The sequence below is a fragment of the Cicer arietinum genome, chromosome 6, assembly GCF_000331145.2.
Source record: "Cicer arietinum cultivar CDC Frontier isolate Library 1 chromosome 6, Cicar.CDCFrontier_v2.0, whole genome shotgun sequence".
Taxonomy (NCBI): Eukaryota; Viridiplantae; Streptophyta; class Magnoliopsida; order Fabales; family Fabaceae; genus Cicer; species Cicer arietinum.
Genome location: NC_021165.2, coordinates 69,945,102 through 70,017,190, shown reverse-complemented (window position 1 = coordinate 70,017,190; position 72,089 = coordinate 69,945,102). Strand labels below are relative to the sequence as shown.

The 72,089-nt window shown below is 28.2% G+C and overlaps 5 protein-coding genes across 9 annotated transcripts; 1 reads left to right on the top strand and 4 right to left on the bottom strand.

The window, feature by feature from the left end:
• Window positions 1–5,797: 5,797 nt before the first annotated feature.
• LOC101497556 (kinesin-like protein KIN-7E) lies at window positions 5,798–12,855 on the bottom strand. Of its 4 annotated transcripts, none has more exons than XM_012717796.3 (15): window positions 12,699–12,855; window positions 11,264–11,557; window positions 10,836–10,925; window positions 10,636–10,736; window positions 10,407–10,520; window positions 10,237–10,318; window positions 10,045–10,112; window positions 9,902–9,967; window positions 9,693–9,817; window positions 8,949–9,282; window positions 8,442–8,543; window positions 8,193–8,322; window positions 7,492–8,075; window positions 7,004–7,323; window positions 5,798–6,381 (listed from the first exon to the last, which is right to left on the bottom strand). In XM_012717796.3, the coding sequence occupies exons 2-15, from the start codon at window positions 11,484–11,486 to the stop codon at window positions 6,066–6,068; spliced, it is 2,655 nt and encodes an 884-aa protein (XP_012573250.2). In that variant the 5' UTR covers window positions 11,487–11,557; window positions 12,699–12,855; the 3' UTR covers window positions 5,798–6,065. The 4 variants fall into 4 exon arrangements, with proteins under 4 accessions (XP_012573250.2, XP_027191543.1, XP_027191545.1 ...); XM_027335742.2 differs by lacking the exon at window positions 12,699–12,855 and adding an exon at window positions 12,196–12,649; XM_027335744.2 differs by lacking the exon at window positions 12,699–12,855 and having other exon boundaries at window positions 7,492–8,072; window positions 11,264–12,162.
• Window positions 12,856–25,902: 13,047 nt separating this feature from the next.
• LOC101496901 (fructose-bisphosphate aldolase 1, chloroplastic) lies at window positions 25,903–28,855 on the bottom strand. Its single transcript, XM_004507450.4, has 6 exons — window positions 28,515–28,855; window positions 27,993–28,262; window positions 27,400–27,509; window positions 27,194–27,284; window positions 26,644–26,913; window positions 25,903–26,363 (listed from the first exon to the last, which is right to left on the bottom strand). Exons 1-6 carry the CDS (start codon window positions 28,692–28,694, stop codon window positions 26,085–26,087), a joined length of 1,200 nt encoding a protein of 399 aa, XP_004507507.1. The 5' UTR covers window positions 28,695–28,855; the 3' UTR covers window positions 25,903–26,084.
• An 8,968-nt stretch (window positions 28,856–37,823) lies between these two features.
• On the bottom strand, window positions 37,824–40,628 carry LOC101497227 (fructose-bisphosphate aldolase 1, chloroplastic). Its single transcript, XM_004507451.4, has 6 exons — window positions 40,378–40,628; window positions 39,871–40,140; window positions 39,172–39,281; window positions 38,966–39,056; window positions 38,420–38,689; window positions 37,824–38,321 (listed from the first exon to the last, which is right to left on the bottom strand). The coding sequence occupies exons 1-6, from the start codon at window positions 40,555–40,557 to the stop codon at window positions 38,043–38,045; spliced, it is 1,200 nt and encodes a 399-aa protein (XP_004507508.1). The 5' UTR covers window positions 40,558–40,628; the 3' UTR covers window positions 37,824–38,042.
• Window positions 40,629–41,598: 970 nt separating this feature from the next.
• Window positions 41,599–46,218, top strand: LOC101496576 (TATA box-binding protein-associated factor RNA polymerase I subunit B). The gene is made up of 4 exons (XM_004507449.4): window positions 41,599–43,119; window positions 43,677–44,462; window positions 44,570–44,703; window positions 45,479–46,218. The coding sequence occupies exons 1-4, from the start codon at window positions 42,522–42,524 to the stop codon at window positions 46,115–46,117; spliced, it is 2,157 nt and encodes a 718-aa protein (XP_004507506.1). The 5' UTR covers window positions 41,599–42,521; the 3' UTR covers window positions 46,118–46,218.
• A 13,838-nt stretch (window positions 46,219–60,056) lies between these two features.
• LOC101496024 (GATA transcription factor 7-like) lies at window positions 60,057–61,629 on the bottom strand. Of its 2 annotated transcripts, none has more exons than XM_073369414.1 (3): window positions 61,479–61,629; window positions 61,011–61,391; window positions 60,057–60,896 (listed from the first exon to the last, which is right to left on the bottom strand). In XM_073369414.1, exons 2-3 carry the CDS (start codon window positions 61,350–61,352, stop codon window positions 60,369–60,371), a joined length of 870 nt encoding a protein of 289 aa, XP_073225515.1. In that variant the 5' UTR covers window positions 61,353–61,391; window positions 61,479–61,629; the 3' UTR covers window positions 60,057–60,368. The 2 variants fall into 2 exon arrangements, with proteins under 2 accessions (XP_073225515.1, XP_004507504.1); XM_004507447.4 differs by having other exon boundaries at window positions 61,011–61,383.
• Between the last annotated feature and the right edge of the window lie 10,460 nt (window positions 61,630–72,089).

The window sequence follows — 72,089 nt, the reverse complement described above, 5'->3', positions numbered from 1 at the left end:
CTTATTAATTGAAATGATTTATTTCCACTCTTAGTTGTTTGAATTTCATGACATTTGTGACCAATTAATTTTATTTAATTTTTTGTACACCTACACAATCAAATTACTCAACCTCTTGTGCCACCAAATAGATAGAAATTATTAAGGACACCACGCTAGTAATGGGTGTGAATCCTCTTCATTTACTGGGTAGTTTTATTTAGAAGTCCCCTAAATGTAATAGTAATATTTTTAAAATAATATTATTTTATTATATTTGTATTTGACAAAAAAAAAAATTATTAGATTTGTCTTTTTCTCTCAAGAATGTAAATCATTACATATTCAAATTTGTGCACCGACTAGAATCTGCATTTTGGATCCTTATTTCTTCGTATGTGGCCATTGAGCCAGATTTCGAATTTAAAAAGATATACTCACTCAACCTAATTAAAACAAAAAACAAAAAAAGTTTATTCAAGTGAGTATATAAATTATTATAGTAGCTAAGTGGCTCAAAATGAATGGTGTGGTTGCTGCTTTAACCAGAAACATTGGATACACCCAAGTGACCAAAACCAACCAACCAACCAACTAATTCCCAGTTTTCACCTCCCTCACAAATGCAACACTTTATCATCGAGTTGTCATCATCATATATTATTGTACATTATCTTTCAGAGTATTAATTGGGGCTTGTCAAATGCCTAGTGACAAAACAATTTATGTGTAATTGGTCTTGTTGATGACCAGAAAAAATTAGGCCATATAGTTTATTTTAAAAAGCAAGTATATTTTAATTGGTAAAGTAGGTCATGGATTAATTTCATTAATAAATTGAACATATCCTCATGTTACTCGTGCTGCTCCACACAACCTAAAGATGATGTAGGCCATGATCCTCTTAGAGTCTTTTGCCCACATGGTTCTTTTTTTACTACAATTATACTAAATTAAACAAAATATTAATAAAATTAAAAGAGAGATTAATAATATTTTTATTAATAATTGATTTGTTTGTCATGAAGTGAGAGTGATATATGTATTATTAATTAGAGAATATAATTGAAAAAATATATTTAATATTACATCAAAAATTAAAAAATTCATTAATTTTGAAATAATTTATTTTTACAACTAACTCACCCATTGCAGAACCGAGGAAATAAAATTTAATTTTCATATATTCTTAATGTAAATTGAAAAAAACTGTACATATAGTCAACACACTTAAATAACTTACTTGTGTGAATTTTAAAATATTAAGATCAAACATAAATATTTTTAATAATTTACTGGTTGTGATTCATTAACAATATACAACTTTTGACACTAAACAATAAATTATATTCTACATTATATATGACACTATCTCATCTTCTTTTTCTAGTGAATGATTAGATTTAATGCATAATTACAAGTTTATTATAGTGAACAATGATTAAGGCCAGGGTATCCATCGCCAGGTTCTTTCCCTTAATTAACATCATGTTAAATAGAAACTTTGATTGTGGTCTTGAAAAACGTGGTGTCTATTTGGATTTATTTTTGAAAGAATTAAAAGTGATTTTAGTATATTTGAAATCTTTTAATAGAATTTATTGTCTATTATATCAATTCTAATTTAAAATTAAAATTTGTAAATATGATTTTCACACTTAAATGTATTTTCAAATAAACATTTACGTAAATATATCTAAACATAAATAATTTTATTCTAAATTAATCACTTAAAAATTAAATCAATTCAACTTTTAACTTCATATGTTTAAAAAAAAATATATTTACAAATGTAAAATAATTTTACTATATATATGAAATTATGAATATATAAAAGTATAAAATTTTATACATTATCGATGTAACGTTATTTTAGACTTAATTGAAATTTTAGTCCATCTATTTTGACTGATTTACGAAATTAGTTCCCCTATTTTAAAAGTCCACAGTTACGGTCTCTCATTATGATTTTTTAACTAAAAAATAATGATGTAAGATGTTTTAAATAACGTGACATGTGAGAGGATAATATAAAATGATTAACACCGATGAAATTGGAATAAAACGCAGTAAAACTTTAGCTTTCCACTTAATAAATTTTTTATATTTTTAATTTAATTAATGACATATGAATAATTCATACATCTAGATGATTATATATCATAGAATTATATATCACATCATTGAAAATATGTCAATTTGATATTTTTTAGTTCAAAAATTTCAAAAAGAAATAAAAATTATCGACTTTTAAAATAAAAAAACCATTTATATAAATTAATAATAATAGAGATACTAAAAGTGCAATTAATCCACTATTTTATATTCACAGTCTATATACTAACAGAAAAGAAAAGGGGTGATTTTCTGCTTCTCCGACCATCAAGAAAATTACCAATGATGGATCACAAAAGTCATAAGTTAACACCAAAAGAAAACATACTATATATTTACCTAAAATTGAATAAAAAATTAATGGAGAATCTAAATTACTTGCAGACTTGATTATGAACATGACAAAATTATCTGAATGAAAAAAGAAAAAAAAAAAACTTACTTTTAGTCAGCTACACTAATTAATTTCATAAATCTCATCATAATCATCCCCCTCTGACAACTTTAAAATAAAATCTACAATTATATGAAAGCTTTTAGCCAAAAGGTAGAAACCACAAAGCATGACCAAAACTCCAACACATGTAATCCATAAATGCTTTTGTGGTTGAGTTGCAGTTTGATATCCATAGCTGAAACACCATAATAGGAAGCATATAGCAATGAAAGATGTAATTATGTGCAATAATGTTGAACGAATTGGTAACTGCAATGCCATTTTTCAATAACAGATTTGCGAATAGCAAAACAAAGTTATTTATTTGTTGTATTTAAACCTAATTGATCCGAAATATGGTGAAACAGATATAACGATATAGTAGGTTAATTTATTTTGATTTGAATTTTATCCAATTCATTCCTCTTAGTTCTCTAACAACCTTATCGTTAACTCAGTTTCTGTTTTAAATTTAAACTCAATTCTTTCCAAATCATTCTAAAGAAGTTCGGATTAAATTAAGTTTAGTTCGGGTGGTTTTTGGTTGTCTGCTGTGAAATTTTCTATTTCTATTTTAAATTTTTAAATTTAATTATTAGTTGAGTTTCAGTTTTTCTTTTATTTAAATTAAATCATTCTATTAATCATGTTTTGTTATGAATTAAAAACTCATAAAATAATTAAAAACGAAAAAAACATTAAATTAAGTTTTAATTATTTTAAATATTATTAAATTATGATTATTTAATTATAGTAAATGTAGTAATTATTGTTGAAAATGAATGATAGTAGTGGAAGATGACATTCATAACAGTAATCGGTCGTCGAACGCAGCTAACTGGTTAAAAAAGATAGTTGATTATTAAAGGTGATTGAAGTGTGATTGACAATGACTATAGTGATTGATAGTGGTGGTGCTGATGGTTGGTAGTTGGTGGTGACAAGTGATAGAGACAGTGGTCAGTGATGGTCAATGGTGGGTAAGTTGTGATAATGGAGGTGGTCAGACATAGTGGCCGGAGGTGGGTGATGGGAGATGGTGGGTGGAGGTTGCTAGTGGTGAGAGGTAGGTGCTCGATGCTCGAAGATGGGGTGGTGGTTGTTAGAAATGGGCGATTCTTAGTGTTGGTGGTGGCGAAAGGTGGTGATCGAGGTGGGTGGTCGATCATAATGGAGGTGTCGGAGATGATGATCGGTGATGGTGACATATTGATTTAAAAAAAATTATAAAACTTCTTTTTAATTAAAATTTTTTTTTTCAAATTATGTAAAAAATCAATTTGATCTCATTTTACCCGAATAAATTTTATATTGATTTTCTAAACCAAAAACTTAAAACTCAGGACCACCGAAATAGACCTTAGGTTTTTATTTTTAAGATTTAATTTATAGTAATAAGATAGTAAATATAGCTATTGTAAAAAAAATATATAAGACTTAAATCAATTTTGTGTTCCTATAAAATTTAAAAATTTGGTTTATAATTTTCTAAAAAAATCACATTTCTTAGTCCTACAAATTTATCCTATAAACGATTTTTTTTTTTTATAATCTCCATAATATCTGCATCGAAACGAAATATTTTTATTTTCGGACCTCACAGTTATATAAATTGTGATAGAGAGTTAATGGTTAATTAAATATATGAATTATTAGTTAAAAATATTTTTATTTATAATGATAGATGGTTTATAGTTAATTAAATCTGAGGTATTAGATAAAATTATTTTATTTAGTTTTTTTTATATATTAGTTGTTATTTTAATTATTTATGGTTTGAGTATATTTTTTTAGAACCTTTGTGATTATATGACATGGATGGCTAAGAATTATTTTTAGAATAGTATATATAAGTGTAATGACCTCATTGTGGAAAATCAATCAATAAAGAAAAAATGTATTTTTTTTTCTAAAAAGAATATTAAAAAAATAAATAAATAACATAACAATTAATATATAAAAAACTAAATAAAATATTTTAAATTAATAATTCATAGATTTAATTAATTATAAATCATTTATCAGGATGTGAATTTTAAATAGTATTTATCACTTCTTCTATTAAAAAAATAGTATATATTACAATAAACATAAAAAAAAATTATAAAGTTGTAACTATAAATAATGTAAAGATGTATCATATAGAATAAATATATTTATATTTACATGCAGGTGCATGGCAATGCTTAATTTTGTGGGTATTATTAGAACCCATACTCATATCTATAATATTGACTTTTACTCTACTTATTGCAGATAATTTTTTCAAGTATTTTGAAGTTTAGGTTCAATCTTCTTAAATCATCACATATTTCTACCTCTCTAAATGATGAACACTTCTACCATTCGCACCATGTTTCTAAAAACTTCACGTGTTTTTAGAAATGTATTTTTAGAATGTATAAATTGTCGGAAAAATAATTTCAAACTAACACAAATTTTTTTCATTAATGTATAATTGAATTCACGTTGGTGATGAAAGTTTTTTCTAAAGAATTTATAAGCTATTATATGATACAAAATTGTAAGACAATTTGGGAACGGATTGCGAGCTTACAAGAAGAAATAAAGACAATTTGGGAACGGGTTGCGAGCTTACAAGAAGAAATAAGTTTGCATGTATCAACTTATGGTTTTAGTCTCATTCGACCCCTAATTTTTCATCTTTATATCGAATTTTAATTTCCAGTAATATAAACTTCGGATATTGTATTTGAGAGACAAAATCAAGAGGACAAATGAACATTCACCTTAGTCTAAACTTCCTATTTGCGCCCTTGTATCGCAATTGGACATGAGAAATTTTTTTCTCAAATATCCAAATAAATCCTTGTTTTAGGCCTAATCCTTCAACAAAGTATAACCAATTAAATTTGTTTTTCACTAGACAATTTTCAAAATCAACTTTAGACTCCCTTGTTTCATATGAAGTTCGGTGCTTACACATATGATACATCCATACAAACATGAGAATGAGATATTTTTGAAATACAACATACAACTATAAGATATTTGTGATCAAACTAAAAATTGTATTTTTTTTTTTTTTTTTGCCTAAATGAAAAATGAAAAGGGTTGTGGAGCTTTTTGTGTATGGGAAAAAGGATTTTATTTCAAAATGTACACAAAACTACCTAATTTTTTAATTTGTATGTTTACTCTCTATTCTACTTGGTCAGAAAACAGTATGACTAAATACTATAGAGCATGTTTTAATTTGTTCAGAGTAAGATGAATGATTAGAAAAGACTACAGTTATTACACACATTGAAGCAAGCAACACAACAAACAAACCTTTACACCAAGAAAGAAAAAAGGGAAGAAAAGACACAATCAATTGTTAACTTGTACTACAAGAAACGACAATGGCGTTACCAGACAATAACAATACAACCGCCCAAAACATACATCTCTATATCCCAATGGAGATGAACTTGTTTGTTGAACAAGTTAGAACAAAGACGAATCAGAAACTGTGATATAATTTTCTAACACTGTACAAGTGTGAGGCACACACACAAAAAAAAGAATGTGACTATGGAAGAGAAGCTCTTGTACTTTTCCATGAATTTCTCCTATGTGTGAGTTGAGGGGTGAAGCTAAGGCCAAACATCTCCTTGAGAAATCTTCCTTGTTCTGAAAATCTTACTAACCTTGCAACAATTGCAGCACTCTGCATTACATGGTTCATATCAGTGTCGCTCCATAAACGGTTTGCTAGCTGCATCCTTCTGCGCTTTGAATCCAATCCAATGCCCCATTCCTTGAATACCCTTTTTCTTTCTTCCTCAGAAAACCTCTTCTGCATAAGCTTTACAAGCATTTCTCTCTCCCGCCGAAGAGCTTTCACACTGCGGTCGCCAAAGAAACACGTCAATATGAAATGTAACAGTGAAGAAGCAAGCCACCATAGTGCAAGTAATAGAAAAAACTGTAAAGTGTTTTTTTAACAGATTTTCTTCTATTGGTTGAAAATCGGCGAAATTTGTATGGAACCTATTTTCTAAAATGTTCACTATCCATTTATTTGTAGTTATTTCGTGAAGAATCAAATAACTAAAATTTATGAAAGTTTGAAGAATTGGTCTACTCAATAAAAACACTAATTTTGACAATCAGATTTATAAAATTCAATTTTTATAATGAATTATTAAACAAAATTAGAGTTACTCCTTAAGTAACTTGACCCATCATCTTTTTAAAATAGGGAGACTTATTTGTCAATAGGAAAGTGTCTTAAAGTGTTCGAGAGTGTAATGCTAGCTCCTTTGTTAATATACTAACCAAAACTCAGTGTCCAACCCTCAAGACTACACATGATGTATGTTTGCATTATGAGGAAAAATAGGCATATATGATCTATTTCTCAAAATAATTTTTCAAATTCAACATCAGAAGCACCCCTAAAGGAAATATTCATTTGCAAAATATATCACATTCTCAAATAAATTTAGGAGTGAAGAAAGAGTGAACCTTGAAGCTAATGTGATTGTTTGGCTGTCTTTCTCAGATTGGTCTCCATAAAAAAATGTTTCTTTTAAGAAACTTAGTCTTCTAAGCTCTACCTCCATGTAAATGGAGTCTGTTTGGTCACCCTTGAACAAAAGAAAGAAGTAGGTCCTGTGGGTTAATGGTACATAGCAAGATTGCCACAGTTCAATTATCTCTTTTTGTTGTCTCTTGAACTGCAGAGACCAGTTCAAAGGAGTTCCTGGTGCCTCCAGCATTGGATCCAACCCTACATCTTTCACATTCCTCTCAAAATTCAATAGTTTTTGTCCTGTCTCCTGATCCTACAATTCAGAAGAAAAAAGTGGTCAACAACATCATCAAGTACTAAGACTAAACAACAAATTTCCAAATTAAGTTTTAAATTTTCAAAGGAACATTGAATGGAGAATCAGCATCTCTTTACTTGAACCTCAAGAATCAAAAAGGAAACTGGAATTATTAATTCTCACCTGCTTTTCATATTCAAGTTTGACCATTTCTTTCATCCCAGCAACAAAAGTATGGATGCTAGTAACATCATCATCAGCAGATGTTCTCATGCTGTTGCCTCTAAGCTCATCCACCGACGGACTTCCAATAGAAGACTGAGAATCGTTCCTTGAAAACCTTGTGGAGTCATCGTAGTTCAATGGAGGGAACTTCCTCCACAAACCATCTGGTCTTCCAGGAAATCCTGTTTCAAACCCATTGGCTGGAGTCCTCTCCATTTCTCCTGTCTCAGGAGAACCAGTCATGTGATACTCCGAACAACTCCGGCTTCTAGTTAATTTGATATTCTTATAATTAGACATGTTTCCTAACATGACATGTAGAGATTGTTCATTCCGAAGACCGTATGTTGAGTTTCCTTGGTTCTGACTGTCTTCATTCAAATTTGTAGATATTTCCTGGCTTGATCCATTTCCCCCTCCAGATCCTGTCAAAGCCAACACCCCATTGTCACTAGGCGATGGATCGAGATATTCTGAGTTGTCTCTACTTGACTCCTCCAACTCGACACATCGAACTTCTTTGCAGTATTCATCAAGGTCTTCTGTACAAGCAAAAGGGTAATAAAGGTATAATGACAGGACCTGATTCAATTCTACTCTAGAATACCAACAATTTATCAAACCTTTAATTATACAGGTAGGAAGATGAAATGACTTACCATCTTGATTACTTCCACTGTCTCCACCATTATAGTGAGGATTGTTGAACTCTCTAATGCGTATATTGGGACCGCAGATGCTTGATGACTCTGATACTGAACAGTCATCTTCCCAAATATCTTCTCCTTCCTGCCAACCAAGGTGATTATTAATGCAAGGCGGAACAAAAACGAGTAAATACAAATTTAGAAGCCATGAACTCAAACATGTAATAAAATTTTCACTAGCAATTACAAAATGCGAATTACTTTTTTAGATTTCTGCTCCTTTCCCACCATGCGCAGCAAATCCTCGATCCTTGATTCAGCAAGATCACGTTGCTTAGTTAGCTCCCTGATTTGCTTATCCATCTGAATAATTGAAACCCATTTTATCAACATCTAAGGAGTAAGGATTATTTAAAATGAGCCGGAACGAAATATTGTTAAGCATCATACAACTATATCTTAGTGATCTAATTTCACCCAAAAATTATGGCTATTAAGATATATAAAATGGATACACTAGTATTTCCAAGGAAACTGTATCTTCTAATCACAGACAAAGCTTAAGTAACAACAATAAGATCAGATGTGAGTCTGTGATGCTACCTTTTCTAGCTATAGGATACATGAACTAAAAAGGGATTAAGTATTGTTCACTACACAATATATTGTTTTAAATAGTATCTTTGAAGTCTCATATCTAAACATATTGAATTATCGATGATCAATACTAACATAATAGCATTAAGAATTCAGACAGCAAATTATAACCTTTTCTAACTGGAGATCTTTCTTTCTCAACAATGCTGCATAATCACAATTGGAGGTAGCAGCAGGAACTTTTAACTCGCTCTCCAACCTGGCCACCTCTTTCTGCAAATGCTTGACCAAGGCCTTATCAGACATCACTACATTCACCTGTGCTTTAGTGGTCACTTCTTTTGCACAACAAGCAAAAAGAAGTGTATTTCTAGTTTGCTCAACATGACTTCGCGCAGGGCTCAAAGTGCAAACGATAGCTGTTCTAGCATTGCCACCTAAACAAGGCTGCAGTATGCGTGTCAACTTTGAATCTCTGTAATTGATGTGTCCATGTCTTCCCTTACTGCATTCAGTCACATATCACAATTATGTCAATGGAACTTCAAACTTTTTGTTGTTGAATTAGTGCAGAAAAAGAATCAACATAAATTAAACTTCCAAGTTTTGCATATTAATCTGTCTTTGTTGTTGTCACTATTTCTTAAATATGGATGAAATTAATATTACATCAACAAAATTTCAGCTCTCTAACAGAAATTTAACCTATGTGAATCTGTGATTATAATAGCCCTCAGTTCTATAATTTGAAAAGAAAAAGTTACAGCCAACCAGTTCATAAAGAAAAACTAGATATATTATAAAGAAACATGTAAACCACAGGAATTATAATTTTGTTGTAAGTTTTGTAACTACATTAGATCTAAAGTAAGTAAACAGAGATAGACATTTTAAGCCAAGGGTGAAGTGAACAACCTAAGCTTACGAATGACGGTACTAAGAGTAAGCAAACTCCGGTTTATATGACAACCTTCTTTCAATCTCACCCCAGCTGATGATACCTGAGATGCGCGCTCACTTCCTGCCAAATCAACAAAATTCTGCAGAGAAACAAAGACAAATTATATACAATTATATAATCTTTGATAAAGATTTTATCGACGAATTTAAAAATGGAAACTTACCACACTAGCAGATAGGGTGGCTGAGTTGCCTTTTCCCAGAAATTCCCTGGCAGAACTTTCCATTGTCTGAAAGGTTACAACTTCATTAATGGAAGTCTATTAGTAAAATAATATAAAGTACAATATTTCAAGCAGTCACATACCAATCTGATAATTTGGTGAGATCTAGAACTCTTTTCATTCAGGTATGTCTCTCCAACCTGTCTCTGAGCTGCAAGAATAAAGTAGGCAATATAATGCATCATGCATGCGCTCGCATTGTGGCATCGATACAAATTCAACGATGTTTTCATTACATAGAAAAATGTGCAAGAAAGCTACGCAAGTTCCTTTACCTTCACAAAACGATAGAAGTTCTTTCAAATGCCCCCAGTCCTGTAGAGTCTCCTCTGTAAGTTTCTCCAAAATGGGTCCTCTCTAATAAAAAGACGAAAATTTATGAAATAACTTTTAATTATACAGTCTTTTGTATTAAACTTATATATATAAGTATAAAGACATTCACCTCAGGATCATCACGCAGCCTAAGTGGAGTGCTATCTGTGCTAAGGAGGTCTCTAACAACTTCATTGTAAATTTCAATTGCTGAGAACTTCAATGCAAATGCTCTTTCTTCATGCTAAACAAATCAAAGTAAAACTTGTGTCAATAGCACTTTGTTATCTATCAAACAAGAGTCGCTAGAGTTTAACAGTCATATTATCAATTATCAATTATAATAATAGTTTAATTACCCTCTTTACATAGTCAAATATATCTGCAACAGCAAATTCGGTTATTCCAACCATAGTGTATGTCTTTCCACTGCTTGTTTGTCCATATGCAAAAATACTCGCTGAAAGAATGTAAAGACACCAATGTTAATCAAAAAGATGGAAGGTGGTTCACGAGAAACAAAAGCCAGCATAATAATAAATTAATAATTTGTACTCACAATTAATTCCACCAACAACTGAAAGGGCAATTTCTTTGGCTCCTTCCTCATATACCTGCCTTGTAGCACAGTCACCCCGAAATACTCTGTCTACCACCAATCACAACATAAATTCAGAAACACTCTGTCCATGATAAATTACCACCAATCCAATGTCTCAAAAAATAAAAAATAAAAACTTGGATTCTTGTAATGACTAATCTATTGTGTTCTTCCCTCTCAACAAGGTTTTCTCTATACGCAAGAATCAGAGATCGAACCACTGACCACTTGTTTAAGGTGTCCAAGTCCGTTAGCACTCAGATCAACCCATTGTTGGTAAAATGCAATGGAATCAGAAACTACTAAAAATGAAACTAAGGTGTACACAAATTTAAAGAAAAATGAAAAAGCAAAATGAAGATTTAAAATAGAAATTAATTCCTTACCAAATGTGTAGGCACTTGGAAATGTAGAACCTTCACGAAGAGTATTACGGTACAAGATGGTAGTATCATTAATACATTCCCAATCTGCTGATTCATTAGCAGAAATTTCCTTATCACTCAAAGGTCTCAACCTTAGTAACACAAGAATCTTCTCTTCAGCCCCACTCACTCCTCCTTGCATCTTCTCCCATTTAGACAACTCTTCTCCAGCAATAGCTCCCATTTCTCACTCCCAAACCCAACCCAAATGCTCTTTCCACAGGCTAATCACAATTCAAAACAACCCCATCTTTCCTAAAAGAGAAAAAGTGCCACGGCTAATTATTATTATTAAACTTATTCTTCATTTTCACTAAAATGCAAGCCATTTTATATATTTAAAAGAAAAATCAACTACAAGTTCCATAAAAAATAACTACTATATGAAAAAAGAAGATAGTCATAATGATGGAATGACCAAACGAAGAAGATAAAAAAGCCATTAATTGCGGTTGTTAAAAATAAAATAGGCAATATCAACAACGACTAGCTAACTTTAGATTATATACAACCAAGAGAAAGAGAGACAAAGACAAAACAGAATGCTAACTAATTACGTTTTTATCATCATCAACAAAAAAATTATAAGTGGTTGGTTGGCAATATATTATATATCACGACCTAATAGAAGACTTCTGTTTTAAGAGAGAGAAGAGAGATTATCAAAATCAAATCATATTTTTAGAGGCCATTCTTTGATACCAAGCTTCAACTAAAGTGTACTCTATAAAGTCTAGAAATAAGTGAATAATACTAATGAAAAAAAGAAAAAGAGAATAGTGCTGGGACCATAACTAATTTAAGAAATACAAAACTTTCCATTTCAATGCTTGAGAACAAAGTAACATATTTTTACATTTACATTAAATAATTATTATTATTATAAAATTTACCATAGCATTGGTCCCAAACAAACAGGACCTAACTTCTTCTTTTTCAATTTTCACTCTCCTACAAAAGCAACTCACACATAAACCAAGGAATTTTCAAAATCCTCTGTTTTTCAGTAATGATGTTCTTATGAAAAAACTCTACAGCGGTGATCGTAATTCAATAACTCAAACCATAACTGCTCCAGTTTATGGTTCAAAACTGGAGTGGATTTTTGAACTAAGCAAGTGAAATTCAATCTAATCTAATCTAATCCGAATCCGAATCAGAATCAAGCAAAATGTAGCATTAAACTTTGGAATTTATGAACCGAAAAATAGAAAGAAAAAATATACAACATCACCGACAAACCGATATCATAAAGAAGAATAATAAAAGAAAGAGACAGTGCTTTGTAATGGATAAAGCATCATAAATAAATAAATAAATAAATAAATAAATAAAACAGTGAGAATATGAAACAAGTTCAGTTCACAAGCCACGATCTGAAATAGAAGAAACCTACCAAATTTACAACGACACGAGACATTGTGAGTTAAGAAGAGAGTCGTAGGTTGCTTTGCTTGCTCTCTCTCTCTCTGTCTCTCAATGTGTCAAATTCTTGGATATTGAAGTTTTTGTCTCTTTTCTTTTTTTTTAATTTGACTTTTTTTTATTACCTCGTTCAGGTGGGAAAAATAAAAGAGTAAATGACGAATGTGTCCTTGCTTTTTGTTTATGTGTTTGGATTTGCGAAGAAAAGCTGTAGCGATCACGTGATGGTATGAACAGATGGGAGGCAGTGTGTGGTACCACATTACGTAGATTTAAGCGATTGAGATACAAACGCTGTTTAGGTGCGTGGGCGAGTGGGGATGCAACTACTTATACCCACTAACGTTAATGATTTTTAATTACTGGTTTTTTTGAAACCGTCCATACAGATCGAACTACTCTTACTCTCTAACATGAGCACCGAAGCACGTTTGGGGTTTTCTGTGTGTAACGGTCACTGGAGTTAAGAATGCTCTACAACTTCCAACTATTTTTTTATTTATTTATTTTATACTTCACCGCTGAATATTCAAAAGTCACATTACTTATTTTATTATAAACTACTAAACCTTATATCCGTGCTATGCACCTATTGTTCACAAATATTCCTATTGGAAAGTTTATTATGCCTTTGAATTGAGAAATATACTTAAAGACTGATAACAAATTTTATACAAAGATATTTTTGTTTTTTTTTTAATAAAAATAGTTGATTAAATTCATCATGCTTTTGAAAGGAAATGTTGCTATAAATTGATACTTATATATAAACATTATATTTTAATTGTCATCTAATACTTTTGACGTGTCTGATAATGTGAGAGTTAAAAATAATTTATTAAATTAATATTTTTTTTAAAATAAAATATGTTGAAAATTGACAATAACTCTTATATATAAAGATTATTATTTTTATTTTTTATAATAGAAATAGTTGACTAAGTTAATCATATATTTAAATAAAAAATATTGCTTGAGATTGATATCAACTTCCATATATAAATATTATAGATTTCTACTTTTTAATAATAAAAATAGTAGAATAAGGCTATGTTTAGTAATGTAAAAAATATGAGTTTATAGTTTATAATATTTTTTGATAAACTGATTCAAGTGGCTTATAAGTTTGTAGTTTATTATTTTTTCTTTCAATTTTATTTTTATTATTGTAGTTAAAATTATTTTTTATCATTTATAAATTAGTTATTATAATTTTAAATAAATAATTTTAAAATAATTCAAATAAATAATTTAAAATCTAAAATGATTTTAATAATTAATAATTTAAAGTAAGTAATTTAATCTGATTTTTATTTATTATAATTTTAATTTTAAATTATTTATTTATTATAATTTTAAATTATTTATAAATAGTTTGAATTTTAAATAATTAATATTTTAAAGTAAATAAATTATTTATTTCAATTTAGAATAGATAAATAAATAAAATAGATCGCATTGATAAATTTTAAATTATTATTTTTAAAATATTTTAAACTTTAATTAATAAAATTTATTTATAATTAACAATGTATTTTTATGTTATTTTTTATTTAAATTTATTAAATTATTAATTTTATTAATACTTCAATTAATTTAACAACTATCAGTTATAAATTATAAGTTATAAGCTAATTTTGTCAAACAAAATTTAAATTAATTGTGATTTTGAAAAAAAAAAGATTATTTAAAATTGATATCATTATTTGTCAAAATAAAAAGCACATATAAAGATTTTAATACATACTGTAATATACTATAGTGTAGTATAATAGCCAAAAAAATTCAATTTATATTCGCTAAATATTATTTATAAGGCCAATCAATCATGACTTTGGCTCATTAAAAATATTTAATTTAATCATTTTTTGTTCAAAATTATATAAATAATAATTTGTAAATTGATTGATAATATACAAAAAAAATACACTCACAGTGATAAAAAAGGAAATGGTATAAAATAGAAAATCAAAATTAATGCTAGTCAAAATAATCAATATATCTATTAACTATTATTATTAAGCAAGCAAAATCTAATTAAATAAGTTTTCAAGTCAAGAACCCAAAAACAAACAAAGCAAGTGGCATCATCACACACACATATATATACACGGATTTCCGTCCAATTTACCTTACTTATATATTTTTATTTTTATCAAATAAATAGTAATAATAAACTAGCTTATTCTATCAAATTCTTATATCGTAATTTATTGTCATAAAATCTCCACATTATTGATATGGTTAAATAAATTTAATAATTAAAATAAAATTCAATAATTTGTAATTATATTAATATTAAATTATATTGATCAATTCATTAATAATCACAATACTAATTAGAGATATATTATTTCCTACAAAATTTAATATATTCTCTCATTTGACTTCTTATTTTAATTATTTAGTGTCATTTACCTTTTAATATTCAATTTCCATTTTTTGTTTTTAAACTTAAAGTCTTGAATTTTTCTTAAATCTATTAATTTTATTTTCCTTATATATATAAAGTAAGTATTTTGTAAAACAAGGAAAATTCAAAGTATCCCCCAGACAATATTTCAAATATCTATCTAATTCATATTATATATAATTGGATTTTAAATGACAATGATATTAATAATAATAATAATAATTTCTTATATAAGTAATTCAAAATGAACTATAAATGAATTTTTATACTATTTTTAATCATTTTTATAACAAATAATTGATTAAAATAGATAATTGATGTGTTTGGTTTAGAGTCTTTAGACCATATACATCAATTTTTGTGAATTAAAATTTAATTCAATTGCCTGTTATAAAAAATATCGAATGAAATATTTTATATTTAAAAAATTAGAAATAATAGCTTCACAAAATATCGAATGAAATATTTTATATTTAAAAAATTAGAAATAATAGCTTCACAAAATATATCAATTAATCATAATTAATTTTGAATTATTTTATAAATATATTAGAATTATTTCTTTCATAATTTGAAAAAAATAATATTCTCATATTTTTTTTCTAAAATCAAATTCAAAATCTTCAATTAAGTTGACATAAAAGTACAAAAAAATTGATATTTAAAAACAAATTTGACAACTAACCAACACTTAATAAAAATGTAGTGATTTTTCTCTTATTTCGAGAATTTACACTATACACATAGATCTTTACACACACATTCTCGATTTGTATTTTTAATAGTATCTTTTTGTTATGTCAAACTTTGTATTCAAATATCATTTTTTATATACAGAAATATAACATCCATTACATCCTTTAAACTAGCAATTGTTAGATTATTACAGAAAATCTAAACCACAAACACAATTATATGTCATATAATAAACATAAATCATACCTGTTATGATATATAGTAGGATGTATAGCCTTGTAAGAACAATGAACAACAAGGATGATAGAGTTGTTACCCTCTTTTTAATGTATGTAAAACCAATTATGTATATTGTGACTTAATAGGATGGCAGAATATTAATACACCAACAGAGAGAATGACCTCTCAAAAGGCTAACTAGAAGAGAGTTTTTTTTTTTTTAAAAGAAACTTAGGTATGTAATGAGGGAAATGTTTACTCGTAAATTAATTATTAAGATAGGGTTGTGCTCAAATTAGAGGAGGTGTGAGTTTTTAATGAAATAACAATGGGATATTTTCTCTTAATTAATTTATTAGTGACAAATATATATCTTGAGTAGAATTTGTAAATAAATTATAATTAGCTTATAACAATTTTTCTTAATTATAATCGAACATTCAAAATACTCATTAATAATTAAATATATATTTATCTTTTAATTAATTGATTTATGAATGATACATTTTTTAGTTAATTAATCGGTGGCAAATATTTGTTATGTTTTGTGCAATAAATTATAATTACTATATTATAGTTTTTCTTTTTTTTTTAAAGATATTTAAATTAAGAGAGATTAATAGTCAAATACATATTTTTTAAATTACTAATGTTATTAATTAGTTGTTAATTTTATTATATAGTTAATTGTAAATAACTATCTTTTAGCTGTGTAATTAGTGACATAATTATCTTTTAGCTATATAGTTAGTGACAAAATATTAATTTCGTGTATGATCTGTATTTTTCAACCGTTTATTTACGAGTGAACAATTTGTATAAATGTAATGTAGAAAAACTTAAGGGTGTATTTGTTTCGAAGTTGCAAAAAATATTATCGAGAATAAGAGGTTGAAAATAAATGTATCTATGTTTATTATAAAGGAATAAAATATTATTCTTAAGAATAAATTGTACCCTAGAGTTGTTTTTCCAACGAAGGTAGGAATTCTAGTCTCAATCTATGATGGTGGGAAAGTTATTCCGATATAGGCTAAAATACCTTATACTATCTACTGTTATTAATTATTAATATAAGAAAATAACGAACTATAGAAAATACAAATGTATTTTTATTTAATTTTTTTGACGCATTATTGTTTGAGAATAAATAAGAAATATAACTACATTTTATTTTGACAAAAAAATATAACTATCTTGGTAAAAATAAATAACTAAAAATAATCAATAAACAAAACAACTATACAAAAATATAAATTTAATCTCATTTAATTTTCCGTCACATCATTATTTGAAAGAAAACAAGTAAAATTCATAAAATAAATAAATAAATAACAAAAAAGTTAGAACTGTTTTTCTTTTAATTTATTTTTTTTATGACAAAAACATATAACTACCTTAAAGAGAATGAAATAACTATTTTGTAAAAATTCTACTATCAATATAAAAAAAAAATAAAAAAACTATCAAAAATATAAATATATCTTTATTTATTTTTTTGTCACATCATTATTTAAGGATAAATAAGTAAATTTAAGAAAATAAATAACTACAAAAAATATAATTATATAAAAAACAGGAGAAATATATTTATTATTATATAAATATTTAAAAAATACAGGATAAATTCATGTCATTAATAAATATTAAAAAAAATTGAGATAAATATTTGACAGTGATAATTATAAAAAACCACGAGACAAATTAAAAAAGAATAAATCAAATATTTATTATTAATAAATATTAAAAAATATGAGACAAATTCTTGTCATCGATAAACATAATAAAATACAAGTTAAATAATATTTATCATTATAAATAAAATTATTCCTTGTGTGTGTGTTTAATATCTAAATAATGCACATATTAAATGTCAAGGATACACCACCTTATATTAGCACGAGTTTCTTGTTAGTTTTGTGTGTAAAATACTATGTAACAATCACTAACTCTACTAACACCGTAAAATAACTTCTGAACGTTCGCTTGAATAGTATTTATCTTTTTTTTTTAATATAGTATTTAATTATTAGTTAGTAATTTCAAAATAAAATTATTCTCGGGTATTTAAATAATTATTCAAAAGCTTTTATTAAACTTTCTCTAGAAGAATATTATGAAACCATGAAACAATCATATCTTAAAAATAGAAAAATTAAATTAAAATGTGATAAACGAGAGAAGAGAAAAAATACACAAATCGCAAATAAAAAATAAAAAATAGAAGAGGAAAATCGAGTGTGACGTGACTAAAATACGAGGTAATGCGGTGAAAGAAACAAGGTATAAAAAGATTATACAAAATTTTAAAACAAATGTCACAATTTTCAAATGTTTGAATATACATATTTTTTGATTATATAAGATTAAAAAAGAAAAATTAAACTAGTAAGTACTTAAAAAGGTCACCATGATAATATCAATTAAAGGAGTTGATGATAAGTTAAAAGGTGGCTCATAAACTAACGTTAAGTAATTTATGCTAGCTCTCATTTTTTTAAAGATATATCCACAAACAATTCTTTTAGAGAGAATGATGGAGAAAAAAAATTATTTTATTTTATTTTTTAATATTATCTCAAATGACTTCTAACACGTTTTTATAATAATGATAACGAATATTTTTTATAGTTATGAATTAAACTACATCTAATAAATCTGAATAACAAATAATCTTGTCAACGCAACTTGACACAAATCAAAAGTGTTTGAATTTCAATATTATGACTAACCCACACTTCCACTAAGATCAAATTAAAAGTCTCCATCATAATTTTGCACCAAACCTCCAAAACCCACTCTCAACCCTATTAGTTAAAGCGCTCCCATCAACTTTGAGAACCTTTTGAATATACATTTTGATAGCTATTATTCTTTGCAAAAATTTTTATGACACTCTACAATTAATATTTTAATTAAAATCATAACAAATAAAAAAAATCAAAATATTAAATTTAAATTTTTAGTAATGTTAAATTTTTAATTTGATCAAATTAATTCATTAAAGTCACATCAATGACATCATTCAACGATTAATCATTTAATTTGATACTACTAAAATATATTAATTTATAAATGTAATACAAAAATTTCATTTTTTTTAAAATAAATATAGTAGAAGCTGATAATATATAGAAAATAAATTTGTGTTTTAATCCAAATATACGTAAATTTAAATCAGTAATGCAATAAAGTTTGATATAATACAATATAAGCGAAATTACATTTGTGATCCCTTAACTTAATTTCAAGTAACGTTTTAGTTTTTTATCTTTTTTTTCTTCCCGATTTAGTCCTTTATTCATAACAATATCAAATAAAGTATGAAAATATGAGTTTATTTGAAGATTTGTATTACGAATTTGATGAAATTTGTATTATATTTAAGAATATAAATAATTTTATGAGTTTTGATTAATTTTTTTTTTGAATTTTTGTATAAAAAAGGATAACATTGTTGAAATTTTAAAACATAAAATATCAAATTGTCACTTAAAATTAAAATAAAGGACCAAATCGAAAAAAAAATAAAATAAAAAACTAAAACGTTACCTAAAATTAAGTTAAAGGACTAATTTAGCCTACAATATATCTACAATATATATAGAAGGATGTTGTGTGAGTTGAAAATAGAATATAGATTCATAGAAGTTAGCTTAACATCTTAAATCATCCGCAAATGTAGTTAAAAAATCCATCCGCAAATCAAGGTCACATGATGAAAGGGAAACTACAGCAACATTTGACTTGACAATTTAAATTAACCAATAAAAATAAATAATATCAATTATTGACATTGGTACATTCTTAAAGGTAATAAAGATCAACCCACCTTTGGGTTTGATAAACAATATCTAGCTGGCAATAGCATGATCCGGAGCACGCGCTATACGCACCGGAAAGTGCTGACAAAAGCAGAAAAACGAAACTGCATAGGATCGTACGGTTATAACTAACACAATATTTCTATCCGTTGTTGCTACTATTTGCACCGCCCCATTGCATTTTGAATTGGGATATTTAATATTATATTATTTTTCTATTATTTTTTTAAAGATATTTCAACATTTACTATCTATTATTATTATTAATGATAAATTTATAATATTTTGGATGTTATTTTTTGCATATACTTTTGTTGAATATTATTTAGTTTTATAATTCTTTAAATGATATTAAATAATTTAAAATCAATTGTATTGATACACGTTGAATTGAAATTTCTATAGTAAAAATCCCTTTTTTGCAAAATCTATATTATGCAGGCTTTATTAATTTTAATTTTACGTGAAATAATTCTTATATGATCATAAAAATGTAAACACTTTATTTAAACAAATACATATAAATGAAAAAAAATAACAAAAAATTTAAATAAATGAAGTAGAAACTCACAAATTAACTAAAATAACGTACAATGATTTACGAAAGACGTGAAAAAAGAAAGAAAAAAAAACTTTCATTAGAACTACCGACCATGGCCATTCAACAAAGAAATTAATTAACACCAAACTTGAATATTATTCATGGCACTTAGCTGTATTTTTATTTGGGTACAAACTTAGTTGTATTTTCTATTGATTGCAAGCTAGAAAGAAACATGCTAACGATGTATAAAATTTATGTGTGTTTTATTGAATAATATGAGCTAATTTTAGTACGATCACATATAATTTATCAAATAATCAAAGCCTATTAAAATATGGAATTTCCTCGCCGCAGTAGTCTCATTTTATGGTTGGTAAATTGACATAAATTGGAACCATTTTTCATTTAAAACCTCTACAATTGTCTATCATAAACACTTTCAATGTTTCAAATTTAGGGGTTACAATAGCAGTTGGTTCTAGACAAACCATTAAAAGAATTAAAAAAAAAAAATGAAAAATCATCTTCGTCTCTACAATTCAATAAAATAGTTTCTCTTTAAATATAAACACTGTTACGAATTACTTAGTACATTTATTATTATTATTATTTTAAATATATTTCTTATTAATATTATTATTTTATCTTAAAAAACAAAATATTAAATTAAATATATTCATGTATAATTTTTTTTAGTAACATCAATCAATATATAATATTTGGTAATATAATTTATGTAATAAAATTTTATAATTAGAGACAAAAGTGGTATAATTTTAGAAAATATGCATTCATTATTTTAAAAAGTGAGTTTTTACTATATAATTTTTTTAAATTATTTTTTTTGCTTAAGAAGTTTATTTCTTAACAATTGCTTTATGACCCTAATTTTTTTCATGTTGTATTAGTATAAATTAGTTTATGAAGTTTATCATAGAAGTTAATCTCAAAGCTTGTTCAGAAGTTCTATATAAAAAAAAAGCATGTTCAGAAGTCCACAACTAACTAAAGCCTTTGTTACAAGCACATGCAAAAGTGGCAAGGGGCTGAAGAAAAAGCACAACTTAGAATAAAGAGTAGGCATTTTGTTTTATAAAGAGATGAGTTCCATGTGTGATTTCTGGCACATACCTTCAAATTCAATAATTGCTCTAGCTTAATAAATCTTCTCTTTAGATTTAGGAATCAGAATCTAATTAAATCTCAGGCTTTGGAGTAAAGTAAGCTTCAGTATCACATAATAGATATTGTTTTGAACTTTATAGCTGATCTTCTTTGGAGTTATTTTTTTTTCTTTTCCTTTTAACACATCTTGTAAGTGTGTTCAAAAGAAAGACTATACTATATGCAAATGAATTTTATTTTATTTAATCTCAAAATTTTGGACCTAGATTCCTTGTCATCATTAGGATAATCTATAAATTATAATTGTTAGATTAAAAATCTGTGGTTTAAATTATAATAAATCTACTTTAAGACAGAACTCAAAATTATAGTTTTATCCTAGTTAATTTTACTACCGAAATCTTCGATTAATTTTAAGTAATTTTATTTTCAATTTTTTTTTAATATTGTTACTTATTTTGGAGAGAGAGCACTGGACCATTCATTCGTCAATGAGTTTTCAAACTCAATTCTTTTAGGTTATAAAGCTAAAAAATCACGTTGCATAAGCATCCACAATATACTTTTCAAATTAATTATATCTGTATTAAAACCACATAACAACATTTGTGGTGCATTTGATCTACAAAAACATATTTGACATAATAGTACATAATCAAATAGACATATTTGACATAATAGTACATAACAAATATTTAACATTACTAAACAATGTTTTATCTTATATTTTTTTTTGGTAGATAGCAACTTTGAACATTTACCGTAGATAATATTAATGCTGCAACTTATTGAAAAGATAACGAAATATTGCAACTTAAATTATTAATATTTCAATAATTTCATTTTTTTTAAATTTTGGATAAATTACATTTTATAAGTTTGACATTCATCTAAATTTTCATTTTTTTAAAATAATATAAAAATTTGCATTTCGGAAGTTTCAAATTCATTCAAAATTTCAAAAAATTTAAATTTTTTGGAAAAATACACATCTTAATAAGACAATTCAAACAAAATTTGAGAGTTTTTGAAAAGATTTAAAGGTAAGAAAAGAAGTTTGAAAAATCTACCTCTCACCCCCTCACATTTAGCTCTCACCTCCAAAATATTTAAAATATTATTTTACCCCTACTACTTGATAGTCAAATATTTTTAAATTATTAATATTTCAATAATTTCAAAAAAATTATGGAAAAATTGCATTTTATAAAGTAATTTCAATTTTTTATTTTAAAATATTAAAATTTGCATTTCGGAAGTTTCACATTTCAAGTAGCTATTCCTGTCTCTGCTTCGACGGATGAAAGAGTTATCTTGAGTTGACTTATCCGAAGTTTCGAAAATTTTAAAATTATTAGAAAAATTGCATTTCGAAAATTTCACATTTATCCAAAATTTTAATTTTTTTATATTTTTGAAAAAATGCATTTTGAAAGTTTCATTCATCCAATGTTTCAAAACTTTTGAACTTTTTGGAAAAATTGCATTTTGAAAGTTTCACATCATCTAAAATTTTAAAATTCTTTTAATTTTTTCAAAAAGTTTGACAATCAAATAATAGAAAGTAAAAAAAGGATAAAATAGTCTATTATATACTTTGAAGGGGTGAGAAATAAATGTGAGGAAGTGGGTGATAAATTCCTCAGGAAGCTCTATAAAGTTATTGATTGGTCGAATAAAGATTTGTCAATTCGGCTCAGTGGCCCATGACGGGCTAAGACATTGTAGGGCCAAATTGAGTTGGGCCAAGTTTAGTGCAGGCTAACTATTTACTAGCCCAACCTAAACATAAAGGGGACTTCTTAAGGGCTCCTATTTCTTGCTAATTTATAGAATTTAGAAGTGTAAAGTAGAGTCTTTTAGATTATCGGAAGTGTAATTTTAGTAATATCTTTTTATATTTGTGAGTAAAATGTGAGGATGAATAAACAATCACAATACATAATTAAGTGTTGGAGAAATGGGCCAAACATAGGCCAATGTTTTTTAAACTATCTTTAGAGAAATTTATTAGACATCCCCTGCATCTAGACTTTACACTCCTACATTTTAATTGAAAATATTAAAATATTCTTTTGAATTTTGAAATTAACAAAAATATTTTTTTTTCTTACAAAAATAGTGTCTTTTTGTATTGAATTTTTTATGAGTCAAAACACAATTTTAACTAACTCTTTTATAAGTGAAATAATCCAAACTCGTAATATGTTAATTTATTTTATTTTATTATATATATATATATTTTATTTATTTTATGTTCTCGATGTTTTGTTAACATAAATCTTCGTAACACATGTGTGATGTGCATGAGTTTTATTTTAAAATTCCGGTCCTTTTTTTTAGACCAAACCCTCACAACCTTGAAACTTATTATTGGTCCAGATTTTTAAATATTTGGTAACTAAATGCATTTGACATAAAACATAAGTTCCAATTTTTTTCATAAAAATTAAAGTTTAGGTAGTATTTTTTTACAAATTCTCAGGCAATCTTAAAAATATAGGTTCCGACTTTTCAAAATAAAAGTGCGAATTTCTAAAATTAATGTTTTGAATTTTGAAGGTTCTGCACTTTAGAAAATAAATTCCAAATTTTTAAAAATATATTATTTTGAATTTAAACAATTTTTTAAAAATGTTTTGGACATTTTAATTTTTAAAAATTTCAAAACATTAATAGATTATTTGAACATATTTAGGATTTTTACAATATAAAGGAGAAAAGTTTAAGATTTTTTTTATAAAGTAAAGAAACAGGTAAGAGGAAAATTTAAGAGGACGATAGAAGTATGAAGTCTAAATGTAGGGGCGTTAAATATATATCTCTTATTTTTATTATAAAAATCCACATTTTTTTGTTCATTGTTGGATAAAATGAATATTTTCTTTGTTTAATTGTAGGATGTAATGTTTAAATTTAACTATAAATTTTAAAAAAATTGTACACAATGTAGGTCAAATTAAGATTTTCAATTAAAAATGTCTAAGTATTTGCAAATAAATAGATTTTTTTTGTAAATTTTTTAAATAATTTACGATACTAAAATATTTATAAACTTTAAAACAACTTTCAAGTAAGATATAATAAAATTATAACTCTAATATAGATTTAAGACATAATTCGACTTATGATATTAGAGTTGTCAAAATGGGTTAGTCCGAATGGACCAGCCCTGCCCGCTAAAACACAGGGCTTGAGGAGGTTTTGTACTGTGCACCTCCCATTTTACTTCCCACCCCCCAAATATTTTTAAAGACTACTTTTTGTCCTTGTTTAATTTGTATAAAATAATGGAAAATTTTATCATTTTAGTTTTCCACTCCCACTTTCGAAAATTTATAAAAAATTTCTTAACTTTCGAAATGTAATTATGCATAAAAAATTACTAATTTCGAAATTTTGGAAAAATACCAAACTTTCAAAATAAAATATTTCAGAAATCTTCGAAACTTTGGATGAATATGAAATTTTCGAAGTGTATTTTTTTAGAAAGCTTCGAAAGTTATGATGAATTTGAAACTTTCGAAGCACATATACTTCGAAAATTTCAAACATTCGAAATAATTCTATTTCGAAAGTTTCAAAACTTTCAATTTTTTTTTTAAAATTATTTAAATTTCCGAAATTAAATATCAAATTTATTACTATAAATGTATTACTATGTATTACTATAAATTTATTACTATAAATATACCAGCTTGAATCAAACATGATAATTTCAGCCCGTAACCTATAAAATTCAAGCTAAAATTCACCTTTCTAATGTGTTCATGTTTGATTTTCTGACTGTTATAAATAGGTTGAATCCCATTTCCCCTCATGTTTGTTCCTTTGCATATTGCATGATTTTCCAGACAATCAATAATATGCAATTTACATCACATATAAAAAACAATGCATAAAAAGTTTAATGGTCATCTTTTTCTAACACTCTTATATCTTATCCTACGGTGTGTTTGAAAGTTGATTTTTAGAAAATTAATTCTATATTTTGATATTTTAAAAAATTGAAAAAATAATGTGATATTATATGTCCATATATATATATATATATATTTTAAATAAAATATTAAAATATAGATTAAGTCTTCCAAATTTTTTTCTCAAAACATTTCAAAATCCAACTTAAAAAATACACGCTTAAAGTTTGATTAGATGCGGTACCCAACAACCAATCATGCGAAGCCACATTATTTTATATTTAGTTAATCGTTAATTTATATTTTGAGTTGATTTTGTTCTAGGAGGATTGGCACCCAACCAAACTTACATACACGATGAGAGCAACTATTAATTTAGTTTTCATCAAATGCTAAAATTGAATCATTTTGGTATATGTTGAGATACATTCAAGTACACAACAACTCCTCATAGCAAGATATATTATTAAGTTGTAAAGCTGCATGTAAACCAACCACAAACAAAAATAGTCTCGAAGACTAAAAAACATTACACATTTTGGACGAATCAGTCTTCCATACATTATCCGTCATTAATTGTTGGTGCTGCTTACTAACATATATGACTAATAACATCTTAATAGGAGTACCCTTTCACAAACAATTCCTTCTTGGCTTCCTCAGATTCACCTTCACCAGTGTACTTTCCAAGCTGAGCAATGGAGTTCGACTTGGCGCGGAAGAGAAGCGCTTCTTGTGCTGCCGTCACGTTCTCTGCACGGCCTCCCCATGTCTTCAATGCGGTGTTTTGAAGAGCTCTTGCATATGAGAATGATACGTGCCATGGGTTTGGAGATTGGTTCATGGCATTCAAGTTCAGAGTTGCTTCAACCTCAGATTGTCCACCAGACAAAAACTACATATATAGCAGAATACAATATACAACTTTGGTTACCATATGAACCAAGATAAAAGTTAGGAGTGCAAAGAAGAGTTAAATATATTTTTACTCAATAAAATATCAATTTTTTATTTTAGTCCCTGTAAATATTTTTTCCGCACCTTTTATTAAAGCATGTGCTTTTAGTACCTAAAAATACCACACTTTTATAAAATGAGAGATTAATTTTATAAGTACTAAAAACATATTTAATCCTACGAATAAAATAATAATGTATTTGGTTAGTGTTGCATACCATGATACCAGGGACAGAAGGGGGAATTCTCCTGCGAAGGAGGTTGAGAGTATACTCAGCAACCTGTGTAGGAGAGGCCTTGTCCTTGCTCTCAGCTCCAGGAGTAACCATGCTAGGTTTGAGGAGAATACCTTCAAACTCGACATTGTTCTCAGCAAGGTAGAAGAAAACCTCAGCCCAAACCTTTTGGGCTACTTCATAAGTCCTGTCAATACTGTGTTCTCCATCAAGCAAGATCTCTGGTTCCACAATTGGGACCAACCCGTTGTCCTAACAAACCATTAAATGAACATATTTTAGCCCTCAGACAATGGTATAATTATAAAGGTCCTCTTCCTAGGTATTTAAAAAGGTATCCTTTAGCAACTGGCATAAAAATAGAAGACAGCTTCTTAAATCATGCTCATGTAGTGATCATTATTACAAAAATTTGCAGTCAAATACGACTAGTATATATGTAACTGCAGTTGCCAAGACATGAAAATCTTGACGTTTCTGTCACAACTCACAATTGGGGACCTTGACTTATATATTTGAGTGGTTTTCTCACCTGACTAATAGCAGCATAGCGAGCCAGACCCCATGCTGCTTCCTTGACAGCCAGAGCAGAGGGACCGTTGGGGATGCTCACAACAGTACGCCTAATATGTGATTGAAATTCATATGGTTAAAAGAATGAGCATGACAAGAATCAAAAAACAAATATTTGCTTAAAATTATGATTTGCTTCCACAGGGGGATCAAGTAGAAACTAACCATTTAGCGAAACGGGCACCTTGCTGGTAGTATGCAGCTGAGCGAGAGGCAAGACCATCTAGACCTTGGCACCATGACTCATCATTCGAACCAGCTAGGGGCACCAGACCCTATTGTTCTCAGCACATAAACCTTGTTTTAAAAATCATCTCTGCCTAATAAAATACCATACTACTAACCAAGAAAAAATTACACTTCACTTTTAGTTGATAATATTGTCTGATGTTTTATTGGAACACGACTACATGAGAGTGCTCAAATGATTCAATTACCATACCCCTCACTACCTCTAGAGGAAGGTTTGGTTATTGTTCCACATAATCATCATTTCATATACATATGTCTTAATGAAGGTACCTAATAAGTAATAACTTCAATGATGTTGCTTGAAAACTGAAAATCCCAATTTCCAGTTTGTTTCCTATAACTGTATGACACATCTCTCTATATGGCCAAACTTAAAAGTTACAACTATGAATGATGGTAGAAATAAACATAACCAGACATCATATTTGTTCAGCATAGCACAATTGAAAACTCATCATTTAACTAACAAACTACCTAGTTACATAGAGTAATTCCAAATGGCTTACCTTGTCAACTTTGATACCAGGAACAATGTTTTGCTCCGTAAGTACATCAACGATCTTCCTTCCATCAGTTGTGGATTGGTAGAGAGTCTCCTCAAATAGAATAGCACCAGAGATGTACTGTCCAAGTGTTGGAACTGTCACCAGAAGAGTACGCCATGCTTGGCGATTAACTTCGGTGTTCTCTAACCCAATTGAAGCCAAACGCTTTCCGCATGTAGCATTGGATTCATCCATAGCCAAAATACCACGCCCCGGGGAAGCAATTGTTTTCTGTATACATCCGGGCACACGCAAGAAACAAGAAAAATTATAATTGAAGCTCATCAATAGTATACATTCTTTAACCAAAAAGCTAGTTTGAAAACTAGAATTCTACTAGGCAAAGAAAAATTAAAACTGAATATGGTTGTAAATCTATATTTCTAGCATGTTTGCTTGAAGAACTAAGTTAAACTATGAAATATTGCTTCTAGTTTTAGTAACTTGCAAGCTGTTTTAACTTTGAAGTTATAACTATCATACCGCGGTCTTGACGAGCTCGTCAGAATAGGAACCAGCTCTGATGGTGAGACTTGATGGAGCGGCGGGGTTGCATCTTACGACGGACATAGAAGGTTGACGGAGGAGGGTTTGTCCCTTCACCCATTCAGACTTGTCAAGAACAGGTGATGACTTGAGAAAAGATGCTGATGCTGAGGCCATTTTTCACTATCTGCTTAACCAGAACTACTATCTTATCCCTCACACTCACAGCAATGAACCTCTTTACCACACAACTTAAGCAATGCTTTCTCTGTATTTATTATTGTCAAGTGATGTCTCATTTGAGGCTGCTGTGAGCCAACCTATCTTCACATGACATGTGGATGATAACTCCTGCTTGCTTGGCATTCTCATTCTGATTACTGGTTTTTTTCTCACCGTTTAAAAAATGAACAATAATATTATGGAGACATATATTTTTCTCATTTTCTAACTAGGTTGTACATATGTATAACATGCATCAAAAAGGGTACCAATTATTATTGTTTGTTTGTAGGAAAAATAAGTGTGAGGTCATAATTTGCTTTTCTGATTAAATCATTTTGTCTCCATCTCAATGATATATGGTCCTCATTTAATACCAGGATTGGTGAGATTGGGGTAACGAGTCATCAAACAATGCCATGTCTCAGTGGCCTCCTTCTTCTGATTTTCTTTTTTCCCCCTGCCACATGAAAATTTTTACATCTTGTAGAAGAGAATGTGTGCCTTAGTAGTGCAAAAGAGACCCTAGAATTTTCCTCCATGATGTAGTGGTTTACAACAGTGTTAAGTCCATAATCAATTTTGAGTAAGTTGGTACCAGAAAAGCATACAGAAATAACCAAACATGTACTAGTATGACACAAATTCATGGATATTTTACTAGTATGACAAAAAATAAGGTTTTAGTGATTTATAATATTTTCCATGACAGTTGCAATTGAAAATTAACAAAAACTAACAGTTAAGTAAATGATTAGTTCCTTATTTTATTAACCAGAAAATGCAAACAATACCTTAATTAACACAAAGCCAGTATAGTATAGTATGAGAGTTTTGGTCCTACAAATTAATGAAGCAATATCTTCAAAGTTCAAACCAATGAACTCAAAACCTGCAAAGAAGCAACGAACAACACCACCGATTAATCACTTCCTTCAACCTAAATTATCTAAAATTAAATCTTCAATTAAAAAAGCTTATCTTATTGCTTAACCTACTAAAAGTTTAAGATCATAATCATAGCAGAATCAGTCAAACTCACAAGACAAACCAGAACTTAATTTTTTTAAAAGGGAAAAACACTCAAATTATTGATCACTTCAAATTGAGATTCTTCACCTTTATCTCTTCATTTATTACAACCAATTTTTTATTATTTAAATTATAGTAATAGAGAAGACAAATAAAGAGAGAAAATAGAAAGAATTTTGACAACTGTGAGTCTAATATTAAACTATTTTAACAAAAAAAAACACGATGACAAAATAAAATTGGATTTAGATTTATTCACCTCATCAAACATTAAAATAATCCATTTTAAAAATAACAAAATTATTTTTAAAAATTTAAAATAAATTCTGAAAATATTTTTTTATTATTTTAAATTTCATCCTTTTGTAATTTATTTTAATTTTTTAAAATATTTTTATTATCACTAAAATATATTATTTTAATTTTCAATGAGATGAAAAAATATAAATTTAATAGTGCTTTATCATGGCCACATGATTAATGTCAAACATGTCATTAATTTTAAAAGTGGAAAACTACTTTTGTGCACATTGATAAAATAAAAGACAAAAATACGTTAAGTCAAACGTTTTCTTTTTTAATTTAAAAAAAAATTACGTAATTGGAAATAACCAATACAGCTATTTAAAAAAAAAGTGAGTAGTTAACATAACTAATATAGCTATTTCACAAAAATAAATTTGTGGACTATGGAAACTATTATATAATATTAATACATTTGTGGGCTATGGAAACTAATATAACTAAAACATAATTAACATAGTCAACATAATTTATAACAATATTATATAATTTCAATACATTTGTGGGCTACGGAAACTTTTGGGTCTCTAGTAAATAAGAAACACGAAGAAAATAAGGTTCATTCCAATTCAAATGCACTCATAAAAAACAGCAATACCAAAGCAGGCCTAGAAGCCCACACAGAGAAGATAGTTTAAAGGGAAATATACTCTACACTCCCCCACCTATACACCTCACCTTTTAATACACTTAAAAATATATTTTCACTCTTTGTACTATATATCAAGTTGAAAATTTTTGCTGCTTTGCTTTTCAATCACATATTCGAAACTTTCAAAATATTTGAAACTTTTTTCTAACACCTCAAAACACAAGTAAGTTAGTTTTCGAACTTTTTGATGAATTTCAAACCTTTAAAATGTAATTTCTAGAATTTCAAAATATATTCCAAAGTTTCAAACAATCTGAGACTTCAAAAATAGAGGAATTAACAATTTTTGAAAGTTTCGAACGCTTTGAAACTTTCGAAACATATTTACGAAATCTTTGAAACTTTCAACCATGTCAAAAGTTTGCAAATTTTTCGGAAAAATGAAATTTCGAAACATTAAAAAAATTTGATATTTGTTTGGCATACAATTATTCATATGTTTATTTTATGTTAGTGACTAGGACGAAAGGCTGGAATGAATAAATTATTATTACCTCCGACAATGTAGGCAAAAGAGTACCATCCACTACATCTAATCGACATATGTATGAGGCTAACCGTATAACTCACCAACATCGTCGTAGACGTGATTTCAGAAAATTAACAATGATGTAAACGTGTCTGAACAAAATAACCAACATGATAAGATGGACTATAAGGAAGCTGGGGATCATACATCCAAAGAGCAGGTCCAAGAGCGTGGATTCCATATAAAACTCTGGACACATCAGTGTTAACACAATAAAAACACCATATGGCTTGTAGAATATGGGAAAGAGAAGTATATTTTAATTAATTAAGTTTTGTTAGTTAAAAATAAGTATATTATATTTAATACATTTTTGTAATGAAATTTAGTACATTATTTTACTATTATGTTATTATGTTTTTTAATTACTTATAGTACCGTGGTCCGTTGAAGGTGACCATGCACAATTTGAATCTGAAGGAGTTTGTTGAAGTGGAGGTACTTGATATTACACAACATTGGATTCAAGAATCTAAATTGGTGCACTTGTCTTTAACTTATTTGACGATGATTGACGTTGATATCATATTTGTCTTTGTAGAAATATGACATCGAGAGACCAACTCGTTTCACATGTCATTCAAGGAGATGACTATGACACTGAATGATGCCACGACTCTTTTGCACATTTCTCCTCGTGATAGGTTATTTAGTGCACCAATAAATATGAATATTAATAATGTTGTGATTATTGGACGTGAGCTATTATGGGTAACAATACTTTACTCAAGATTAAAGTTGATAATCAAAAGTTGATTAGTAAGTTGTTAACTGATTAGAACATTGTAGACAATTTATATGAAATAAAGAATATGTAAATAAAAACAATTATAATGAAGTTTGTTTGTGCATGCAAATAATTCAAGATAAGGGATAAAAGGATCACACCTAAAATATATATTGGTTCACCTAACTCAGACTAAGATAATTCTTACAACCGTGAGAGATTTTTCCTATGTGCTTCAGAGCTAGTTCTCCTTTGCACCTTTTGTCTTGATCAATTATAATATTCACCTTTTAATCTAGAAATGATTTTTACAGTCACATTTCAATCTAGAAAATATTTTTACAAACACACGCAATCTAACATAAAAGATAGACTTGAGTCAATTATAATGTGTATGATAAATGTGTTTGAGATCTAATGATTCTCAACTCTTTATTTGAGATTAATTGAAAGCAAAACTCAATAAGGACGATCTAAATATATAATGAAGAGAGTTGAGTTTTGCTTGAAGAGTCTTTATCTTCTGATTGATCTTCCTTTTATAGATGAAGAGAGATTTAAAAACTTAGATAAAGTTGAAAATAGTCGTCAAACACATCAACCAAGTGTTAGATCTGTTTTAAAATATTTTACACATATTTATATTATTGTGCAAAACATTCTTCACAAACCTATAACCTTTTTACTTTTGAGTTTGAAAGAAAACGTGAATAAGTGTGATAGTGAGCTGTCAACTGTCATTTGACACTGTGTGTAATCAAAAGTATGCCTAGATTTTTGCAAAAAAAAAAGGGATAGTACAATGTACTTGTATCCTTTTATCATTGTTCACCACTTATCAATCTAGAGATCAATCTCAAAGTGTGTTTGTGCATGTGGGCCTTCAATCTTTGTATCTTTTTAATGCCCATTAAGTTTGACAGCCAGTGTGCAAAATACCAACTGATTTACTGCAAGTTGCCCTCCAAAAAGATTATTTTTGTCAATTGTTCTTTAATAGAACAAGAAGAACACTCTGGATGTTCTTTTGTCATTCTTTTAACAAATGACTTAATAAATGACTCAATCTTGAAATAATTTATTCTTTAAAGTCGATTCTTGATATTTTGCTGAATTGATATTAATATTTATGAGTGCAATGAAATTATTCATCATCAGAACATTCTCTCATAGCAATTGAGAATATTATCTTCTATATGAGAGGATAAATTTTTTGTTCAAGCAAAACTTCCTACATTTTCTCTTAGTGTTGCTCATGTTGTGTCTTATTCATCTAGTATCACCGAGATGCTTTATATATGTATCAATATATTGTATACTTTGTTCATGAAGATGTTATCTTGAATATTCAACAATCATTATCTTGAATGATTGATATAGTATATGATATAGTCATTTTGAGATTCTGGCATAAAGATGTTCTTTGACTTCTTTATTTATCTTCATATATGTTTGAATCTATAATATATTCATTTAAAACATTTCTTAATGTATCAAATGATCATTTTGATTATTCTCCTTATTCTTTGATTTAGAACATTTTGAACACTTGTTGCATTTGATTTTTGGGAGAACTTTTGACTTGTTTGATTCTCATGAGTTCATAAACTTGTTTGGAAAAATGTCTTCTAATATCTCCATGAAGCTTATGATATTATTATTGTAATCTTCTTACGCTACTTTGATTCTTTCACCATTGAATAGATATTTATGAACTTGTTGATGTGAATGGTTTCTTGCTTGTCCATTTATGTGATTTACGTTGCTTAAATAAAACTCAAGTGAATTATCAATAGATCACCATTCATAAAACTTAAACATTTATTTCATAAAATTTGTTGTCATTAAAATATATATAAAGAATGTTTTTACCTCAACAATACTTGATGTTCACATCCTGATATCCTCCTTGATGTTCCACCTGTTCCATCGTCTTCTTGATAAGTCGGTCTATCTTTTGCATAAGACGCTAGAGCATCTGAACTCTTACAAAATGCCATAAAAATAGTAAATCGAGATGGATAAATTCATTAGATATTATGTGAGTTACTCTGCATGTTCCAGATAGGCCATTAGTAGATTGTGTTTATAGTTTGTATTATTTTGGAGTTCTATTTTATTGTTTGACCACTGTTTTATTTATATCGTGAATATAATTCTCTTTATGGTTTATTTTTATTTTCGATCAACTATGCAACTACTATTTCATTTGTCCAAAATAAACAAACAACACACCTAAAACTTCATGGTGAATTTTATGGATCAACTAAAGTAGATTTATAGAAACAACAATTCAATCGGTGCAATCTAACACATACAAATTACTTTTGATTTAATGAAACACATGATTGTTTGATAAATGTTGGATCTATGTATTTCTAATGCTTGAGACGTCTCTCCATTTGCATGAGGTGAACGACAAACGACAATCATACTTCAATTTTACCTTCACAATAAAATATTTAAAATTAGTTTACTATTAAACATTAACTTACTATTAAAGTATTAAATTTTATCATAAATTTTTCATGTATCCAATATAGTTCATTGACAAATACAATTGTTATTATAGAATTACAAGAAGAATTACATGGTGGTTTCTTCAGTAGAAAGAATGTCATGTTCAAATTATGAGACAATGACACCAACACGATATTATATCTTATTTCTATCATGTAACCCATCTCTGCTAGAGTCGTCGACTTTTCTTTTTCTTGAGCACCCAAACTAGATATCTTCAATGAGTTCCTTATTTTTTGAATTGTCATATAAAACATTGGAATAAAGATCCTTATATAGATTGATCTTTTTGTCCAAATAAGTCCAAACTAAAGATCAAAATTCTTCACTCCAATCTAATAAAGCTTTAATTGTTATATGAAATACAACTCCAATAACATTTATCTTGGCAAGATTTCTACTGGCTACAATAAATTTATATACTAAATTCTAAAAAACGAACAATTGTTTCAACTTTTCAAATGGTCAGAAGAAGTTTTGTTGTCGCTCTTGTTTCAAGTAAGCAAATGCTAAAAAAAATGTAACTTTGTAGATACTACACCGACAATTTTAAGAAAATGGTAGCCGATATCTATTTGTTTTGTATGTGTTGTCACATATCAAAACAAAATGAAACATGTTCAACAACTATATACAATCAAGATGCGTCTAAAATATGTCTCTCAAAACATCTATATAATCTCAACTTCTTGTCCATTGCACATAACTTTCACTTTGTATTAACTTCAATAGATGATGCATTTTTATGTACGAATCTCTCAAAGATGGTCAATAAGTACTCATTTCTTTATATATTTGAGTGGAAACTTTGAGATTATCTTTGTCTTGTCATTAACAAATTTTTTTCTCTTCTTCATTTAAATGTCTCAAATAAGAATGATAGTATAAAGTATCCACTAAATTATGATTATATGTTCGACATCGAACACTAATTTTTCATACTTCTTCAACAATATAGATCTCAGTTTGAATGGACAATAACCTTTGTCATAACAAGTTAATGTTGATTTAAATTTTACTTTATATCTTTCACCTCTTTCACACTCCAAAATCAATTTGTCATTTCTTCCTCTTTTTCTAGTTTTGTATTAGAACTAATGGTAACAATTATTATTTCATTTGTCTTCCAATAGTTTTTGTATATTCGAATACAACTTCTTGAGAAAAAAATATCCACAAAATATATTTAAGATCAAACATCAACATATGTGTATACATTAAAAACTAATAATATCAATCATTATTAAGAGTACCTGATCAGTCGTGAATTTGTCAGTAGAATCTACGGTCGGTGTAGTAAGGACTTCACCATCAATTCCACTCATACCTGATTCAATTTGTTAAAATATATTAGTTAAAAAATATACAAAGTTTAATTAATATTTAATTTGTAAATACAAAATTTTAAAAATTAATGTGATTATTTAAAAAAAAAACATTTAAAAAATTTCAGTAATATCCCAAATTTTAGAAATTTTCATTTTAATCGAAAGTTGCAAAATGTAATATTATATTTCAAAAGGTTTGTTTTTGAAACTTTTGAAAAATTCATGTTTCGAAAGTTTTAAAGTTCCGAAAAGTTGACGTTTCAATTTTTGTTGTTAAAGTTCTTGAAAATATTTAACAAATCTAATAAACTCTATTTTGAAACTTTTAAACTGAATAAAACTTTCAAATTCCAAAAATCTGAACTCACTTTGTATTTTGAAGATTTTGTAATCAACCAACTTTTTAAAAATTTGAAAATTTTCTATAAGTGGTTTTTATAAAAGTTGAATGTAAATGTCAACTTTTAATAACATCTTTCGAATATTTTGTAATCAATCAAATTTCAAAAATTTGAAAATTTTCTATAAGTGATTTTTATAAAGGTTGATTGTAAATGCCAACTTTTAATAACATATTTTTCATAAAAAATAATAAAGGGTAAAAAGATATTTTTAAGTGATATGAGAGGTGGGTGATATAAGTAGGGATGAGGAGTAAATTTCTCTAATTTAAAACAAAAACTAAAACATATAACACAAAACAAATATATATATATATATATATATATATATATATATATATATAAGTAAGCAATAACTAAAAAAAACAACTTGTAAAAAAAATACAACAAACAAAAGTCAAGAAACTCAAATCCAAAAATTAGGTTCCAAAATTACTTGGATGAAATGGTAAGAGTCTCTTTTAGAATAATCAGAGGCTTAAGATTCAAATTCAATCCTAGGAATGTAACAATGTCAAATTTCTTGAAGGAGAATTTTGCCGCCCGTTGTAGTCCTACCTGACTCGAGGGATAAAACTCGGTTCACATAGATGAAAATAGATTTGATTGAGATCGACAAATTAAAACCTATGGCCTAGTTTACATTAAATTTTATTGAAAGACATTAACATTCCATAGACTAAAAAGCACAAAGGTCACAAAAGTCCTAAAAATATTCTCGTGACAGATAATTGATTAAACTTAGACTTTAGTTTTTTAATTAGATTAGACTTAAGTCTTACAAAACCTAGTTCGACCTAATATATTTTCCCTTACTCTCACCTAACTCAGCCATGAGGTATCTCATGTTTCGACGCCCGTGTTGCACAAAGGTAGCAGCAACTATGTGGTGAAATACCATTATTTCAATTTAAAAAAATATTTGTTTAACTTAAAAGAACACATTCTTTTAACTTCAATTATAATTTATATAGCTTTTTAGCAAAATATAACATTTATTTTTATTATTAGTTAAAATTAAAAGAACAAAATTATCATCTTAGTTGCAAAAATGCATCGAGCAGAAGAGGGGAATTTGTAAATTGCATTTAGTTTTGATGTACTTTTTACAAAAATTTGGCACTCTTTATATAGTGATGAAAAATCTCACATGTATAAATTATCCAATGTAGGACTTTAATATTTGAGTTACAAGAGATTGCGGTAGGAAACTTCTCAATTCGGAAGCCTATATAAATTGCCAACAAGGGCCTAAACTTAATGGGGGACCTTCATAATGCTATTTCTCCCATGAAGGTTGGCTTGAAGCTTTGTGATTCCCAGGGTTCTCTGTGGAATATGCTGTGAAGACCAAATATAAGAGTGGTTTTGGTTATTTGGTCCCTTCTGTTGATATTAGTCGTCAAGAGTCTAACTCTAACCTCTAAAGAGGAGCTTCCTCAACAATACCGAGTTCAGTACGAAATAATATATCATGCCGCAACCTTCTTTCCATGGATCATCCATGTGGAACAAAATTTTTATCTCTCATTTTTAATTCGGTTTTATGGACTGCCAAATTTTAAAACATTTGGATGTATATTGAAGACATATTTAAGTACAAACTCATAGCAAAATATTTCATGGAAGTTGTAACAGTGCATGTAATAATAACCACAAACGAGAAAAATAAAAAATAGTTTCCAAGACTATATAAAACATCACACATTTTCGACAAATTAGTCTTACATAATATTCAATCCTCCGTCAACACCATCATTAACTGCTAGTGCTGCTGTCTAACATGTATCATCATATTCACTACCAATATTTTAATAGGAGTAGCCTTTGACGAACAATTCCTTCTTGGCTTCCTCGGATTCACCCTCACCAGTGTACTTTCCAAGCTGAGCAATGGAGTTTGACTTGGCGCGGAAAAGGAGCGCATCTTGTGCTGCCTTCACATTCTCTGCGCGTCCTCCCCATGTCTTCAATGCGGTATTTTGAAGAGCTCTTGCATATGAGAACGACACGTGCCATGGGTTTGGAGATTGGTTCATGGCATTCAAATTGAGAGTTGCTTCAACCTCAGATTGTCCACCAGACAAAAACTACATTAACAGAATACAATATACAACTTTGGTCAGCATATGAACAAAGATAAAAGTTAGGAATACAAATAATAATGTATTTAATTAATGTTACATACCATGATACCAGGGACAGAAGGGGGAATTCTCCTGTGAAGGAGGTTGAGGGTATACTCAGCAACCTTTGCAGGAGAGGCCTTGTCCTTGCTCTCAGCTCCAGGTGTAACCATGCTAGGTTTGAGGAGAATACCCTCAAACTCGACATTGTTCTCAGCAAGGTAGAAGAAAACCTCAGCCCAAACCTTCTGGGCTACTTCATAAGTCCTGTCAATACCGTGTTCTCCATCAAGCAAGATCTCTGGTTCCACAATTGGGACCAACCCATTGTCCTAACAAACCATTAAATGAACATATTTTTGCCCTTCAGATAACAATAGAAATATAAAGGCCTGCTTCCTAGATGTTTAAAAAGTATCAAATCGAAGACAATGTTTTAAATCACTCTCATGTAGCGATCTTTGTTATTATAGAAAATGGCAGTCAAATACGACGGACATATCAGTAACTATAGTAGCCACAGACATTTTATAAAACTTGAAAGAACTATTGATTTAATAACTATGCATTAAAAGGAATTACTTATATAATTTGAGTGGTTTTCTCACCTGACTAATAGCAGCATAGCGAGCCAGACCCCAGGCTGCTTCCTTGACTGCCAGAGCAGAGGGACCGTTTGGGATGCTCACAACAGTACGCCTAATATGTGATTGAAATTCATGAGGTTAAAAAAAAAGCATGACAAGTTTCAAATAAACAAATAAGTGCATGCAATTCTGATTTTCTTCCACAGGGAGATCAAGTACACACTAACCATTTGGCGAAACGGGCACCTTGCTGGTAGTATGCAGCTGAACGAGACGCAAGACCGTCTAGACCTTGGCACCATGACTCATCGTTGGAACCAGCTAGGGGCACCAGACCCTATTGTTCTCAGTACATAAACCATGTTTTAAAAATCATCTCTGCCTGATAAAATACCATACTACTAGTACCAACCAAGAAAAAATTACACTACTTTTAGTAGATATTATTGTTTGATGTTTTATTGGAAAATGAGAGTGCCCAAATGGTTCAATTCCCATAAATATTTCCTCACTCCCTCAAAAGGAAGGTTTGCTTATTGTCCTGATATAATCATTTCATATACGTAAGTCTCAATGAAGGTACCGAATAACTTCAATGATGTTTGCTTGAAAACTGAAACGTCAATTTTCAATTTATTTCCTATAACTGTATGACACATCTCTCTATATGGACAAACTTACAACTACGAATGATGGTAAAAATAAACTTAAGTAGATATCATAAAAGTATAATCTAGCACTCGGGCTTATTCTTTTCATTATTTGTTCAGCATAGCACAAACTAAAAATTCATCATTTAACTAACTAGCAAACTGAAAATTCATTATTTGTTCAGCATAGCACAAACTGAAAATTCATCATTTAACTAACTAACAAATTGAAAATTCATTAGTTGGAATTACATAGAGCAATTCCAAATGGCTTACCTTGTCAACTTTGATACCGGGAACAATGTTTTGCTCGGTAAGCACATCGACAATTTTCCTTCCATCAGTAGTGGATTGGTAGAGAGTCTCCTCAAAGAGAATGGCACCAGAAATGTACTGTCCAAGTGTTGGAACTGTCACCAGAAGGGTACGCCATGCTTGGCGATTAACTTCAGTGTTCTCTAACCCAATTGAAGCCAAACGCTTCCCACATGTAGCATTAGACTCATCCATAGCCAAAATACCACGCCCCGGTGAAGCAATTGTTTTCTGTATACATCCGCACACACACAAGAACAGGAAAAGTTATAATTGAAGTTCATCAATAGTATACATGTTTTAACCAACAAGCTAGTTTGAAAACTAGAAGTCCACTGTGCAAAGAAGAATTAAAACTTATATGGTTGTGAATCTATATTTTTACTAGCATATTTATTTGAACAACTATGTTCAGTTATAAGATGCTTCTAGTATGAGTATTTGGCAAAGTTGTTTTAACTATCATACCGCGGTCTTGACGAGCTCGTCAGAATAGGAACCAGCTCTGATGGTGAGACTCGATGGAGCGGCGGGGTTGCATCTTACGACTGACATAGAAGGTTGTCGGAGGAGGGTTTGTCCCTTCACCCATTCAGACTTGTCGAGAACAGGTGATGACTTGAGAAGAGATGCTGATGCAGAAGCCATAGTTCACTGCAAAATCTTATCCCTCACAGCAATGAACCTCTTAACCACACAACTTATGTCTTATGCAATGCATTCTGTGTATTTATTATTGTCAAGTGATGTCTCATTTGAGGCTGCTGTGAGCTAACCTATCCTCACATGACATGTGGATGATAACTCCTGCTTGCTTGGCTTACTCATTTTGCATTACTGGTTGAAATGGATGGTTATTTTCTCACGGTGTAAAAACTGAACAGTAATAATATGGAGATAGATAAGTGTGAGGTTATAATTTGCTTTTCTGATTAACTCGTTTTGTCTCCTTCTCAATGATATATGGTCCTGATTTAATACCAGGATTTGGTGAGATTGGGGTAACGAGGTCATCAAATCATGCCATAAAGAAGCATACTTATTACAGCTGAAGCAGAAAAAAGACATAATTCAATGATGTAAACCATACTAGTAAGATATAGTAATTCAATATCACCATACTTTAGCCTCTCCAATCACTTCAAAAAAAAGTATATGCTTTCGTGTCTGAACCTGCAAGGCCAAAAAAAAAAAGTTTTGGTGATTTATAATTTTTTTCAGTGACAGTTGCAATTCAAAAATACCACCAATGTTAAATCTGCCAAAACAAACAACCATTTAAACAGATAAATTAATCATCAAATTTAATTACCCTTTGTGACCTAAACATGATTCACAAATCACAATATATAAATAGAGAAATTTTGAACTGTGCGCACCACTAATATTACCCAGCTAAGCTTATTATACTTTCCGTTACCATATCGCAATCCCATGTCAAAAATAGACGGTCAGAAAATTACAATATAAACCAGAAACAAACAGAAATAAAAATAAAAATTGATCCTATGAATGAATGATAGTCCAACCACTAAATCATTAAGTTCCTTATTTTATTGACTGGAAAATATAAATAATAATACCTTCATTAAAACAAAGCAAATTAATATAAGAGTTTTGGTCCCACAAATTAAAAAGGCTAAAGTGTTTTGAACCAAGAAACATACCAAAATAGAAATAACTTGGCATTTACCTCAAACCCTACATTGAAGCAACGCGCAACAGCGAGCCCTTGAAGTAGTGTGGGCATTCAGAGGAGATGGCCTACCCTGTTGAGAATTGCTGCATGCATCACTTTCTTCAACCTAAATCTATAATGAAATCTTCAATTGAATAAACTCGTCTTATTGCTTTGCCTACATTGAAGTTTTAGATCATACTCACATGACAAACCACAACCATGTAACAAACTCCAATTTTCCCCCACTTTAATACCAAAACATTATTATTTCATTTTTTCAATACTACTGAAAGAACTTGATATATTGATCTCTAATTTTGTTAAGATACGTAAATTTGGAGATTGGTTGATTTATTTATCATTTAAATATGTCTTTAGTCTTTATCAATTATTGGTCCGTCCTTCGTTTTGGTTTTGGTTTACAAGTTATTAAATATACTATCGAAAGCTGGGTTTGGGAAGTTAGTTTACGGTAAAATGTCAAAATGTCGAGAAAATGAGATGGTTGACTTTTATTTCATCTATTTTGAGTTTGGGCCAAGCCCATTATAATAGCCCTAAACATTAAGCTATATTTTTCCCTCTTGTGCTTTTTAATAATTTGTAAACACAAAACATACCCGCCGTGACGCCGTCAACATTTATTTTCGTGCGTCTTCTTCGCTGTATATCGGAGTATCGGCTCCTTCTCCGTTTCTTCCGTTTTCAGTTGCCATCATTATTTCTTCTTCACTCCGTTTCATTTGAATAATTTCTTATTCTACTTCTTCATTATTTTTCGTCCTCTTATATTTGTTACGGTTTAATGACTTGACCGAACCGATCAATGCACCGGTTCCCGGCTGAACTGGTTTGTCCCGGCGCTCCGGTTTCCGGCTACGTCGAATAGTAAAAGTATCAATCAAAATTGCTTAGCTGCTTCCCTGCAACAATGGATGATGGCCATGAATTGACTTGTCAATTCTGTAACTCTGTAGGTGAAGCTGAAGAATTTGATGGTAAATACTATTGCCGTAACTGCGGAGAACAGAATCTCGACGTCGTCGATACAGCTACCGACGTCGGAGCAGAAGCCGGTTCCGCCGGTGTCTACTTACTCAGCCACCAACGCCGCGTAACTGCTCCAATTAATGCAGTACCAATCTCTCACTTTAAATCACAATCTAATTTAATTGATAAACTAGGGTTAGCAGATAAAATTTCTCAACCGAATGATCCTTTTAAAGTGAAACTAGAGAGAATAGACGAATCTCAGTTTGATGGGACAAATCCCTCGATTCCTGCAGATTTTGGAGGCTCCAAAGTTGTAAGCTTTGAAGATTACATCAATGAGATTAGGTTAAGGTATGTGTTGGGGTTGCAGATGATGATTGAGCTTCAATGTGAAGCACTTGTGAGGGAGTTTAAGGTTACGCCTTTAATATGTGGTTTGGTTGGACCAATTTGGTTGAGGTTTGTCTCCAAGACTGGTGTTTTTGATGATGATTGGGCTGATCAAGTAATTCATGACTCTGAGGTGCAGCAAGAAGGTAATAATAATGTCAAGTTTTATTTGTTTCTCTAAGAAGAATTCAACTTCTCAACATGGGTTTTGATGCATATTTTTTTGGTTGGTTTGGGTTGGAACATTATGTCCCAATTCTTTATTTGCTTATTTGGTTTCAATATATAACATTGTCTTGTTCATGAAAGGTTTTAAATGCTTTGTTTCTTTTAAATTTTCAAGAAATCTGTTATTTAATAACTGAAGGTTTTATTTTCACTACTAGCATCTTTTATTTGATTAGGTGCAACTTACATTGGCACATTTATTAAGCTTGGATTTGAGCTCTTAAATATTGAATTTATAATATGAACAATAAGACGAGGATGAATTTAAATATTGAAAGTTTATCAGGACCCCTTTCCCTTGAAATCGGAGGGTTAAGACCAAAAAAAAAATGAGAGGATGGACTTGAAAGTTGTCCTGATGTTTCATGTTATTCAAGTGTCTAATATTGATTTTTCAGCACTCAGCCAAAAGATGTTTGACTTAATTTCAAGTGTATATTGGAATATGTTGAGTTTATTTTTTCCTTTTTCTCAGGTGAACCAGAAGAAGATTATAAGTCACGTGCCAAATACAAAGCAGAACCTCGCAATATGTTTGGTCAGCGAGCGGTGCTTATATGGTTTAGGTCTTTAAAGAAAAGGATTCCACTGGTTTGCACTGTTGTTATTTCGTATCTGGCATGTCATATTGCCAGGGAAGCCATCCTGCCATCAGACATGATTGAGTGGACACTTGAAGGGAAGCTTCCATATTTTTCTGCTTTTGTTGAAATTGAGAAGCGCATCGGACTTCCCTCGATTGCATGTCCTATCAGTTCAAGTTTTATGTTCAGGCCTCAGCGAGCTTTTTCGGTACAGAAACTAGAGTCATCTGCTGCATCCGTTGCTCAGCTTTTAGGATTGGAGTTACCTCCTGTGAACTTTTATGCATTAGCCTATCGTTATCTTGAAAAACTATCACTTCCTGTTGAAAAGATTCTTCCGTTTGCATGCCGCATTTATGAATGGACAATGTCTCCAGATTTGTGGTTATCCTTATCCAAGGATTATTTTAGGCTACCTACTCATGTTTGTGTTGTATCGATTCTGGTAGTAGCAATAAGGATTTTGTATAACATAAATGGTAATGGAGAATGGGAGAAAAGTTTATCTCATAATAGTGATAGTGCCAATGACAATGACGAAAAGGATACCACTTTTGGCATTCACGACGAGCATTGTTTTGGTAATTATTCAGTAGGACGCCAAAAACCCGAATTGGATTCTACTGGGCTTCTTCAACATCTTCACGCAATATACAATGAGATTGAAGGCACTCGTGGTAAAATTGTTTACTTAAATTATTATCTTGTTGAACCTATGTTGTGTCTGAGCTTATAATCTCTTTCATCCTATTCCTAACAACAGTCAAATGAATATTTTGGACAGAGTATTCCAAGGACTTACCAACATATCTCAAATACTGTAGGGATGTTGTGTTTGCTGGATTAGAACCATCTTATGGGAATCATGAAGAACAAAATATGATGGACAATCTATGGAATTTTTATCAGAATGAAGAGGTAATTGAAAACTTGAATGAATTATTCCATGGGTTTGCACAAGCATTTGTTACAAATAGATTATGTTAAAATTGCTTTCAACTTTTTTCTAGTCTTTCTTGGGTTGTGTCAATGGAGATGTTGGATTGCCTTGCTGATCTAGATTTTGATTTCTTTCCCAGTGAAGCTTGAAAAAGTAAATTGGCTACATCACCATTTTCCTGAATGGCATTAAAATTCTTTTCAACAAAACGTAACATGAAGAATGAAATATTGTCTATGGGCTAATTTCTTGAAAATATAGAATAAAGGGAGGAAAATTCTTATTGCAAATATGAGGGGCTTCAAATATTGAACAACTTTTGTTTTGATGATGTTTATTAGGAAAACTTACAACAAATATAACTTTTCCTCCTCGACTTATATAGGTTGAAAATTTTCCTGTCCGTCAAATCCAATAATTACTGGATCATATTTTATCAAATTAAATTTTAACTAATCTATCTGCTATGTAATGTCTAGTTGATGGCAATTTTGTCAAATAGCAGCTATATCATAGCATAATTTAAACAAATTGTTGTTGTAATGCAGTATGCTATTTTGTACAAAGTATTGTTTAATAACAGCTATTGTGGCACTATAACAGTGTAGCACAATGGAATTCAAACAAACTACTATTTTTTGAGATCTGCAATTGACAATATTGGTTAATGGGAATTCCTTTAGTTGGACCAACTACATAATGAAGACCGCTTACCAAAATACATTCTCATTGATCATACTTTTCTTTTTTCAGAATTCTAAACCACCGGAACTTGAAAAACAACACAACAATTCTTTTAACCAAACGGGGTTGAGGGATGAAGGAAGTGTGAGAAGGACACCTAAAAAGCAAAAGAGTAAAAGAAAATGTTTCGATGAACCCTCTCCTGATGAGGACATCTGCCTTGAAAGTGACTTCCCAGGAAGTTTGAGTAATGATGATTCCTTCGAGAGTTTGCCAGACGACGAAGACTCAGATTCCAATGAGGGTGACAAAGGTTCAGGAAACTCTGTTGTCAAGGAAGCCATTAGAGAGTTGAAATTAGACATGGAGGAAAACAGATTTTGTTACCTACCGCCTAATGTCAAGTCGAAAAAATTTGGTTATGTTCACTATATCAGAAAGAAGGATAAAGGTGCCCTGATCTATGTTGCTCATGCTGATTATTACATTTTGCTTCGGGCTTGCGCGAGAGTTGCACATGACGACATTCGGATTTTGCACATCGGTGTTTTGAGCCTTGAAAGAAGACTTGCTTGGCTGGAGAAACGGATTCATCGATGCTTGCATTTGAAACCTCCCAAAATTTCTTGTCAGTTTTGTAGTACTAGGGCCACTGAAAATGGATCAGATGATGTTCATGTACCTGAACTATCAAACTTGACTATTTGAAATTTTTTTTTTCTTTCTTACAGTTTAGCCACTAAGAAGTAGAATTTAAAAACATAACTATTTGATGACCAAATACAAAATAAAGATAAATATTTCATTTCCATTTTCTCTTTATTTTCCAATAATTCATATGTAAGAATAATTTGGCAATAAGATAGTATGACAATTGTTAAGAATAGATGGAACTTGATCATGAATAAAATTCAGGTCAAATAAAGCAGATGTAATGTACTGCTAAAACGATAAAAAGAAAAACCTAAAGTATATAATTTTACTTTGTTCAATTTGTCAGTTTAGTGATTAATGATGAGATTAACAAATGAAACAAAATATATCGGGTATAAACAGCTGAGTAGGACTTCAATTAGGGATGGGAATAGGCTAGGCTGTCCGTCGGTAGGTCAGGCTAAAAAGTCTATTAGGCTTGACTGGTCGGTCTATATATATTTTATTATTTATTAATATTATTTATTATTATTATTATATTAATAATATTATTTTTTAATTTAAATTCTATCAATTAGGCAATTATTCAGTGAGCATTCTATATTCAGTAGTTGTTCCATATTCGGTAGCGAGCGATTCCATATTTAGTAGTCATTTCATATTCGATAGCCGTTCAATTAGCACTCATTAGCCGTTCCATATTTGTTTAAGAGGTAATAATGAGTGTTTATTTCAGAAGAAAAAAAATCTATTATTTGACACAAAAAATTATTTTTTAAGGTTTAAAGGATGTTTGTTTCATATTTTTTTAAAATTATTTTAAATAGACTTTTAAATAGGCTTCCAGGCCAGACCAGACTTTTAAAAAGGTTAGGTCAGATCGAAAAAAAACCTAGGCCGTAGGCTAAGCTAAGGCCTAAAAAATAAATCGTAGGTCAGGTTCAGGCCTTTCAAAGTCTGACCTGACCTATTCCCACCCCTAACTTCAGTAGTCTTTTGATAGGTACATATTACTAAATGATTAAAATAGATTTTGGTGGTTATTTGTCGTCTCTTTTGGTACAAGAATTTATTATCCCTTGTGCAAAGTTAAATAACTGAGTATCATTTAAAGGGTTTGATTTCTCTAAAATTCCAAAACATTTTTTTAGTCCATAAATGGAGTGATGATTATTATAGGAAACTTATCCATACAATTACAAGACCCAATTTGTTTATATCAAATATTATTGGTTGAGTTGAAACTTAAAGAATAATACATTTAAAAGATAAGCAAAGTAAATTTACCTCTTTTGGTTTTATTTTGTCTTACGGATATCAATATCTTCCTTTTCTTGTGAGTATCAAAGAATTCTTAAAAAATTAATTAAACATAGGATATTTATTTAATTTCTAAATTTAAGAAGTTATTTAACCAATAAAAGAGTAGGAGTGCTTATGTTTTTTAGTTAGATGAGGAAAATAAAGAAGAGAAACATGAAAATAAAATTACGCCACGTGATCTAAAATTAGTGAAGACCTCAAAAAAATTTTGATTTAAATATATCGTTGGTTCCCGCAAATATATCACTTTTTAATTTTAGTCCTTGTTAGTTTTTTTGTTTGAATTTAGCTAGTCTTTGTAAAATCAGGGTTTGATCCATAACGTCAAATCAAAAAATGAATAGAAATTAAAAGTGGTGTTTAGAGATTTTAAAAAAATTCGTATTCTTCCGTGCCACGACAGTTTATCAGCTCTTTTTTTGTAACTTTTAATTTGAAGTTAGAGATCAAAATCAATTGTCTCTGATTTTACAAAGACTACATCCAAACAAAAAAATTTACGAGAATTATTAAAACAAATTTTCTAAAATATTTAAGACATTGTGTTAAAAATACATCTGTAAAGTATTAGATAACAAATGTGAGGGGGAAAAAGTTGCTTCATAAATCCTCACAAGAAATTCTAAACTATTAGTCCCTAGTTTAACAAAAATGAGGTTTATTATTTTAAGAAGCTTTTTCACACACGCACACGCACATGTACACACACAAACTTTCATTCCTTTACTAGATTAATTTATATGGTTTAAAATTTGGAACAAATATATTAATTTTTGTTGGCTCAACTTTATTTTATATTTAGAACTAAATGGAGTATACTTACACCGCCTTTAACATAGAAAACGACATGAAATATGTTGATTCTTTTGTATTTCGTATGATTTTTTATATAATTATCTTTATTTATTATCATTATCGATTTTTGTTATCAATCTTTAAAAAAGAAATCACTTTTGAATAATATATTTCTTTGCACCATTATTACAAATTTATAATGAAAAATCCATGTAAAATATCTATTTCTTAGTTTAATTGAAAGAATATATTTTTTAAATTGAAAGATAAGTAGGGAAAAACATTTCACTAACTTCTTTTACTTATAAATTTATAAATTGCTATTACATAAAACCACTAAAGTGCATCTTGAACATCTTACGGGTATCAAGTTCACTTACAAGTTAGAGAAATATGGACTTTAAACTTTGTTATGAGTATTAAGAAGGATGATTTTTTGAGTATTCCCTATGAGTATTCCCCATTTTTATTCTTGTGTCATCTTGGACAAAGTGTGAGTGAAACAATATTCTATGAATCATCAATAATTTGGCTTTATTAGTATGCCAAATTTTTTTGTCGTTGTAGTAACATATTTTGGTGTGTTAGCTCCTTTGATCACGTGGAACATCTTGACATCATGAAACAAATTCATTTATCAAGGGACCTATTCGATGGGAGTTTGTGTTATATATGTCATGTTTGCTCATGTTCAAGTTGTCAAAGAGACTTTTAGTAACCATTATATCTCATCCTCGACCAATTTGCGAGTTTTTTGAGAAAAGATAATATGCATACTATGGTTCTCAATGTAGATGATAATGCATTAACTAATCTAGAGAGAACATGTTTTGAAGGTTTGATGTGAAATCATGATGGTGATTTCCAATTTGTCTTTTTTTTGGTAGTGCAAACGTTGGTCGAATGTGTTTCATGCCGAGATTCAAGCATTTTTGGTTGTTGTGGAGTTGTATTGGCAATTGAGGTTTAAGAGGATTACTTCTTCTTAGATTCGCTCCATGTGGTTCAGTTCGTGATTTTGGAGAACACTCATTATCATCATTGAGTAAATATGTTAGAAGTTACCTGAAAATATACGAATAAATATTGAATTTGTTTCCTCCTTCGTGCTTTTCGCACAAAGAAATGCTATATCTTTGTGAAAATGAAAGCTAATGGCATGGATTTCTTACTTGTATAATTCATAAACTGCATCCTAGTTTATCTTCAGTTCTTCTTCGCATGTTCTTTTTTAAGGGTCTAGTAGTCTTGTTCTTTTTGCTCTATTTTTTTGTTGTTGTTGTAAATTATAGGTTGTGTTTGGAATATTGTAGGTAATTTACCCACTGGGCCACTACCAATTAAAATAAGTCACGGTTAGTCTACTAGTTTTTTTGTTTAGAATTATCGATTTGACATAGTTGTTTTTTTTTTGGAAGAAGCTAAAATCTAATTAAAACCATATATTCAAGCAAAAGATGTGCCAAAATAGTCAAAATACAATCAACAAAATCAACTTAGAATGAAACAATCTCCTATACAACAACAAATTAAAGGAGCAAAATAAAAAGAAATCTCTCAATCCATGATGCCACAAAAACACTTTGAAAGTTCACGAGTTATTACAAAGGTCAAGAAGACACATAAGTAAATTTGTCCAACATTGTGCAATTTTATACGTGGATATATTATCTTTAGCTTTAAACAACCACCATTAAGATGTTCCAAAGAACACACATATTGGTTAAAGACTCAATTATTGTGATCTTTCCAAACGATCCAAATACAAACTAGTCAAATCATATCAAGTATTTCTCGATATGTCTAGTTTAACAAATATAAACCACAAATTTTTTTTAACATGGCAAAATGCATTTTGTTGGAGTGCACTTGTCACACCCAACGACTTCAACATTGTGACCCACGCCTTACCAAAAAAATAAGCAATCAAAGAATAAATGTTGCATGGTCTTATAAGAATTATCTGAAGTCGCTGCTCCACGTTTTACTGAATTATCTTTGTAGGAATGCAATTAATGAATAATCTTCAAGCAAAATGCTCACCTTTTAGAGAAGCTGCTTTGTTCGAAATGAATTCGGTCAAAGACGAATGTCTAACTTCCACTTCATTAGACGATGTTATATATTTTTTTTTACTGAATACACACCACTATTTTCATATGAATAACCTATGCACAATTTTCTAAGGACACGTTAAAAGTGATGCGCATTTGATATAAAAATGCAATTTAATTTTTTTTCTTTTTTTTTTTAATTTGAATTGTTTAATATGCGGCCTAAGAGAATTTACGATTATGGTGTTTTAACTATTTAGCACCAAGAAAACAAATATTTCTATTGCGGATTATAATTTTAGGATGTTTATAGATAATAATAGTTATAGAAACATGAAAAATAACTCTATTATGGATTATGTAACATTCAAGGGTAGCAACCCTCCGTCACATTAACTTGTTCATTGGGACGATGCTTCCATCGTCATTGTTCCTATAATAATAACTAGCTCACTCACGTGTACCACGTCAAATAAAATGATGTCTAGTTTTATTCATTTTAGAAAAGAAAAAAGTGATTCATAGAATTGAGTTTTATATTGCACCAAAAAAATTGATTTTTATATATTTAAATCCATTTTTTTTTTATAAATATATATTTGAATTTTTTATCTTTTAACTTAAATATGGGCAAAGTAGTTATTATATGCTGATTAAGAATCAATAATAATCATAATCATAAAAAATTAATAATATTAATATTACTAATATTGATTATTGCAAACAAATAATCATAATCATTTGTAAAGTTTAAATGAACTAACAAATATTAATATTGTTAAGCTGAATAATACTCTAGATTCAAACTCGAGATCTCACGGTTGTGTGCAGATTTTTTTTTATTTCATTTATAAAAAAAGAATCAACAATAATAAAAATTAATTGCATTTTTCAAACTACCTTTATCTTTAATTTTTTTAATGGGAATTTACTTTAAAAAAAATTTAATTAACTTAGGAATATTGTAGGAAATGATGTATTTAATACAACAAAATTAATTACAATTTATTTATATAATTAGTATAGTTGAACTCGTGCGTTGCACAAACAATTATTTAAATAAAATATTTTAATATAGGAATACTATATGATAAGAAAATAATGTGATCATACATAAAGATTTGTTATGTGTTTTTAAGAAAGTTAATTTTTTTAAATAATTTAATGGTTGAAGTTTCAACAATTCTATCTATCTTTTGAATTTGCTATTCAATTGAACCGTCGATATTTTATTAATGAATTTAAAAATGATTGTTGACATAATTCATCATTGTTATACCTCCATTCAACAACTACAATCTATTCTTGTAGAAATTATTGTTCGATCTTATTCATTCTCATAATTGACAAGTTGAAGTTATGTCTATTGATCGTGAAAATAATAAATCTGTTGACCTTTTTGCATATATAATCCATTATACATATTTTGATATAGTTATGTTGAGTTTATTTTTTTCTCCTTTATATATAATATTATTTGTATGGATATTGAAATAGTCAATTCTCATAATTTAAATTCTTAATATATTTCTCCTTTCAAAAAAATAATTGTATAAAAACAATTGTAGTATGATAACTAAAGATAATAAGTTAAATGCACATATCATAATTATAACTTGAATAAAATTTCACATATAAACCACAATATTATTTAATGAGTTTAGGTGGTATATATATGGTGGTCATGATCCCCCTACATTTTTAATTATTATTTTTATATTATGACAATGAAATAATACTTCATTGAGTCTTAAATATAAAAGAAAATTAAGTCAACACAAAATTAATGTGTATGGTTTAAAATTTAGAACAAATATATCAATTTTTGTCGGCTCAACTTTATTTTATATTTAGAATCAAATGGGATATACTTACATTGACTTTAACATAGAAAATGACATAGAATTTGTAGGTTCTATTTTGTATTTCGTGTCATTTTTTATATAATTATTTTTATTTATTATCATTATCAACCTTTAAAAAATTTTACTTTTGAATAATATATTTCTTTGCACCATTATTACAAATGTATAATGAAAAATCAATGTAAAATATCTATTTCTTAATTTAATTAAAATATTATATTTTTTAAAGGTGAAAAATTAGGGAAAAATATTTCATTCATTTATTTTATTTAAAACTTTTTAAATTGTTTGTATATTTTTTTACTGGAAAATTTCATGTATGAGCACTAAAATTTAATTTTTTTTTAAATAATTTTACTTGTTGGACATGGTCTCTTAATGTTTAATTTCCGGCTTCGTCTTTGATTGAAGTAGATCTTTTAAAGTATTATACAACATTGATACTCCTAACGGATTCGTGGATATTCACTTTTTTCTCATTATTTTATTGTGAGTAAATTTAATAGTTTAATTATATATTAAATTAATATTATTTTCAATATTGAGTTTATTTTTAGTTTTTTTGTAACCTAACACAAATTTTTACTTTTTAAACTTTTATTGTAATTTTGAATGGTGAGTTAGACAATTTATTTCTCCTAATTAAATTATATAAAAACAAATTCATGATTTTTATTGATGTATCTATATACATTAATTTTTTATTTTAAATATTGTATCTCATACACATACTTGTACTTGATCCCAATATTGTACTCCTACATATGATGTTGATCCCAATATTCTACTCGTACATATGCATCATACTATAGATCATCAGATATTATATTTTATAGCTAATAAAATAAAATATTCTTTTTACTTGTCATAATAAATGATTAGAGATCATATTATATTAAGAATGATAAAATTAAATTAAAAAAGAATGATATTATTGTGTAATGTTATTGAAACACAAAATAAGACACACATATACAATACCCTATAAAAAAATAGAGGAGGTTGTGTTTTGTTTTTTATAAATTGTCAAAATATTGTATTTGTGTCTTATTTTGTATTTCAATAACATTACTCTATATTATTATATATTATTAGGATTTAATTTATAAAGAATTTTTACACAATCAATCAATCATATCCGTTAAATCATTAAGATGTCTAACTTTTATCATAATTACCTCTAAAGTCATGACCATAAATAGTTGTGATGTATTAACCGTATAATATTTAACAATATATAACAATTAAATTTATATTATTAATCCCAAATTACAAATGATCGTACAGCCTAATATATATTTTTCATTCACAAAAGAAAAAAAAATAGTACAATAATATTTTCGAAGATTATGATATTTTCAAAAAATGAATTATCCATGTCCTAAAAAGTTCTACAACGAAAAGAAGATTATTTTAAATAATTAAATTAACTAAAATTATAATTTGAAAAAATGAATTGTATAATTAAATACAAATAATTGTAGTTTTATTTTTAAAATAAATAAAATTTCGTATAAACCAAATTAGGAAAGATATTAAAGATAGAATAAAATACATTTTAATGTAAATATTTTTTTATAAATGTGTCTCTCGAAAAAATTATTCCAACCAGGATTTGAATTCTTCACTTTTTTTCGAACGATTCAATTTTAACTGAAATCCATAACTAATTCATTTGGTTATATAATATTTTTTATTCATAAAATAACTATCATTATTAATATTTTTTATTAATGTGCGCAAAATTAATTATTACTACTTTATTGAATAACTTAATGTATATAAATACATTTTATATTTTTCAATTTTGGCATACAAATAGTTAACATAATCAAATTGATATTGATATATATTACAATATAATTATTAATTAATTGATAATTATTAATTGATTGAATAATTATATATATGATAACTTTCTATATTTAAATATTTTTTGAAATTTTATCATTGATTAAAAATAGTTAGCATTCTTAATATTTTTTTTATTGATATCTGTTAACTTAATTACTAATTGATTGAATTTTTTTTTCTCGTAATCTTATTGATAGAAGATTGAATTATATATTATTACATTCTAAATTTATTAAGATTTCAAAAAATTGCCATTGTATTCAAATATTTAACATATTTAATGTGCGTCTTGATTTACATTAAATTTTATTTATTACAAATTATCAATAAGCAAATTTGTTTTGTAAAATTGATTGTTTGCGTTATGGTTAATTAATGATAAGTAAAGCATTCAGATTATTTCATTAATTATGATTTGAATAGAATTTTTTTATATTAAAATTTGTTTGTTTTTTCCTCTGTTAAATGACAAATTGGTAAATATTTTTTCAAATAATTTACTAATGTAATTTAATCTGAATTAATTAAAAATAATCGAATTGGAAATGAAAATAGTATTCAATATGACATTTTATTCTAATATTTAACATAATTAATTTGCGTCTTGATTTATAATATATTTTATTTGTAAAAAATTATCAAGAAGCAAATTTTTTTAGTAAAAAAAATAATTGTTTGCGTTAAATAGTAAATGATAGGTAGAACATTCAGATACTAAGATTTTTTTGTTTTTTCCATTGTGGAATGACAAACGGGTAAATACTTTTTCAAATAATTTTTCAATATAATTTATTCTGAATTAATTAAGCATGGTCAAATTCGAAATGAAAATAGTATTCAATACAATAAATAATATAAATATGGAGTATTAAATGTGAAATTCATTTGCCATTTATAACATAGATTTTTGTGGGTTTATTCGAAGATTAAAAATAAGCAAAAAATACTCAAAATATTGAAACAAAATAAAACTCAAAATCAATTATCAATAATAATAATAATAATAATAATAATAATAATAATAATAAAAATAAAAGGAAACTAAAAAATCAACCACTAAAGTAATCTCAAACTTAATAGAAAAGTATTTGTAAAAGAAATCAATCTTAAGTCAAAACAAAATCATCAGAAAAAGAATTCATAATAGAAAAAGCATTAATATTTGAACTCAACCTTAATATATATTTTTAGAATGACTTGAAGGTGAATAATTATTTTCATAAATAATGCATGGGACAAACTGTTTCACGGAGTTACATCAATCATGTTGCATGGCTATTATTATTCAAAGTGTTTACTTTTTTTAATAAAATATTTGTATTAGATATTATCTCAATGCATGCATTTTCACTATTTAATAAAAAAAATTCCTACAAATATATATTAATAAATTAAATACCGATCATGGTTCAACTCTATTGTCACCATTTTTTTATTGGTTCTTATTTTTAGAATAAACTTTTTCAACTCTATTTTTTTTTTCAACTGGTCGAGGAATAAATATGTCAATAGGAAAAATAACTAATAAAAAAGTAAACAAATAGTAGAATAGAGAGGAACAATAGAGTACACAAAAAAATGACAACAGAGTAAAGAATCGAGATATGAAAGCTGATTTTTTGAATTTAATTTTGTATTATTTAAACAAATACTACAATATATATAGGTAAAAGTAGTGTCTTCTAGAAGTGTGTACGATATATATAAATGTATTATGTAGTATATGCTATTAATAGTAAATTAAGGATTTTATGTAATAGTACCGTTTCTGTTTATGAAGAAAATGTATAATTAAAATTTTATGTGGTGGGTTTAATATTCTTTGACCCCTCAAATGCAAATTTTTGAATATATTAATTTAAGTTTCCATATGTACCGCATGGGTGATGTGGACGTACACTAGACATATTATTAAAAGATTTTTTATATTTTTATATTAGATGCTATATTTTAAAAAAATTGCAGACCTTGCCATTAAAGTAATCATATGTAAACAAATGTAAACCTTCAATATTATCACTCATGTTTTAGTATTGCAACCATAATAATCTTTACTGCTCCTTTGATTTTATAATGAATGTTGTTTAATTTTTTTCATATATATTAAAAAATATAATAATTAAAAATTATATATATAATAATTATAAAAGGGTAGTATATTTTTTTTTAATTAAAATTATGTTGAAAATTGTGTGACAAGGAGTATTTCTTTTGTGTAGTAATTTGTTTATGCTAAAAAAGTAGAACATGGTTGCAAATTGAAACATGATGTTGTTTTTGAATTTTGAAAAAACCTTTTTATAAACAATTTATGTCACCGAAAATATTATTGGGTTGAGTCGCAGACTAGGTCGCTCTCTTTAAGACGTTTCGAGGCACTGCCAAATTGTGCAAGGCATACTATCAACCACGAAGTTCCCATGATAAAACAGTCCAGATACTCTGTATCGGAGTTCTACTGCACTGTAGAAAACCGTTTTAGAATTACACCCTCAATATGCTAGTCGTACGACTGACACTCGTAATATGGCACTAAGACCACTCGAAAGAAACAGTAAGAAGGGGAGAAGTGAGAAAAGCCTTAAATACAGAGAGCTTTTGGTGTGATTTTCCAACTGAGGAGAACCCTCTATTTATAGAGGAAATCTGCAACTGGATCTGAGAAAATCGGGGATCATTAGAACGTGCGCCCCAAGAAGTGGCCTCAGATACGTACGCTCCAAAACCCAAAATGTGCGCTCCAAATTTAAGGTTTTGACTCTGACTTTTGACCGGGCACCAAAGGAAACGTGAGACCAAATATTAGGGTTTTGACCGGGCAAAACAGACGCACGAATTCAGGGGGGAAGACTGGATCATATATGACTCGGTGAAGGGCAGTTACGTAATTAACGTATTAATTAGAGATAAAACGCAAACAATCAGTTAATTAAAATGATTAATTAATTTTTATGCCAAAAATAATAATACACCTCGAAGCCAAGGCCAAGGCCAAGCCAAGCCAATTAAAAATCTACTTGTTTGTTGATTGTGATCATAATCCATTAAGAATCGTAGCATGTAGTTGTGTTCTTAATGTATACTTTTTAAATTTTTCTTTCAAAAATATGTTTAAGTTTTTTAGTTTTACATAACTTATTTGTGATTCACTATAGTGTAATTTACTAGACGTATAATTTACTGTAGAGTATATGTATCATCAACATCAAATTTATCAAATAAAAAATAAAAATATGAGTTTATTTAAATATTTAAATTATGAGTTTGATGAAATTTGCATTATATTGAATATGATAATTAATTTTATGGGTTTTGTTTGAAAAATTTGATGAATTTTTGTAAAAAAAAAAGATAACATTGTTGACATTTTAAAACATAAAAGATCAAATCGTCACTTAAAATCAAAATAAAGAACTAAATCAAAAAAAGGTAAAAAAATAAAAGACTAAAGCGTTAACTGAAATTAAATTAAGGCATCGTATATAATATTTAACCTTTATTTATCTTTGATTATATATATGAAAAGAAAATTATGGTTAAATTATAGAAGATAGATATTTGCTGAATTTAGTCCTTTTATTTTTTTTGTTTTTGTAATAATGTTTTATTGTATTGTTATATGGAATATTACTTTTCCATGGAAAAAACAAAGTAATAATAATTGACGAAAGTTAAGGACATATAGGTTCTGTCAAAAGGGATATATAGGTAAAATAAAAGGTTACCGACGACATATCATACAAATTGGATTTTATCTACTTTTTAAGGAAGACATGTTGGATATTTTAACTTAATATAGACTTTTTGATTTGGTTTTAAAATTTATTTGAATAAATGAAGTCTATAATGATTTTATTTTTAAGATGAGATAGTAAAAGTCTCTTTCTTATTTATTTATAGGTTATGAGATCAAATTCACTAATGGAGCACAACACTATTAAATATATTATAAGAGAATTTTGCCGTGTTTTGCGGTTCTATTGAATTGATATCAAAAGAATAAAAGTAAAAGATAAAAAATATTATTATCAACTTACACATAACTGTGAAATTTTAAATTTGAATCTAAAAAAAGATGTTAAAACTTAATAATATCGATATTTATTATTTGAATTAAAATTAAAAATTTATAATAAAACTTTTAATATTGATATTTATTATTTAAATTAAAATAAAAAACTTTATAATAAAACTTTTAAATAAATGAATTAAACCATAAATATATTAGTCTACTTAATAGATTTAAGTCACCAATTGTGAAGAAGAAATTATGTCCCCGAAGAATATGAATAAATAAATTAATAATAAGTATTCTATATAGAATGCAATAAAAATAAAAGATATTTACAATTTTATTCTAAAGTCATCCATTTTTAAAGTACTTTTTTCTTATATTTTACGTCTGACGGAGTATATTATTTTAAATGGTATAATACTAATTTAGGAATTTAGTTCATATTATTCCTTATCATCCCCAATGAATAATAGTCATTAAATTGTTAAGAAGATTTAACTTTAAATATAATTATTTTAAATATTACACAAATGAATCGTTTCTGATTTATTGATAGTATAAATTATTTACAATAAAGTAATAAAATTAAACTTGTAATTTAGTATACAATAGTTAATGACAATAATTCTGTCAAGAAAATCAATAATGACAATAATTAAAATTATATATTATTTATATTTATTTGAATAATTTGACTACTTAAATTTAATATTTTTTTATGGAAGTCTTTTGCGGAAGATTTGTTATGAATTGATTTTAAAGTTTGACTTCAATAATGATGATGAAGTAGGAAAAAGAAAAAATCTTAATGAACCATATCTGATACAAAATGATCATATCTAATTAAGGATGAGATAGGAAAATAATAACATCAAAAACAGTAAATTTTATTGGTTGTCTACGTGTAAAAAGTATAAAAAAAATAAACAGAAAAAGTATATAAGTCATATACTCCTCCTTAAGATTGTGATAATAGGTCATTTTATACAAAAAAGAGAATTATTATAATTATAAATGAAAGCAATAGGATATCAATTTTATTGTATTATCCTTATTAATAATTTATTTATTTTTTTAATATGAAATTTTATTTTTTTAAATATTGATGTATTTTTATCATCATAAATATAAATTAAAGAATAATAATTTTAAAATTATGCACATATAGCATTTACAAAATAACAAAAGTGTAAATTATTATTAATTAAAATAATATTAATAGTCATTTTATAATTATTGTAAATATAATTTGAATATTGTTCATTGAAGTTATAAAATAAAACTTTTACCAAAAGTACAATTGAAAAAAGTGTTGTTGTATCTTTTAGTTTTCTTATAATTCTTATATAATTTTAATTTATAAATTTTAGTTTTAAAAATTTATGTATTATATAATAATGAATCTTGTTAGGTAAGAAGCAAGAAATTTGAAGTTTTATTTGAGAAGAATAATTTTCAAATTTTAAAGGAATTAAATACACGATTTTTAAGACGATATATTTATATTTGATTCCTTGACATGGATACTTAGAATATATGTTGACTTTTGTGGAAAAAAAAACATTTGTCAATATATTCTATAGTATAACCCAGTTTTTAGTTACAAAAAAATCAATATTCAAGAAATTAAATTTAAATTGAGAATTCTCCACTTTTACACGTCAAATCTTTAGGACTCAGTAAAAAAAGTATTTGTTGGCTTTTGATAAAAATAAAATAAAATAGATTATAATAATAATAATATAATATTTTTTCATGAAAATAATTAATTTTAAAAAAAATGTCTTTTAAGTAAAAAAAAAAAAAGTTTTCGAGAGAAGTCCCAAACATGGACACCCAAAATAATAGCAATCCACTCATACTACTTTTATTTTCCTCAACGGAAATCCACTCATCCCACTTGACCACTCCATTTGGCACTAAAAACATTTTCAGTGCTCTCAACTTAATAATTCAATTTCAATCCCTTTCTCTCTCTCTCTCTCTCTCTCTCTCTCTCTTACACATGCATCATGCATGCACTCATAGAATCTACCACGCACACCGCTTAACTAAGTTGAATAATTCAATTCCAATCAAAAGAGGAGTACTATGTAAATAATAAAATAAAATTAATATCCCAACTTGAAAAATTAAAATAGATGGCCAAGATGGCCTCATTTAAAATTCTCATCATCCTAGACTTAACTATATTTTAATTTCATTAAATTAAACAAATTAATTGCACTGAGAGAATGGGACATAGTCACAGACAATCAATGCTCTTTTCCTAATTTCCGCTACCTGCCTTAGCTGACTAGTTACTACAACTAAAATCATTGACTATTTTACCAAAAATAAACCGGTTCAGACCGGTTCGTTGACAAAATATCTAATCTAACCTTACCACTAAACCAACTCTAGACCATTTGAACCCGGTTCAAACCAGACGCAGTCTCATCCGTCTCCTTCCTCCGCCTCATCTCCAAAACCTTACGGTGGCTGTTCGAGTGAATATCACCAGAGAATGTCGGACTTGAAGCCGGTCTATACTCCGGGAAAAGCCGACCGGACTTAAACCGGACGCCGCAAGCGTTACATAGGGTTTTGGGTCCAAGTGGACCGGTTCTCCACTGTGGAGTTTTCTGCACCTGGCAATGGCTACAGCGTCGCTGAAACTGGGGTCCACCTGGTTGGACCTCTGCCTTTTTCCTCTGCTTCTTCGTCGCGGAAAGTACGGGGTTGAAGGACCAAATATGACAGTTGGGCTTTCTGGTCTTGTTGGTTCTGGGCTTTTTACGGATTAAAGAGAGATGAACAGGAGTTTCGGTTGGGCTCGGTCTAGGTTCCGGTTCGGGCCGGGCCCGAACTGGATACAGTAGAGAAAGTTCCGGCAGAGAATCGTCCACAAAATGAGACACCCATTCCAAATCCGCAACATCATCGGTCTGAGAAAATCCAAAGGATTCTTGAATTTAATTTTTTAACTTTTTAATTTGGAATATTTGAGAAAAAAATATTGAATAATTAAAGAAAAATTTATTGTATAATTAAAGACTCACCGGAACTTCCAATCCGGCGGCAAAAATGGAGTCAGACTCGGCGGAACCGGAAAACGCTGTGGAATTGGAGATACCGTCGTCTTCTGTACGGTCATGTGAGGAACCTGAGGTAACGCTGTCCTTTTCCTGGTCTTCCTCTTCCTCGTAATCATCAATTTCTTTTCCGACGGAACTGTGTTGGAATTCGCCGTGGGAAAAGTCAAGCAAATCGTCGACAGAGAAATCTTCGCCGACAACAACGTTGTTAGCGTTCAAACACAGAATCTCTTCGCAAATTGTTTGCGGGAAAATAGACTCTGTCCGCAAGCTTGGTTTCAACGCTTTTGCCACCACAACTTCCATTTTCTTTTTCTCTCCCTGTAGTTTCTTCTACCTACAAAACTAAAACTATTATTGTAAAAATAGAGTTTCACTTGAATTAATAATATTTTGTTGCAAACGTTGCTTCGAATTTAATATTTTTTTTACCTGATAAAAAGAAATTAAAAGTGGTGAAGACAAAGAGGGGAAACCGCAGGAGAGTTTCCTTTGGTTTGGAAGCACTGAAATAAGCGAAACAAGCGTTGAGATATTGCTTATAATAATTATTAATTTCTTTTTGTTTCTTATTTTCACTATGTACCAATATTTTTCCAATTTAATAAATATACCACTACAAAATTTTGCTTCTCATAGAGAGAGTCATGCAGTCATGCACCAAGGGTGTGACATTTGGTCAGGTGGTGGGGCTTCACTATTATTGGTATCTTTTTTAATTTTATTTATTTTTTGGAGTGCATGATATTGATTATGGCCTTGTAAATTCAAATAATGTTGTGATTCTTTTCTTTTGGGAGATGGCAAAAAAATAAAATATTGACCCGGTCCAAATCAACATTACCATTTTCAAACAAAATGTTATAATGAAATGCCGGTTTTGACTATTATTACGAACGTCTTAGATTGATTAATTTGATTCTGTGTTTGAAGTATAATAATGATAAGATAAGATCACAGTTTGGCGCTATGAGTTTTTCTTTCTTTCGAAATTCACAATGAAAGAGGAAAGTGTAGTGAATAATTACAACTTTTTCAGTGTCGTATTTAATTAATTTAACTCAAAGGGAAATGAGAAACAAAGATTAGTAGAGCATTGCATGGTCGCGTGAATTGCGCCTCGTGATGTGGTTAACATTTGGATACTTCTCCCGCTACTTTATTTTGTTTTCTTATTTTCCCACATGGACTGGTATTAAAGGTCGACATAGACAATAGTGAAATAGGTTTTGCAATAATTAGTTTCATGGGAATTATTTTACCTGAGTTTCAATTATCATATCTCATGAGTCTATTTTTAAGATTTAGTCTGTTCCTTTTTATTTTATTTTTTTACAAATTTGACTGTAAGTTTGTTTAAAAATAAAAAGTAATACTATTCGTAAGTCTATATCATTCGAGTGTTGATAATAAACTAAAATGTTAATATGATAATAAACTTAAAATTTATTTTGTTATCCATATTATATAATAATTTATTTTATTTTTATTTTATAATAATAATTTTAAATATGTAAAAAAATTAATATTGGTCAACATATTTAAATTAGATGTTCGAACCATTTTAGTTAAATAGTTTGATTTTAAATATAAATAAAAATGAATAAAAAGAAAAAATAAATGTAATTTAAATTTTAGACTAGATACATTAATTTTTTTAATCTATATTTTTCTTTATATTTGAAACCAAATAAAGTATAAAATATTTTTTAAATAAAAGTTTAATTTTGACGTAAATAAAAAAGTGTGGTTTGTACCACCGACGAATACATAAATTTTGAATAGTGGACGCACCATATATATTTTTCCAAGTGTTGTCACATATATAGTACTAAAAATAGGAAAATAGAGTAAAAAATCATTTTAGTCTTTAAATGTTTGATGTGTTGTCATTTTTAGTCCCTAAATATGCGATGTGTTATCATTATAGTATATAATTTTAGTCGCATAATTTTATTGGTATCCAAATATCTCTTTACAATGAGTAGAGTTTGGGTCTTGTCCCCGTACCTGCGATTTTAAAAAATATCCATACGTGCTCGTACATTCTTAGATATCAAATTTAATACTCGTAATCTTACCATCTGGGTACCTAAGTGTCTGTACCCATACTTATTACCTACACTTTAACTAAAATAGATCGATAAATAAATGATATTGTTGTGATTAAATTTAAAAATTATTCAAATATTTATCATAAAGTATTATAAACCAAAATAAACTCAAAACACTTCAAATGAACACTCGTTACAATACACATTCTAATATTTAATAATAATAATTTATGAAGTTGCAAGTCCTACTACAATATTATTCGATATCTGTAAAAACAATTGATAGGAAGTTGCAAGTATAATTAGAAAGTCACGATTAATAAGACATAACTCTTAGTTATAAAGTCACAATTATTTACATATTCATCATAATCAAATTCTTAAAAAGTTTGCAAACATTTATCTTTCAATTATAAATATTGTAGTGGTCTAATGATATTAATAGATGTTAAAACATAAAAAAAAAACAATTAATTAAATTAAACATTAATATAATAAATAAATAAGTAAATAAATAATATATTTATATGAGTGCGGGGCAGGGTGAGTACTATAGGAGACGTACTCGTACCCGCACCCAAACACGCTTAATTTTGCAGGTAATTATTTGTCCTCGTACTCATACCTATTATGCGAATTTTTACTCTACTCATTGTGGATACCTATTGAATCTGGGTCTAATTATCATCCCTAAAATTAAATTTAAAAACTAAATTAATTAATTAAAAATACATTTAAATACTAATATAAATGATAAATGACAAATTTATGTTTGTTTTTGTAATTTTAATGTATTTAAAGATTATTATATCATCACTCACATTAAAAAAAACAAAAACAAAAACAACAATGGTGACTCAATTAGGAACATATTCGTCATATCATTTTTTTAATAAGTGTGGTAGGCACTAAAAAAATTATTCAAATTCAATTGCGGGCAATGCGCACACACCCTTTCAAATGAGTTTGTCCTTTATCTAATTTGAACTTTAAAATAAGTCGTCATATGTTTAATTTTAATAATTGTCATAATTCCAATATTTTCCATAAAAAGGGTTTCAGGTTCTGATTTTGCGTCTAGTTCTAGTTACCTCTATCTCTGGTTTTGATTCTGATTTTCTCTGATTCTGGTGGTCTATAATTGTTTTTCTTGCTACATTAGCACTCATTTTCATCTTTTTAGTCATATTTTCAACCTCCTTGCTATTCACCTATACAATTGAAATTTTTCCTTGTATACACGCGATCTTTTTAGCCATCTTTTTATCCTCTTTTGTTTTTATATTTTTTTAGTATACACGCATTCTCTTTAGCCATCTTTTTATCCTCTTTTGTTTTTATATTTTTTTCCTAAAACAACTACAATTTTTTCCTTGTACGACATCTCTTCAACCATCTTTCGAGCCTCTTTTGCTTTTTTTTTCTCCCTAAAACAACTACAATTTTTACCATGTATACAAGAAATAAAAAAGTGCATTCTCTCTTTTCTGGGTTTACCTTAGGAAATTCAATTTTTCTTCAAAAATAAGTAATAATCTAGAACTCAATTTTATCTAATGAATATAAAGATTCATCATTTTAATCTATAAATTGAGAGAAAAACATCAAACAAAGGAGGAGGCTTTGTTCATATTTGAGACTAGGTAGAGTTTTTGTTAGTAAGTGATCTGAAACATGAAATGAGTTATAGAAAAATACAATAATTCAAAACAAGAGCAAATACCAATCAGAGTAAATCATAGGAGGGTAACAAATACTCAACTTGTGTGTGGTAACTATTTCTAAACTCATCTTAAACACTTTTGTACTCAATATCTTTTTTTCTTCCTTCTTCATACCAACAACATTTTTTTCAATCCATTTTATTGCAACACAAACACATTTCTTTAAAAACAATCGACACATCTGCATTTTTTATCCAAAAACTACGTAGTTTTGATTTCTCCATCGCACCGAGAGATACATATGAGCAAGATCATACTTTTGTCAAACACAATAACACAAAATCTTTTTTCTCTTCATTTTTAGCCAACTTTCATTTCAAAATTATCTTCATCAAAACACAATTTATATTTGCATTTAGTAATAAGGAGAAATCGAAATATTTAAGTAGACATAAATTGTGCACCATTAATTATAGGTAACCGTTTTTAATGGATATTGTAGGGTGCTAATACATTATGTGCACATAATCGACTCTCGAACTCAAAATTTGATTTAAAATACCATTTTTTTAAGGGTTTTTCAATATTTTTCCTATTTTAAAATGAAATTTGGTGGCGACCTTGTTGAATTAGAGAAACACTTGAAATTAATTTTAGGTTGTGACACCTTCATCTGCTCCACCCTCCCTCCATCCACCCTCCCTTTGTTCGACTTTTTTTCAACGTTCAACCATATCTGAGCAGTTGCAGAAAAGAATAATAAGGTAGATGTACTCTCTTTATCTATTTCTCTCATTTTTCAATTGTCCCAAGCTCTCTCGCCTTCACATGGCAAATACGTCTTTATTTTCGAATCGTAGAGAGGAAGAGGGTTTGGTCAGGGAGGATGCTAGGATTATTTGTGCTATTATAAAGATAGACTTTTAAAACTCTTTTTAAAATTAGTCTCAAGAGCGGAAAGTTCCCTTAGCCAATGATCATATATGCACAAAATTTCACAAGAAGGGTTCATGTGTCTCTTGAAGCATTAAGAAGGATACAAGTTACCATGACGGAGTGTTTCTCTTGAAATATGCTTTAACTTTGATCATCAAATAGGAAATTATCACAGTCTCTACGTAATCCACGCGAGTACAAAACGGAACGTAGTGATAGCTATTCTATGAGGTTAGTGGTAATCAAGATTACTTTGGAGCATGTTCTTCTTCTATTTATAGAGAATGAACCACTAAAATTCAAAAACTCATATTTTGGACCCAACCCAAATTAATGTCTAAATGATTATATTTTATTAACCTCTTTTAATTAAACATAAACTAGTGATGAAATTAAATTATATTTAATTCAATTAATTGTCAACTCTCATTTATTTAATCAAATCACATTCAATTAAATAAATTATAAATATGTTAATGTATTAAGTCATATTTAATACGATTAACATCTAATTAAATCAAATCTTATTTAATTTAATCATTCGTCTTGTTGTTAGTATTCTATGCGTGTGACCTTTATAGGTTCTCACTGAAATGATAATAATATCAAATATTATATATAGTTTATCTAATATAAAATATTATAAACAATGATTGTCATCTAATAATGTATTACCGTTACCCAAATCATGTGAAAATCGTTGATGCAATTTAAACCTTACCACAAACTATTTATTGTGCAGCAATTGTCTCTTCGTCGAAATGTCTAATTAAAAATGTTTGAGATGCGAAATCCATGACATTGTAGTCTAGGGGTTACTTTGGAATTAAATATTTTGTCACTAAAATAAGAATAATAAAGAGAATTCGGTAATAATTTAATAAAGAAATTTAGTAACTATGATCAAATTAGAAACCAAGGTTGGACTCGAAGTGAAACTGACATTTTTCTTATTATAAAAGTTCACTTCTAGTACTCTAGTTAATTTTAAATATTATTTCAATCAATCCGAAGACTTTATTCGATAGTAAAATGCAATTCTTAAATTCGACGCTCAGTACTACTGTTTTAATTATTATTTGCAACGATTCAGTACACCTGCTGAAACATTATCAAATATGTTTCTCATCTAAATATTAGCAGTTTTTGGTCCAATACTAACTTGTCTGGCAGCTTTTAGCTATGTTATTTGAAGTCTATTAATGAAACTTGGCATGTGATGCTTGGGATTATTTGTGTAGCTTTGGAAAGTGTTGTTAATACATTAGAACATGGGGGAGATTAGGCTTTGTGAAACATCATACACTTGGATCTTGGATTTTGGTTTTGTGCATGGTTGTCACTAGTAGACACTTCCGTATTTCTTTTTATGTTAATTACAAATATCTTCATTTTTTATGGATTTTTTTCTTGAAATCTTATATAAAATAATTATGGATTTTGTGGTGAATACTTTATGGTTGAAAATTTAATGTGTGTATGGAAGTAGTACGAGAGGCTGATTAAGTTTTTTTTTTTAAAAGAGTAACGTAAACCGGTTTGATGCTACAACATATGGTATAATCGATAATATAGCGTTTTTCGATTCGAAGCTACATAAAATTTACTAAATACATTAATCAATTGCTTTGGTCTAGCGTCTATTTAGCATATGCAACAATAACGTTTATTGAACGCAACCACTTTGCTTCTGAGGTTTCTAGCATCAGCCACGATGCGCCCGTTTTTTTCTGTTAGCGTTTGCTTTTGGTGGAAGCTTTGACGGACTTTTGTTATAGTGATCCTAATAAAAAAAAATAGTTTGTTATAATATTATTATAGTAAAAATCCTTGTATATATCAAAGAGTATTGCTAAAATTACTTTACACATTATAATTATAAATAATTATTATAATTATAATTATAATTAAAAATGATTATAATTAAAATGATTAAAAAAAATACATTAAAATTATATAAAAAAATACATCAAATTTGAGTAGATGTGCCAGCTGAACAGTGTTTTCTAGTATTACTAGAGACCCGACATAATCTGCATTTTCTTTGTACTTTTTTATTTAATGTCCATTTATGTTCTAATGTGTTTGCTCTTTGGGCGACCTTTCTTGACTCTCCGCATTAGTGGATTGTGACACACCTTAACACATTTATATTGTGACCAATATCATTCGTTTAGTATGGGTTGGAACGTTTCATCATAGAGTTTTAGTATCGTTTCCACCTTGTACACATCAGGTATAAGGCTCCAATAATTATATTTTATACTAGAACATGTTGTTATCACATGTGAGCAAGACATATGTTTAACTTGATATTTCCCACAATCGCACCACTTGTTAGAAAGGTTTACACTGAAATAACCAATTGGTCGTGCTTCTCTTGGAACTACTGTCTCGTGGACCATGAAAGTATGGTTGCTCCGATGAAAACTATCCACTCTATAACTATTGGATTTACTTATTTCCAATTTCATAAAATTTATGCAAGTTTCTGTGTATACCTGACCAGAAGCTAAAATTGATGTGTGTCGTTTTCCCATGGTTGGAAACAATGTCCCTGTTTTAAAATAAGTTGATTGGACCAAAGCAGTGATGGGAAGGTTGTGCGGACCTTTTAATACTGCGTTGATCGACTCCACGAGGTTGGTTGTCAGACCCCAATGGCTACCTCCATCGAATGCTTAATCAAGGATACGTTTGACGATGTTGGTGAAGATGAATCTGTATAAGAAAAACAAGCATCGTGTCGAGGATTTTTATATTTGTAGAACAATATCTATGTGATCCCCGTTTATAATTGTCATCATATCCTCATGTACAATCGACCTCCCAATCAACCCCACAACAGTTTTAGCTACACTTTACAGAGAACTATTTCTTGCAACGAAACCTGGTGTAATATCTATGGGAGGATGTGCATTGTTGTTGCAAAACTGGGCATGGTATCGTTTGTCTTGTGTCGCTCCAGAATCTCCTAAACCATTGATATTTCCACTTGCACAAAGGTAACTATATTATTTTATATTATTTTTTCTTTTTTTGAAATCAATTGCTTACCATATTACTAATTTTTTTTTTGGTTATATTCGACAGGTTTAATTTTGGTGGTCTAAATTTCACTAAAGTTTCTCATAACAACGTAGAAGGATACCGAAAAACAATTGATCACATGATGGTTGATGAAGTAATATATTCATTCACATTTATTTGAACTTTTTAAATATTTTATTTTTTATACTTGTTATAATTATTTTAGCTTGTTTATTACATATCAGTTTTATTGGAGACCTTATGTCGGGTTCCAACATGAAGTTTCGAAAGAAGAGATGGTCACTTGAACTGCATGTACTTATCTACTTTGTTATCATATTGTTGAAAAATATCATACAGATAAAGTCATACTTCAGTTCGGTTTCCATCAAAAAATACCACAACCACCAAAGGACATGAAAATGTACCATGAGGTCGACATGAGGCGTGAGATTGATGATAATTAGAATTGAGTTTGGAGAGAAGAAACTAAACATTGGAACGAGCGCCAGAATTATGTGTTGCAAGGTAACTCCGTACAAGGTGTTTTATGTCATAGCACATAATATATGATTTGGTTTAGACAACACACCAAATTATTTATATTTGTAGAACAATATCTATGTGATCCCCGTTTATAATTGTCATCATATCCTCATGTACAATCGACCTCCCAATCAACCCCACAACAACAAAACACAGCAGAACCGTCTTTATCATCACCTCACTTACACGTCCTTACTGAAGTTCCATATTATGATCCACCACTGACTCAGTACTACGTGTCGTTGGTGCCAGAAATACCAAACTCCCGGTTATCCGATAGAACATGGACTTTTTTATAATTTTTTTGGAACTCAGTGCACAACTCCTGAGTCAGCTTATGTTGTGTTTGATTCGATGTATAATCCTCAGCCTCAAAATTTTATGGAAGCTGGTGACAGTGGTTCTAATCCACTTACAACTTACATTGAGGAAAATGATTAAAATCAAGATGAACCGGAAGAACCTTAACTCGTTCAAAGAGTTAGACGAGTTCCACGACATCCTAGATGTGTGACTAGAGGTCATTTAGGTGGACATCGTTGATATAAATTTGATGTTTTTTTTCCCTCAAATATAATTTTTTTTTTTATCGTTAATTTAATGTATTTCGTTTCATTTTCATGTTATTAATATGATTTTCTTTTTATTTAATTGTTATTATTTTTTGCAACAAATTTGATGTATTTTTTTTTAATTTTAATGTATTTTTTTTCAAAATTTATAATAGAATTTAATCATTTTAATCATAATCATTTTTAATTATAATTATAATTATTATTATTTGTTATAATAATAATAATAATGAAAATATAAAATTAATTTATAATTTATTAATGTATTTTATTTTAAATAATTTTATTAGTATTTTTATTTTTTAAATAATTCAATTAATATTAATTTATTAAATAATTAATAATAACAAATGTTAAAAAAAATAAATAAATAAAGCTAGTTACAGCAACCTCTTATATCAGTTTTAAAATTATTCCTTGAGCTGGTCGTTTCCAGAAAAAACGACTTCTTATTTAAAAAAAAAGTAGGGCATTCATGTAAATATTTTTTAAAGTAGAGCATTTCATAAATTAAAATATAATATTTAAATAAAAAAGTCTAACAATTTATTGTAGAAAAAGAGTTAGATGTATTAAAAGAGTTAGATTTATTAAGAAAAGTATATAAATAAAATAAAAAAATAATTTTTAGTCAATTATCTTAATTCAATGATGATATATTCAACAATGCTATAAATATAAAGTAAAATGTATTGACTTGATAGTATATAATAATATTAATTAAATAGTACAATTGAAAATTGTAAAAATAATTCATATATTATGATTAAAAAAAATGGGTCACTCATTGTAAAAAAGTTATAAATAATTAAGAATATTATAGAAAAATAAAAAGATAAATAATTTAATAAAAAATAACCAATTTTTTTATTTATTTTTGTATCAACTTTAAATGTCACTTAAGAAAAAAGGGAGTAATAGCTAAATAATTAACTAAATTTAAAAAAAATTAAAACTAAAATTATATAGTAGTTTATATTAAATAAAGATATAATATTTTCTGCATGATCATTTAAATATTCCTTATTGAACAAATTAGCCTATTTTAATTTGTATAAATAATATGGAAAACACGTTTCAATGTTAAATGTATTTTGTAGTAAATTACATAAACTATTATAATCAATTGTCTATGATCAAATTCAAATGTATAATTATTTTTTAAAATAATTTTATGTAAAACTCACTATATATACTGTATCAAAAAGTATTTTTTTTTATCATCCTTTTTAATAGTAATTTCTTTTTTTGTTATAATTATAGTTAAAATACTTCGTATATATCAAAGAGTATTGCTAAAAATCTGAAATATAATTAATGTACACATATTTTCCTATAAATTGAAACAATAAAAAAGATTTAATTTTATTTTTAATTATCTATTTTATCATGTTTACAAAAAATTTATTCCTATTTTAAAATTAAATTTTTAATCTTTCAATTATCACATTTGTTCTAATTTAGGTTTCAAACTAAATTTTCAAACTCTAAACTGATGATTTTTCTCCTCAAAGAATGATAAATATTACCTTAGTTATAAATTTAATAAAAAAAATATTTCTTTTAAGGTAAAAATCATTATTTTTTTATTCAATAGAAATCATCATTATATAAATTAAAATTACTATTTTTAAATAAAAATTTTGATTGGAGACTAAATTACAACAAATATAATAATTAAATACCAAAAATTATTAACTAAAAAACTAAGTTCGTAAATACAATAAAATAAAACGATCAAAATACAAATACTAGTAAGTCAATTAAAAAATGTGTAAATAAGTCAATCAATACATCAAATCAAAATTTTCATTTATTGTATACACTATAACCTATTTTCCTACGTTCACTCATGACCGGTTGCTATCTGATTTATGGTTCGATGATATTTTTTAGTATGCTTTGTAGTGAAGAGTTTTGGAGAGTTGTGTCTCACGTAGTCACGGGCCAAACTCAATAGATATTAAAACTTTAAATAAAAATTTGAGGTGAGACATTTAAAGTTGAGGATAATTTATTTAAATATCGTATTTTTTTAAAGTCATTTAAATATTTTACATTGAAGAATAAATATTAAAATATGATATTTTTTTTCTTCTTTAGGAGGTAACATTCTGAGATGCGACTCTGCATATGGTCTTTAAATTTTTTATTTATTTTAATATTTAATTTAATAAATTAAAAATAATAAAAAATACTTAAAAAAACAAAATTCTATTAATAAAATATATTAAATTGAAG

Bases quoted from the DNA above. Each gene is read 5' to 3' on its own strand.
- LOC101497556 (XM_012717796.3), bottom strand. From the start codon at position 11,486: ATGGGAGCTATTGCTGGAGAAGAGTTGTCTAAATGGGAGAAGATGCAA. The intron at 8,076-8,192 runs GTAAGTCATTTC...TTGCTTGTACAG, and splicing joins CAGTGGAAGTAATCAAGATG to AAGACCTTGATGAATACTGC. The intron at 7,324-7,491 runs GTGAGAATTAAT...TCTGAATTGTAG, and splicing joins AACTTGAATATGAAAAGCAG to GATCAGGAGACAGGACAAAA.
- LOC101496901 (XM_004507450.4), bottom strand. From the start codon at position 28,694: ATGGCCTCAGCATCAGCATCTTTTCTCAAGTCATCACCTGTTCTTGAC. The intron at 28,263-28,514 runs GTATGATAGTTA...GGATGTATACAG, and splicing joins ACGAGCTCGTCAAGACCGCG to AAAACAATTGCTTCCCCGGG. The intron at 26,364-26,643 runs GTATGCAACACT...CTATATATGTAG, and splicing joins CTTCTGTCCCTGGTATCATG to TTTTTGTCTGGTGGACAATC.
- LOC101497227 (XM_004507451.4), bottom strand. From the start codon at position 40,557: ATGGCTTCTGCATCAGCATCTCTTCTCAAGTCATCACCTGTTCTCGAC. The intron at 40,141-40,377 runs GTATGATAGTTA...GGATGTATACAG, and splicing joins ACGAGCTCGTCAAGACCGCG to AAAACAATTGCTTCACCGGG. The intron at 39,057-39,171 runs GTTAGTGTGTAC...ATCACATATTAG, and splicing joins GGTGCCCGTTTCGCCAAATG to GCGTACTGTTGTGAGCATCC.
- LOC101496576 (XM_004507449.4), top strand. From the start codon at position 42,522: ATGGATGATGGCCATGAATTGACTTGTCAATTCTGTAACTCTGTAGGT. The intron at 43,120-43,676 runs GTAATAATAATG...CCTTTTTCTCAG, and splicing joins CTCTGAGGTGCAGCAAGAAG to GTGAACCAGAAGAAGATTAT. The intron at 44,704-45,478 runs GTAATTGAAAAC...TTCTTTTTTCAG, and splicing joins ATTTTTATCAGAATGAAGAG to AATTCTAAACCACCGGAACT.
- LOC101496024 (XM_073369414.1), bottom strand. From the start codon at position 61,352: ATGGAAGTTGTGGTGGCAAAAGCGTTGAAACCAAGCTTGCGGACAGAG. The intron at 60,897-61,010 runs GTGAGTCTTTAA...GGATTTTCTCAG, and splicing joins CCGCCGGATTGGAAGTTCCG to ACCGATGATGTTGCGGATTT.